Genomic DNA, 72,089 nt, shown 5'->3' with positions numbered 1-72,089 from the left:
TCTTACTTATGTGATGTTATGCAATGTTTCAAATCAAGGGAAAAGTAGCTAAAATTCCATGGTTCTAAAATTATGCAGATCCCAAATCATTTTTCAAAGAATTCTCGTGAACATAACACTATGTATTTCATAAGCAGCACACAGAAAATTGCCTCTGAACTGCTAGGAAAATTTAGAAAGTTCAGAGTTCAAAAAGCCAAGAATAACTAGAGATGGGATTAAAATGGCAGAATAGAAGGACTGAAGCTCAGATTCTCTCATAAAAACAACAAAATTACAACCACATGCTGAACAATGTTCAACCAACTGGACTGGAAACTTTCAAAAAGATATCCTACTATAGAAGACAAAGAGGAGGCTACATCAAGAGGTAGCAGGGGCAATTATGTGATATAAGCAACCCCATACCTGCTGGGTGGGAAGCTTACAGACTAGAAAGTAACTATCACAGAGACTCATCTACAGGAGTGAAAGTTCTGAGCCCCATGTCAAGTCCCCATGCCTTGGGATCTGGCATTGGGAGAAAGAGCCCCCGGAGCATCTGGCATTGAAGGCCAGTGGGGCTTGTGTGCACACAGGAGCTCAAAGGGACTGGGGGGAATGGAGACCCCATTCTTGAAAGTCACACACAGGATTTCATGTGCCCTGTGTCCCAGGGCAAAGGGGAGGCTCCATAGGAATCTGGGCCTGCCTGCAGTTTTTGGAGGATCTCCTGGGAAAACAGGGGGTGACTATGGCTCATTGTGGGGGAAAGACATTGGAGGTAAAGCTCTCAGGAATAATCATTAGCATGTGTTTCTCTGGAGGTGGCCATTTTGGGAAAATCTGGCCCCACCCATCAGTGCTGAGAAGCCCCAGGCCAAACAATATTTCGGGTGAGATCTCAGACCCACCCGTCAGTAAACAGGCTGCCTAAAGACCACCCTAGACACACAGCCACCTCTAATCTCATCTAGAGACAAAGCAGCACTGCCAGAGGGATAGGAATCAGCCCCACCTACCAGTTGGCAGGCACCAGTCCCTCCCATCAGGAAGCCTACAGCAAGCCCCCATACCAAGTTCAGACACAAGGGGGGCAGACATCAGAAGGAAGAGAGGCTACAACTCTATTGTCTGCAAAAAAACAACACCACACCAAAAACCTATAAAAATGAAAAGGCAGAGAACTATAACTCAGATAAGGGAGCAAAAAAAAAACCCCAGGTTATCAGCCTCCAGGAAAAAGATTTTAGATTGATGATTCTGAAGATGATGCAAGACATTGGAAATAAAATGGAGGCAAAGATTGATGATATACAGTAAACACTGAGCAAAGATATTAAAGATTTAAAACTTAAGCAAGCAGAGATGCAAAACACAATAACTGAAATAAAAAATTCATTAGAAGCAACCAACAGCAGAATACAGGAGGCAGATGAACGAATAAGCAAGGTGGAGGATAGACTAGGGGAAATCACTGATGCAGAACAGAAAGGAGAGAAATTATTGAAAAGAAATGAAGAGAGTCTCAGCAATCTGAGACAATGTTAAATGCACCAACATCCATATTACAGGGGTACCAGAAGGAGAAGAGAAAACGGGACAGAAAAAATATTCGAAGAGATAATAGCTGAAAACTTCCATAACATGGGAAAGGAATGACTCACTCAAATCCAGGAACCACAATGAGTACCATATAAAATAAACCCAAGGAGGAACACCCTAAGACACATATTATTCAAACTCACCAAAATTAAAGACAAAGAGAAAATATTGAAAGCAGCTAGGGAAACTAAACAAATAACACACAAGGGAACCCTGATAAGGTTATCAGCAGATTGTTCAGCAGAACCTCTTCAGGACAGAAGGTAGTGGCACCATATATTTAGAGTGATGAAAGGGAAAAACCTCCAACCAAGATTACTTTACCTAGCAAGGCTCTCATTCAGATTTGAAGGAGAAATCAAGAGCTTTACAGATAAGCAAAAGCTAAGAGAATTCAGCAACAGTAAACCAGCTTTACAACAAATACTAAAGGAACGTCTCTAGGCAGAAAAGAAAAAGGCCACAACTAGAAACAAAAATACCACAAATGACAAGGCTCATCATAAAGGCATATATATATATATATATATATATATATATATATATATATATATATATACAGTAAAGATAGGAAATCATCCATGCACAAATATGCTACCAAAATCAGAAATCATGAGAAGAGGAGGGTACAAAGGCAGGACACTGGAGATGCAATTACATTTAAGAGACCAACAACTGAAAACAATCGCATATGTATAGAGACTCCTCTATCAAAACTTTAGGGTAACTATAAACCAAAAATCTACAATTGATAAACAAATAAGAAAAATCTACTCAAGTACAACATTAAAGATAGTAATAAAACCACAAGAGGAGAGAATAAGAGAAGGGAAGAAAAAAGAGCAGCAAAACAAATCCAAAACAGCTAATAAAATGGCAATAAGAAAATGCAGATCGATAATTATCTTAAATGTAAATGGACTAAATGTCCCAATCAAAATACATAGACTGGCTGAATGGATACCAAAATGAGATCCATATGTATGCTGTCATCAAGAGACCCACTTCATTTCTAGGGGCACATACATTTTGAAAGTGAGAGGATGGAAGAAAATATTCCATGAAAATGAGAAGCAAAAGAAAGCTGAAGTAGCAATATTTGTATGAGAAAAAATAGACCTTAAAATTAAGAACATTATAAGAGACAAGGAAGGACATTGCATAGTGGTCAAAGGATCAATCCAAGAAAAAGATATAAGAATTGTAAATATATGTGCACCCAACATAGGATCACCACAATCTGTAAGGCAACTACTAACAACCTTAAAAGGAGAAATTTACAATAACACAATAATAATGGGGGATTTTTATCACCCCACTTATAGCAGTGGACAGATCATCCAGAGAGAAAATCAGCAAGGAAAAATAGACCCTGAATAAAGCATTAGAATAGTTGGGCTTAAGAGATATTTATAGGACATTCCATCCAAAAGCAGCAGAATACACATTCTTCTCAAGTGCACATGGAAGAGTCTCAAGGATTGATCACATTCTGGGACACAAATCAAGGCTTGGTAACTTTAAGAAAATTGAAATCTGGAGAGGGAGGCCAAATGGTGGAAGAGTAAGAGGATGACCTCACCATCTCCCACAAACACATCAAAAAATCACATCTACATGTAAAATGACATGCACAGAACATAAACTGAATGCTGGCAGAAGAAGTTAAACCTACAAAAAGGACAATAAACTCTTGGCATAACAGGGTAGAACAAAAGAAAAAGAGAGAGAGAGAAAAGGAATCAGGACAGGATTAACATTCCTGAGAGGGAGCTGTGAAGGAGGAAGGGAACCCACACCCTGAGAAGCCACCTAAAGTGATGGAAAGGTCAGCCAAGTTGGAGGGACCTCCAATATGCCAAGAAAAGCACAGCAGCAGGTCTGAGAACTGAAAAGCAGAGTGAGAGCACAGATCCTCTGAACTACTGGCACAGACACCACAGCCTGAGACACTTGGGTGGGGGCTAGGCACTGAGATTTAGGCTCTGGAGGTCACTCCTCAGGAGCAGACTGGGGTTGGTGGTGTGGAGACAGCCTAGGGGGCTAGGGAGAGGTGCGCCCTGGCTTGGGGGAGTGGTACACTAAGGGCTGGGGAGTGGAAAGCCATGGCAGAGTGAATCTGGGAGAAGGTCCAGAACCTGCAGGAGAGGTAAGGTGCCATTGTTGCGTAGGGGAGTGGGGGAAGGGCAGGCTGCTATAGGAAACTCCTTACACTCCAGCATGCATGCATGCCTGCCAGCTTGCACAGGGTGGATCATGCTGGGGCAGCTGGCCTGTTGTGGACCATGCCTCCCCTCCCATGGGAAGCCACTCCCTGGCCCACCATGGACCAGGCCTCCCTTGGACTGAGCATCTCAGGAGAAGCCCCCCACAGCCAGAAGAGCTTGTTATCCCACCATGGACCTGGTGTCTACAGCAGTGGGAAGCCACTTGCTAGCCCGTGGCAGACCTGACCTACAGATGGCAGGACCAAACCACCTTAGTTATCCCTGAGTCCAGAGGTGGGTGTGGCCCACTGCTGCTGGGGATATCTGAACAAAAATCACTTTCAGCCCCAACCACATCAGAGGGCTTCACAGAGAAGTACTCTACGATGGACCATCACCTGATGTTGCTCTCACTTCCTTGAGACTACACCTGCCCTGCAGCTACCACTGCCAAATATTCTGGGCAGTGCCCAGATGCTTGATCATTGTCCCATCCCAAGAACCCACAACTAAGAGTGCCTTGTGCAGCACATCCTGTGGGGGCTAAGCAGGACCAGGTGCTTCTTGCATGATTTACAGGTGATGGGGACAAACCACTGCAGTTATCTCTGGCTCCAGAGGTGGCAGTGGCCTGACACCACTAGGGGTCAGTAAACAGGCACTACTTGCAGTCCCAAATCAGCTTATGGGCATCACAGAGGAAGGCATTGTGACCAAATCAACTGTTGGTGCTTGGAAACACACCATCCCTGCTGCTGCCACTGCTGAATGTTCAGGGCAGTACCTATAAGCCAGATCTCTGTCACTTCCCAGGACACTGCCACTAGGAACAGCCTGTGCAGCAACTCCTATGTGGGCTAAGTAAGACAGATGGCTTCATGCATGGTCTAGAGGGGGTGGAGGTAAACCACTGCAGTTATCACTGATGCTAGAGATGTTCATGGCCATTCCCACTAGGGGTCCCCGAACAGGCACCTCCTGCAGTTCCAGTCACCTCAGAGGAGAGCTGTGTTGCTCTCACCCCCATACGAAGTCACACACCCTGCTGCTGCTACGGCCAAATTCTCTGGCCACCTTGCATATCCTTCTAGAGCTCATTGCCACTTCCCAGGGCCCTGCAAATAGGAGTAACCTGTGCCATCTTCCTACAGGTCTTTGCTTCTGTTGAGAGGCCAATGACCAGGCACTGACTGCTGGCCCTACCATTGCCTCCTTCTCCCTGAAAACACACTGAGCATCCTGGGGATAACAGCCTGCTTGCATTGAAGAAAGAGACAGCAAAGATTCAAATTCCCACACCAAAAATAAATAGTAACCCCCCCCAAAAAAAACACAAAGGGGTATAATTGCATAGAAATAGACTTACAAGACTACAGTTGGTCTTCCCCATATTCACAGAAAAAAAAAAAACATGAGCAAGATGAAGCTCAGAAACCATTCCCAGTTAAAGCAACAGGAGAATTCACCTAAAGCAGTCAACAATGAAATAGACCTCTGCAGTCTGACAAAAAAATGGCAAAAGTTAAAGAGGATTCTAAGGGCATCAAGAGAAAAGCCAAGCTTTAATTCTAAGGGAATCCCAATAAGGCTATCAGCTGATTTCTCTACAGAAATACTACAGGACAGGAGGGAGTGGAAAGATATATTTAAACTGCTGAAAGGAAAAAAATTTGCAACCTAGAATACTCTATCCAGCAAGAATATCATTTAAAATAGAAGGGGAAATAAAGAATTTCTCCAACAAACAAAAGCTTAAAAGAGTACAGCAATATGAAGCCCATTCTAAAAGAAACACTGAAACAGCTTCTCTAAATTAAAAAAAAAAAAATAGGAAGAATTAGGATGGAGGAAACCACAATTGGAAAGCAGTCATTTAAATAAGCCAGCATACATATCTAAACACAAAGACATTAAAGAAAAAAATACATCAAAATCATACAACGTGGGCAAGAAAGAAAAAAGAGATTCTTTTTTTATTTTAATGATGTGTTTGAGCCTGTATGACTATCAGGCTAAAGCAAGCAGATATAGGAAGTGATTAACATACTTAAAAAAGAGGGCAACCACAAATCAAAACTGAACAACATACTCACAAAAACTGAAAAGAAAAGCACTCAAGCATAAAATAAATGGAAACCATCCAACCCAAAAAAAGAAAAGATAAAAGAGAAACAGAATCAATTGGAAAACAAGGTTTAAAATGGCAATAAAAGCACATCTATCAATAATCACCTTAAGTATCAAAGGACTGAATGCTCCAATCAAAAGACACAGAGTGGCAGATTGGATAAAAAAGCAAAAACATTCAATGTGCTGTCTATAAGAAACTCACCTTAGGGCACAGGACACCTATAGATTGAAAGTGAGGGGATGGGAAAAGATATTTCATGCCAATGGACAAGACAGGAAAGCAGGTGTTGCAATACTCATATCAGACAAAATAGACTTTAAAACAAAGGCCATAAAGACAAAGAAGGACACTATTTAATGGTGAAAGGATCCATTCAAGAAAAGGATATTACAATCATCAATATATATGTCTCTAATATAGGAGCACCCAGATACCTCCAACAAATACTAACAGACATAAAAGGAGAAATTGATGGGAATACAATCACAGTAGGAGACTTTAACACCCCACTCACATCAGTGAACAGAACCTCTAGACAGAAAATCAATAAAGCAACAGAGATCCTAAAGGCAACAATAGAGAATTTAGACTTAGTTGACATTTTCAGGACATTACATCCAAAAAAATCAGAATACACATTCTTCTCAAGTGCACATGGAACATTCTCAAGAATTGATAACATATTGGGGCACAAAGCTATATATAGAAAACCCTAAGGACCTAACCCCAAAACTACTTGAACTGATCAACAGATTCAACAAAGTAGCAGGATATAAGGTTAACATTCAGAAATCAGTAGCATTTCTGTATACTAACAATAAAATATTAGAAAAGGAATACAAAAATCCAAAATTGCACCCCCAAAAATCAAATACCTAGGTATATACCTGACCAAGGATATGAAAGAGTTACATAATGAGAACTATAAAACATTAATCAAAGTAAATTAAAGAAGATGGAAAGAAATGGAAAGATATTCCATGCTCCTGGGTTGGAAGAATTAACATTGTAACATGGTCATACTACCCAAAGGAATCTACAGATTCAATGCAATCCCTATCAAATTAACCATGATATTTTTCACTGAACTAGAACAAACAATCCAAAAATTTATAAGGAACCACAAAGATCCAGAATTGTCAAAGCAATACTGAGGAACAAGATCCAAGCAGGAGGGATAACTCTCCCAGACTTCAAGCTCTATTACAAAGCCATGATCATCAAGAAAGTGTGGTACTGGTATTAAAACAGACAGACAGACAAATGGAACAGAATAGAGAACCCAGAAATTGACACCTATGGTCAATTAATCTTTGACAAAGGAAGCAGGAATATAAAATGGGAAAAAGACAGCCTTTTCATCAAGTATTGCTGGGAAACCTGGAAGTGGCATGCAAATCAATGAAACTAGAACACATCCTCACACCACACACAAAAATAAACTCAAAATGGCTAAAAGACTTAAAAATAATACAAGACACCCTCAAACTCCTGGAAGAGAACATAGGCAAAACATTCTCTGACATCAACCTTATGAATGTTTTCTCATGCCAATCTCCCAGAACAACAGAAATAAAAGCAAAAATAAACCAATGGGACCTAGTCAAACTGAAAAGCTTTTGCACAGCAAAGGAAACCAAAAAGAAAACAAAAAGACAACTTAAAAAATGGGAGAAAATAGTTTCAAATGATGCAATGGACAAGGGCCTAATCTCTAAAATATGCAAACAACTTATTCAACTCAACAGCAAAAAAGCCAACAACCCAGTTGAAAAATGGACAAAAGACCTGAATAGACATTTTTCCAAGGAAGATATACAGATGGCCAACAAGCACATGAAAAAATGCTCAACATCGCTGATTATAAGAGAAATGCAAATCAAAACTACCATGAGATACCACCTCACAGCAGTCAGAATGGCCATCATTAATTAAGTCCACAAATAACAAATTCTGAAGGGGGTGTGGAGAAAAGGGAATGCTCCTGCACTGTTGGTGGGAATGTAAACTGATACAACCACTATGGAGAACAGTATGGCAGTACCTTAGAAAACTATGCATAGAACTACCATATGACCTAGAAATCCCACTCTTGGACATATAGCCAGATAAAACTTTCTTTAAAAAAGACACATGTACCTGCATGTTCATTGCAACATGATTCACAATAGCCAAGACATGGAAACAACCTAAATGTTCATCGACAGATGACTGTATTAGGAAGATGTGGTAAATATACACAATGGAATACTACTAAGCCACAAAAGTAACAAAATAATGCCATTTGAAGCAACATGGATGGAAGAAGAGACTCATATTGAGTGAAGTAAGTCAGAAAAAGAAAGACAAATACCATATAATATTACTTATAACTGGATTCTAATGTACAGCACAGATGAACCTTTCTATAGAAAAGCAAATCATGGACTTGGATAATAGACTTGTGGTTGCCAAGGGGAAAGGGGAGGGAGTGGGATGGACTGGGGGCTTGTGGTTAATAGATGCAGACTATTGCCTTTGGAATGGATTAGCAATGATATCCTGCTGTGTAGCCCTGGGAACTATGTCTAGTCACTTATGATGGAGCATGATGATGTGCCAAAATAGAAGTGTACATGTATGTGTAACTGGGTCACCATGCTGTACAGTAGAAAAAAATAAGTAAATAGAAGGTAAAGAAATTGAAATCCTGTCTAGTATGTTTTCTGACCCACAATGCTACACAACTGGAAATCAACAACAAGGAAAAACAAAAAACTGCAAGAAACTCAAACACATGGAGACTAATCAAAATGCTACTAAACAACCAATGGATCACTGAAGAAATCAAAGAGGAAATTAAATAATACCTAGAAGCATGTGACAACAAAGATACAACACTACAAAACCTATGGGATGCAGCTAAAGCAGTTCTAAGAGGGAAGTCTATAGCAATACAAGCCTACATCAGGAAACAAGAAAAAGCTCAAAAAAACAAAAACAAAAACAAAAACCACCTATCTTTACATCTAAAGCAGCTAGGACAGAAGAACGGATATGACCTAAAATTAGCAGTAGGAAAGACATCATAAAGTTCAGAGCAGAAATCAATGAGATAAAAATGAAGAAAACCATAGAAAGATGAGGGAAACTAAAAACTGGTTCTTTGAAAAGATCAAAAAAATTGATAAACCCATAGCCATACTTATCAAGAAAATGAGAGATGACTCAAATCAATAAAATTAGAAGTGAAAAAAGAACAATTACAATGGACATTATGGAAATACAATGGATCATATGGAACTCCTACAACTATATGCCAATAAAATGGAAAACCTAGAAAAAATGGACAAATAAGTACAGTCTTACAAGACTAAACCAAGACGGAATGGAAAAGATGAATGGACCCATCACAAGTAATGAAATTGAAACTCTGATTAAAAAACTTCCAACAACCAAAGTTCCAGGACCAGATGGCTTCACAGGAGAATTCTATCAAACATTTAGAGAAAAGCTAACAACTATCCTTCTGAAGGTATTCCAAAGAATTTCAGAGGAAGGAACAATCCCACTCATTCTATGAGGCCACCATTGCCCTGATACCAAAACCAGACAAAGATACCACAAATAAAGAAAATTAAAGATCAACTTCACTGATGAACATAGATGAAAAAATCCTCAACAAAATACTAGTAAACCCAATCTAACAGTACATTAAAAGGATTGTACATCATGATCAAGTGGGATTTATCCCAGAGATGCAAAGATTCTTCAATATCTGCAAATCAATCAGTGTGATACACTACATTAAGAAACTGAAGGATAAAGAACATATGATCCTCTCAATCCTCTCACTCCATGCAGAAAAAGCCTTTGACAAAATCCAACACCCATTTTTGATAAAAATGCTTCAGAAAGTGGGCATAGAGGGAACCTACCTCAACATAATAAAGGCCATATATGACAAACTCAGAGCTAACCTCATTCTCAGTGGTGAAAAGCTGAAAGAATTCCCACTGAGATCAGGAACAAGTCAAAGACGTCCACTCTTGCCACTAATTTCAACATAGTTTTGAAACACAGCAATCAGAAAAGTAAAAGAAATAAAAGGAATCCAAATTGAAAAGGAAGTAAAACTATTACTATTTTCAAATGACATATACTATACCTAAAGAATCCTAAAGACTCTACCAGAAAAATGTTAGAACTCATCAGTGAAGTTGGCAAAGTTGCAGGATACAAAATTAATACACAGAAATCAACCGCATTTCTATATACCAACAACAAAAGATAAGAAATAGAATTTAGGGAAACAATCCCATTTATCATCAAATTGAAAAGAATAAAATACTTAGGAATAAACTTACCTAAAGAGACAAAAGACCTGTGCTCTGAAAATTATAAGATGCTGATAAAAAAATTCAAAGATGACACAAACAGATGGAAAGACATACCATGATCTTGGATTGGAAGAGTCAATATCATTAAAAATGACTATCCTACCCAAGGCAATCTACAGATTCAATGTAATCCCTATCAAATTACCAAGGACACTTTTCACAGAACTCTAACAAAATATTTTGAAGTTTGTTTAGAAGCAGAAAAGATCCAGAATAGCCAAAGCCATCCTGAGAAAGAAAAATGGAGCTGGAGGAATCAGGCTCCCTGACTTCAGACTATACTACAAAGCTACAGTCATCAAAACCATATGGTACTGGCACAAAGACAGAAATATAGATCAGTGGAACAGGATAGAAAGCCCAGAATTAAACCCACACACCTGTAGTCAACTCATCTATGACAAAGGAGGCAAGAATATACAATGGAGAAAAGACAGCCCCTTCAACAAGTGGTGCTGAGAAAACTGGACAGCCACATGGAAAAGAATGAAATTAGAACAGTTCCTAACACTGTACACAAAAATAAACTCAAAGTGGATTGAAGACCTAGATATAAGACCAGACACTACAAAACCCTTAGTGGAAAACATAGGCCCAACACTCTCAGACATAAACCACAGCAATATCTTTTCAGATCCACCTCTTAGAGAAATGACAAATAAAACCAAAAATAAACAAATGGGACCTCATTAAACCGAAAAGTTTCTGCACAGCAAAGGAAATCCTAAACAAAATGAAAAGACAACCCACAGAATGGGGAGAAAAGATCTGCAAATGTATCAACTGTCAAGGGATGCATCTCCAAAATGTATAAACACCTCTTGCAGCTTGATACCAAAAAAACAAACAACTCTATCAAAAAAATGGTCAGAAGATCTCAATAGACAATTATCCAAAGAAGACATATAGATGGCCCCCAAACACATGAAAAGATGTTCAACATAACTAATTATTAGAGAAATGCAAATCAAAACCACTATGAGGTACCACTTTACACAAGGCAGAATGGCCGTCATCAAAAAGTCTACAAAAAATAAATGTTCGAGAGTCTGTGTAGAAAAGGGAACCCTATTACACTGTTGGTGGGAAATTAAATTGATGCAATCACTGTGGAAAACAGTATGGAGATTCCTCAGGAAATTAAAAGTAGAATTACCATTTGATCTAGCAGTCCCACTCCTGGGCATCTACAGAGAAAACCATGACTAGAAAATACACATGTACTCCAATGTTCATTGCAGCACTATATACAACAGCCAAAACATGGAAACAACCTAAATGTCCCTCGACAGAGGAGGAGATAAAGATGATGTGGTGCATATACACAATGGATTATCACTCAGCCATTAAAAGGAAAGAAAGAATGGCATTTGCAGCAACATGGATGCACCTAGAAACTATCATGATCAGTCAGATGGTTAGACACCAACATCAAATGCTATCAGTTACGTGTGGAATCTAAAAAAAGAATACAATGAACTTCTTTGCAGAATGGATACTGACTCACAGACTTTGAAAAACTTATGGTTTCCAAATGAGACAAGTTGGGGGATGGGGGGATGCGCTGACGGTTTGGGGTGAAAATGCTATAAAATTGAATGTGATGATCATTGTACAATGATAAATGTAATAAAACTCATTGAGTAATAAAAAAAGTCATAAATAACTTTTGTATTAGTATGAGTATGAGCTAAGATTTTCAATGTAGTTGTCCTAATTTGGTAGGAACACAAAAATTAGTTATTACCTGTACTTTAATTTTGTTTTTGTTTGAATAATCCTTTTTAGCCAGAAAACTGGACCACTGATCAGGAGCATTTTTAAATAAAAAACTGCAAGAACAACTTATGATCATAATTCATTAGAAGGCTATTATTTTAACAAATGTGCTTCTTTTCCCAGCTTGCACATTCAACCATTTTGAATGCTCAATAGATTAATTCATAGCCAAGGGAAAGATTTTCTAGAATTTAAGGGTATTTATTAAGCACTGTGGCAAACACAAAATGATATAAATAAGTTTATCCTATATTCAACTCAATGAGCATAACATACTAAATTTTTGTAATGGCAAAATATTACACAAACTACATAAGCTATGATATAGGTTACATTACAGGTACATTTGTCTTAACACTCTCCTGTAGAATTCTGCCAAACTTTCACTTTCTTTAGCCATAATTGTTATTATATAGAAAATAATGAACCTACATAAGCAAAATATAAAGGCATAAATTTATTTATTTTTTTCTTTCTACAGCTGCAGTGATCCTCAACCTACTGAATGAGGTCAGGGACTGAACCCACATCATCACTGACTGACATCCTCATGGAGACTACTTTGGGGGTTCTTAACCCACTGGGCCGCAATGGGAACTCCTTATTTTACGTTTTATAAGAATTTGTATTGTGGTGCAGTGGAAACAAATCGGACTAGTAACCATGAGGCTGTGGGTTTGATCCCTGTCCTTGCTCAGTGGGTTCAGGAATCTAGAGTTGTCATGAGCTGTGGTGTCTCTGGGCTGCAGGGTGGCAGACAAGGCTAGGATCCAGATCCCTGTTGTTGTGGCTGTGGTGTAGGTATGCACCTATAGCTCAGATTTGACCCCCTAGCCTGGGAACTTCCTTAGGCTGATGCACATAGACCATGAGTGTGGCCCTAAAAAGCAAAAAAAAAAAAAAAAAATTGTCTCCTGATTCTATTTGACTATCTGACTCTAATTTCTCTTAGTCTTGCGATCTTATAAATAGTCTTAGACGGTCAATTAGAATTGAGGTGTGAGTAAGTTAGGAAGTGTTCATTTTTCTCTACATAGCATCAACCATGGACATTCAGGAGGCAATGTATGTTCAAACAGATAGGATAATATCTTCTTCCATACAAATAATAAAAAAAAAAAAACAACAAAAACCTGTTGTTTCAAAATGTATTCTCTCTCTCCATTACACCTTGAAAGATTCTTGCCCTGGTCTCCTTCCCTTCTAGTTTCCCTCCCCTTTCCCCTCCCCTCCCCTCCCCCTCTTCCCCATATCCTATCTCCTCCCTTCCCCTCCTCTCATTCCCTCCTTCCATCTTTCCTTCCTTCCTCTCCTCCCCTCCTCTCTCCACTTTCTCCTCCCACTTCCATCAGCTTCCCTCTCCTCTCTTCCCATTCCCTCTTTTCCCCTCTCTTCTGGTCTGCTCTTATCCTTTATCACTCTATATAATTCACTAATTTGTTATGTTTACTGTTCATTTTCTACCTCTCCTGCTACACTGTAAAGCCTAAGAGGACAGGGATTTTGTTTGTTTTGTTCCTACTGCTTCTCATCTGCCTGGAACTAGCTTGGCATACATGAGAAATTCAGTACATATATATTGGAAGAAAGATAGGAAGGCCAGAAGGAGGGAATGAAAAAATGGATATTATTTGAAAGAATTATTATTATTATTGGTCTTTTTAGGGCTGCTCTCATGTCATATGAAAGTTCCCAGGCTAGGGGTCGAATCAGAGCTGTATCTGCCATCCTATGCCACAACTACAGCAACATCAGAGCCTCATCTGTGACCTATACCACAGCTTATGGCAGCACCCAATCCTTAACCCATTGAGTGAGGCCAGGGATCAAACCTGCATCCTCATGGATACTAGTCAGATTCATTTCTTCTGAGCCATGATGGAACCTTCAGAAAGAGTTATTAAGGTGAATCAGTAAGAAATATAAAATATAGCAATACACTGAAGCACAACAACAAAATTAGTAAAATCCTTGTATAACTTTTGCTTTCCTCTCTTTCACTAGGGTTATATTTTCCTTAAATAATGAGCCCTGACTGAGAGCAACTGGGAGCAGAAATCCAATCCATGCCCCACTTACCAAATCCTGAACACTGATGTGACTTGTCTTTACCCAGAGGGAGGGTGTTTTCCTAATTAACATAGGGGCCCAGCATGGGCCAGCTATAGCCTTTGCATCTACTCATAATTTTCTGTAACATTCATTCTTAGCCTGATGTTCAAACAATGCAACATAAGCTTTTCTTATTCATCCTGATGATTTACCCTCCATTTAGTGTATATATTTTTTTCTATTAAGACACTTATCTGATTCTTTTTTACTTAAAGCTTTATTTCTGCCTTCAGAAGAGACATTCCATGTTAACCCTCTATAGAATTCTGTCAAATTAAATACTTTATGTATAAGGATTCCCCTAATATACAAGGCCTTTTATTTTTTTCTTTTTGAAATAGAGATCAAACTTGGTGTAGAATTAAAGATTGGTCTCCAGTTTCCACCCTTCCTGGCACCCACATTTTCACCTGGGTCTTATCATGGGCGGAATATTTCCCTGACCTTTGACTTGGGGCTCAGTGTTATGATGTGTTTGGCCAACAGCACATTGATGGGAGTGAGTACTGTGTCCTCAGAGGCATCATATATTTCCACTGGCCCTTTTGTACCTCTGCCATTGTCACAAATAAAACAAGGCTCATAAAGCCTGCTGGTAAAGAGAGGATGAAAGCCATGTAGATGACAGCCACTTCGGCTGACCCAAAGAATGGCCCTCTGAAGCAGATGAGCTCCAGCAGCTACAGGGAGAAGATCCATCAGACAAACCTACCCTTAATTAACCAAAACATAGCCAACCTGCAGATTCATAAAGATCATCAATTTTGTCTCAAGCCCCTGAGTTTTGTGTTGATTTTTAGGCAGTGTTTTTGGATAATGGCTATCCAAAATAAAAGCCAACTCTATTTCTTTTGTGAACGGCCCAAAGCAACAGTTATACACAATTCATAAAACATATATTGAGTGTCATACCAATAGCAAGGCAAGACACTTTAATGTGACTTACACTATTTGCTTAATTTTACTAGGTGTGTCTGCACCTTTTTTCTTAATATGATTTTTTTTGTGTGTGTTTATGTTCTAATTCATGACATGTTAGCAAAATATTATAACTCCTTTAACATGACTACAAAGATGTACAAACTGGAGTAAGGGACACCCATCATATGTTTTTGTTCTGTTTTTCTTATTCTTTTTTTTTTTTTTGCCTTTTCTAGGGCCGCTCCTGCGGCATATGGAGGTTCCCAGGCTAGGGGTCGAATCAGAGCTATAGTCACTGGCCTACGCCAGAGCCACAGCAAAGCGGGATCCGAGCCGAGTCTGTGACCTACACCACAGCTCACAGCAACACCGGATCCTTAACCCACTGAGCAAGGGCAGGGATCAAACCTGCAACCTCATGGTTCCTAGTCAGATTCATTAACCACTGTGCCACGACGAGAACTCCTTGTTCTGTTTTTCTTGAAAATATTCCTCTTTTCCTTAGGCTTTTTTGCAACCACTGAAGCAATTTTATCTGTTTTGTGCTTCATTCCTTATGTGAATTAATTGCCATCTCGATGTATTGCCATAAAAATAGGGATTCCTAGGGAAAATGCTTTCATAGAATCAACTTAATTATTCAGAGACCAATTATCCTGTTCTAGACTATTCACATTGTTTTTATTTCTTCTCTTCTTCTCCCTACATTTAAATATTTCTCAGTCCATTAACGATTCATTTTTCTTCTCATTAACATCTCTGGTAAAAAGTATGGTGATAGAGATAATTGAGACTTCAGGAAATGATAAAACTTTTGAATTAACTAAGCTCTGGATACTCCATCTTTCTATCTTATTAAGACAAATAACTGAATTTATTGCATTGTGTAGGTAAACCTAGACTGAGAAAGTCTGATTATATGGTGTTCTTTCAGATGCATAAATATATAAGAAGAACATCAAAATGTTTTCTTTTCATTAGACTACAAACTGAAATTATATCACTGTTAGCCTCTTCTAATAAATATTTTTGATATACTCTGGCTCTCAGATTTAAGGTTATAAGTTTGTGGTGACAGTTATTAACTATTATATTTCAGTTTTGTGATGCTGGAGTCTCTGCAAACCATATTTCTTCTTTGCCAGCTCTTTTCCTGTGAGCTCTGCCAATGGAAGACATGTTTGGCTGAAAAGCAGTGAAGAGAGAAGGCACTTGCTTCTCTCAGGGGTTTGCTTCTCCTGTCAGCCTCACTTTAATATAGCTTCTAAACCCTGAAGTAGCTGTTGGTTCCAGTTTGTTGCTTTCTTCCTTATTTTTAGAACCAACCTCATGGCATTTCTTTGGAGAAACTAGCAACACTCTGGTTTCTCTGGCAACACCCTCTGTCCAGGTTAGGAGGGCATCTTATTTGAGCTCTTAAGATACCAGTTGTAGTCAGAGGTTCTCCCTTCTGAAGGATCTAAATCAGCTTCTCAAAGCCTCTTCTCAGTGTCCTGAGAATCTCAACCTCTTCCTTTGTTCCTCATATTCTAAGGGTAATAGATTCTTCTTTCCTTTACTTACTATCGCTGTATTAGTCCAGTGTTCCATTTTTGATTGTTCATCATTCCAATAACTCTTAATAATTCCTATATTAGATTCTTTCTGTTGAACTAACTAGTGTGTTTTTTCATTTCCTGGCTAGTATGTTTTCCACACTCTGATAACATGGTGCTAAATTTAAATGTCAAGCACAGTAAAGTCTAAGCCTTTTAGCTTGCTTTTTGCCCCCTTGTTCTGTTCATAGCTTGCTATAGAAATGCCTGAAAGTCACAGTGGATTTCCCTGACCCCATATTCTGATCACTAGGCATCTATTTTATGTCATTTGTACCAAATACACTTTGGTGTCTATTGGTTTAGCCGTGTTAACTGGTTCATTTGCACTGTTCCCCTCATCAGACACTGAGATCTAATTGCCATGCTCTCTGCATCCTTTCAGTCATCTCTCTCCCACATGTTGTCATTATTTGGCTCATTTCTATCCTCAGGGAACAATGTAGAGTCCTCATCCTCATCAGTCACTTATTGAGACTGAACAGTGTCAATGTCAGACTGACTCTCACTTGAGTTTTCATTATCTGCCTCCATGTTGGCAAAATTTCCTTTCACGAGTGTTGATGTGGGGCTTTCACATTATGCCTATTAGTTTTAAGTAAGGGGTGGCCATGGAACTAGTCTAGTTCCCTTGTGTCTCCTTTCCTCAGCATTCCACTGGTTATTATTAACTTATAACACAATGCTGTGTAATTTAATCTGTACTTAGTGCTAAAAAACAGCTAAGAAGCAATCTGAGCCTTCTTTCAGCATTCATGCACTGTTATACAAAATCTCAGATTTCTTTCCCTGGATCAAGCTAGCCCCAAGGTTATTTTGCTCTTCTGTCCCAACATTTCTTAACATTTTTATTGTTGGTTCTTCATGTTGTCACCGAGGTGGAGTCCTTCATGTGCCATACTAGAATTTGGTGTTGACCATGATGTCCACAGATGAAAAATTTTCACTTTTTATTTCCCCCCCCCCCAATTAACTAGATGAATGGTGATTTGTGTCTCTCAAGAGAATTCCTTCCAAAGTCAGCTTGAAGTGTTATTTATGTCAATTGTCTATGTACTTTTGCCATTTATTTTCCAAGTAAAAAACACTTGGTAGCAGCCTCTTAAGAGAAATATTTTGTTGCATACTGTTATCTAAAGTGTATTCACGAGCTTTTTGGAAGAACCAGGGAAGCAAACAACAAAAGTGAATTGGAATTGAAACGAGTGAAACACTCAGGAAATTATCTTTCTTTCTTTCTTTCTTTCTTTCTTTCTTTCTTTCTTTCTTTCTTTCTTTCTTTCTTTCTTTCTTTCTTTCAGAGGCACCCATGGAATATGGAAGTTGCCAGGAGAGGGCTCAAACTTGCACTTCCACAGCAACCAAAGCTATTGCAGTCAGATCCTTAACTCATTGTGCCACAACATGAACTCCCAGGACAGTTTCAAAGTGAATTTCTAAATATATATCATACTAACCACTTCCTCCCTTCCTTCCTTTCCTTTTTTTCTTTCATTAGCTACATTATGAAATCTGACTTTTACACCAGCTGTCATGTATGATTGAATGGTAACCAAATGGAGGACAGCATTGAAAGGGAGGACAGAAGTCTTATTTTAGTGACAGAAAATATAAATACAGAATTTTGATGTAATTTATTTTAGATCCCCTCCCTCTACTTTCTCCAAGGAAATTTAATGGCTAATGGCTGGTAATCAGACACATGTATAAAATGCCAGATATTATTTTAGGGAAAAGTTTAGAAGGGTAGTGAGTTATGGGAAAAAAAACAAACAAACAGAAGGTGAAATTCTGAAGACCAGATGTTTCACTGAGTAAAATGTGTAACGAAGAAAACTGGTTGAACAGAAGAAATTATTTTCCAGGCTTTTTTCATTCTACTGAGAAAGTATGCTATCACTGTTTTCCCTGCCATGTCTTTCTTATTTCCTACTTAGAGGGAAAATCTTAAAATGTGCAGCATCAATATTATAATGATGTAAATGATGTATAGTATTTTCTGCTGGCTCAAAGAGTGGTGGCATTTCTGGAAGGATGAAAACTGGGTCACACAGCCAGCGCATGAATTGGAGGTGACCCACAAAAGACAGTGCTGCAGTTTTCCATATCTAGAGGCTTTTTCTGGGTCAAAAGAATGCACTTTGCCTTTGCCTCAGACAACTTGAGCCAGCTGGACTCTATCCAAGAAGATAATGCTGACAAATCCCAGGGAAGCAAGAAGCAGCAGCCTCTTTCTCACTGTATACCATGTGATATTAACATTGCTCTGAAAAGTCTTTGTCCATTTGACACATAATAAAAACTAAACCTTGCATTTCTGCGTTTGTTAGATGCCAAATAGTGGCCTTGAGTATTGAGTCAGAAGTTTCTGCACCTACAGATCACTTAGTGTACACTATAAAGTACTTCTGTCTATAAAGATTAAAACACCCTCTTAATCCTTAAGGGAGACTGAAGAAAGATTTATTGTACACCTTATGCATATGCTCACTTAATGCTAAGAACAGCAATTACTTATTTTGTAGATTAGGAACTGAATATTGGAATCATTAAGAACCCTGGAATGATGCTATTTTTACCCTTAGTTGTGAGAAGAATAAAGTGAAATTTACTTGTGTCCTAGGAGATAAGAGCATGAATATAGATAGTAGCATTATTTTTAATAGAGAAAAACAAACCCGGAGAATACTCGAGTGTGAGAAGTATAAGTAAATTAATTATGGTATACATATATCCAATGGGATACTATAGAGCAGAGGATATAAATAAAATACATCTATATATGTTAACATGGATAACCCTCAAAAACATGATGTTGAAAGAAAATTTCTAAAAACAGAAAAATGTTATTCTATTATGGAATTCAAAATATGAAATAATTTGAATTGAATCTCACAAAATTAAATAATATATTATTTAGGAACATAAAGATATATTATATTGTAAAACTGCAAAGGAAAATTAAAAAAATGATACATCAAAAAATTTATCTGGAGTAAGGAGAATATACCCATGAGGTTTGATAAAGTTGTTTCTTAAAATGTATGGTGCATACCTAGGAGTTAAATTTTATTATTGTTTTAAACTGTATAGACTCATTATGTACACCCTTCTTATACATGATGCAAAGAAGAACAAGAAAATAGATAAAAAATCAATTTATAATGTAAATTCAGTGCCCTGTCCACCATATTACAGCAACTATGAATGATATCCAAAATTCTGTTTACCTCCACGTATAAGCAGAAATATTTGTTCAGACACAAAGAAGCGATATGGAGGACTAAATATAAGAAACAATATATATATAAATGCATATAAGAAAGTTCATCCAAGCTATAACCAGAAATCATACAACCCAGTAAAATAAGAGCTGAAAGATGTGATTAAAAAATGAGCAGGAGTTCCCATTTTAGTGAAGTGGATATGAATCCGTCTAGTAACTGTGAGGATGCAGGTTTGATCCCTGGCCTTGCTCAGTGGGTTAAGGATCTGGCATTGCTGTGAGCTGTGGTGAAGGTTGCTGATGGCTTGGATCCTGTGTTGCTGTGGCTGTGGTGTAGCCTGGCAACTACATCTCCAATTCGACCCCTAGCCTGGGAGCTTCCGCATGTCAATGTGTAGCCCTAAAAAGCAAAAAAAAAAAAAAAAAAAAAAAAAAAAAAAGGAAAAGAAAAGAAAAGGCAGAGGACAGAGGAACTGAGAGAAATGAGTAGATGTTTTTCCAGAGAATACATACAGATGAACAACAGGTACATAACAATATGCTTAATATCACTAATCATCAGGGAAAGGCAAATCAAACCACAATGAGATATCACTTCTCATCTGTTAGAATGGCCATTATCAAAAAGATAAGAGGTAATTATTGGTGAGGATGCAGAGAAAAGGTAACATTGGTACACTGTGAGTAGGAATGTAAATTGGTGAAGCTACAATTGAAAGAAATATGTAGATTTCTCAAAAAATTAAAAAGTAGATCTACCATATGACCCAGCAACTCCAACTCTGGATAGTTACTCAAAGAAATTAAAAAACTAACTTGAAAAGATATCTGTACCTCCGTCTTCAATGCAGCATTATTTGCAATAGCTAAGATATGGAAAAACAACCCAACTGATCACTGATGGATAAATGAATAAATGGAATATTATTCATCCATAAAAAGACATGGCAAAAATTTTGTCATTTGTAAAAACATGGATGGACCTTGAGGACATTATGCTAAGTTAGATAAGTGAGTGAGAGAAAGACAAATTTCCTATGATCTCACTTATATATTGAATCTAAAAACAAAAAACAAAAATTGAACTTACATGTAAAGAGAACAGATTGATGATTGTCAGAGGTGGGGGTAGGTAGGTGAAACAGGTGTAAAAAGTTACAAACTTCCAGTTATAAAATAAACAAGTTGTGGAGATTTAATGTACAGCATGGTGGTATAGTTAATAATATTATATTGTATATTTGAAAAAATTGTTGCTGAGAATGGATCTTAAAAGTTCTCATCACAATAAAAAATTATAACTGTGTGGTGATGAATGTTAAATAGACTTATTCATTGAATTATTGTATTGTACAGCCAAAACTAAATGATAAGTCAACGATATCTCAATAAAAATGAGAAAGTTTAGATTTTATTTTTAACCCTTGTTTTGGCTTGTTGATTCACTTGACTTCTCATTTAGCCCATATGATAGTGCACTTTCTATAGAAGCTGTGTATTAAATAGTGTCTTTCAAATACAGTCTAAATGAGAATTTAAACCATTTACCAACACTAACCCTTATTGACTAACACTTGCCCCAAATCCTTAAATGAAGGTAAATAAAATATTATAATAAGGGTTTAAAGACTGCAAATAAATTGGTGGCAAATGAAATTACAGGGTTAAATTCTGGAGCACATTGTAGTATTGTAACCAAAATTGCAATCTCTTGTTTTAGAAAATAATCCAGAAGGCAGAGACAAAGTCTGTTAACAATTCCTTTTGAATTGTGTCTGGTACACAGTTATAACACTTTGAATGCTAAAATGGAAAGATTGTCTTTATGGCAATTTCTATTTTTCCATGTTTATTTATGAAAAGTACTTGTCACTATTTTAATGGGAGAGAAAACTAAAGATTATTTGGACAGTTTTGATACACTTGCAAACAAGGTTTACATGTCACTATTGAGCAAAGCAAAGGTGATAAAATGGGAATAATTTATCTTGAGCCAGAGGTTGTAGAAGAGCTTTGGGCTAAGACTCCACAGAGCTATTATTTAATCCTGGTTTTGTCATAAATTCACTTGTAAAATTGCCTCCAAAGTCCTGTTCATTCTCATTGATCTTTTCTTCAAACTGTGCCACACTTACCAGATGATTTCCCCTTTCTAACCTGGGGAACTTCTTGACACCCCAGTATGTGATCTTTTCTGTTTGGTGCTCTGTACTAGAGACGAGCTCTGCTCTTCCCATTGTAGGCACAGGCAGGTGTCCTTGGCCCTGTCCTAACATGATTGGCTGGGAGCCTAGAACCATAAAATGGCCTGTACCTCTGTTTCTACAAAGCTGCTGAGCCATTTCCGCTTTGCAGCTGCTTGTCTTGAATGCCAAATTCTACTAGCGAGTCCTGGCTGACCACCTGCCCAGGGACATGCAGCCAGCTTCCACTTACAGCTTGAGGCTAACATATAAGCATATACTCTGATGTCTAACTTCAGCCTTGTGTGAACTCACTTCTGCTCCCAGTTCTTTTTCTCAGTGAGAATTAATTCATGGTTGATTCTTTCTTCTTCCCTTATATGCTTCCTTCTTTCCTTTCTGTATAAAACTAATATTTGTAAATTGTCTATTAAGAGCTCTGCATTGTGTGAGGATAGAGTCATTTTTTTTAGGGCACACCCACGGCATATGGAGGTTCCCAGACTAGGGGTCTAATCAGAGCTGCAGCTGCTGGACTACACCACAGCCACAGCAACAACAGATTCAAGCTGTGTCTGTGACCTACACCATAGCTCACGGCAACGCCAGATCCTTAACCCACTGAGGAAGGCAAGGGATTCAACCCGCAACCTCATGGTTCCTAGTTGGGTTCGTTTCTACTGTATCACGATGGGAACTCTGAAGATAGGGTCTTTATTATAGCTCTGCCAATATGTGAGAACTGAGGTTTAACATGAAGGGAAAAGTGAAATAAAGTCTCCCAAACATTAAAAAAAAAAAAGTTACCAAATTCCATTCCCATAGCTAACAAAATTCATTTCCCATCTTTCTTGGAAGTCACCAGCTCCCAAATGATTCTTGGTGCATTTAAATGCTATTCAACAATCCCAGCTCACAGTTGTTAGCTGACTCTGTTTCTGACATAACTCCTATCTCTGCCAGGATGTTTTTGTTTTGGTATACAGACAGCACCGTGTATCCAACAGTTAACCTAATATATTTCTCATATTCTCTTGGGTGCCTTTTTGCAGCTAAAAATGATTCCATGTTGTTTCCTAATGAGAATTTTGGTCAAACACCAAGTGGTAGTAGCAGGTCAATCCTTAGGTTTAACCCCCAGCATTTCCTCTTTGCTTTTAAAAGCTCATTGGACAAAAGCCAAGGTAGCAGTCAGAATCCAGGGGAACCCAGGGAGAGAGGTTTATGAATGCATGGTGAGCACATATTATCAGTTCCTACTTTGGTGTTTCAAGTTCTCCCCTGGTGTTTGTAAGTATCTTGATAATTACAAGAAAATATTACCTCCTAAAAATTGAATCTTCATTTCAAACTAAAGAAATAAAAAAAATACTCAATTTTATGGAAGTTGGATGAACTTTCTTTTTTTTTTTCTCTCTCTCTCCATTTCTTTGTTTCTTTCTTTCTTTCTCCCTTTCTTTCTTTTTTTCTTCTTTTCCTCTCCCCCCTTTCTTTTTTTCTTCATGTAATAAAGCTTATTGGTAGACATAAATAATTAGTTCTGGAAAATCATGTCATCTGACCTATTTTCTTCATAATTTGACAACATACCTTTCCTATTACTGTCAAAGGCTCTGCCCTGGGCAGATCTTGGCTTTGAGATCTTAAATCATAAACTCATTTAAGCCTCTACAGTGTACATTGGGACTGAAGCCAATATCTTCATAAAATGTGGAATAAATACAATATTTTATAGGTAAAAGTACACTTTCAAATGCTTATCACTACATATCTCTGATAAGAATAACCAAATTTACAAATACGCATATATGTTGCAAAACTCATATAACAAGACATTCATGTCCTTTAATGCGGTCATACTTTTGGATGATTTTTTTCACACTTTTAAATCCTCACAATGATATTGACCTGGATGTGTGCACCCAATGGAAAAGAACAAAGGGCTTATACAGTCGATGCCAACATTGTTCCTTTCTAAAGTGATGCTGGAGAAAGACGCAAACAGACATATTTAGACCCTGTAGTCTCATTTCTCTTAATAAAAGAGCATTACCAAAGCCAACCATGCTGCTTTGTGACATAATGGGTAGGGCTGACATGCCCACACAAACAGGGGCCTCAAGAGGCTGCTTCAGGGTTTTGATTTCTTGCCAAATAGTGAATAATCTTATAATCAAATGTGCAGCAATAACAGACACAGCCAGGAGGATTAAGAACTAAGTATCTATTGGACTGCCTGATCTCTTTGTTCTTTAGGTTTAGAGGAAGATAAATGAAAAGGGGGAGGCCAAGAGGGAGTGGTTTAATATAGAATAAATTGTCTAAAAGGGATCAGTGAAAGCAGGATTATCGATGAGTTGAAGAGTGAGCTAGCTGACTTTTTATTTTAAAACTAAGACAGGATAGAGGTATGGGGATAAAGTAGGAAATCAGATAAGAAAAACAAAGGATGCAGGCATATTGGCCTTAAGTAGTCTTTTTCTGTTTCTGAGATTTCTTATGTTCTTGTGCTCTGAGCCAAGATCAATTGAGATTAATCAGTTGTATAGAAAGCATTGTGATCGCATTGCAGGCTTTTAAAGTTTAAATTTGTTTATTGAGCACAATTTGGTTAGCATCAGGTGCTGAAGTTATAGACACCAACACTAGCATAGAAATTACTTTATTTAGCTCCCAGTTGTAAGTTTCTATAGCAACTGGGTCCTATACCAGAAAGCTGAGATTCTAGAGCTCAAGTGATTCAGTCAGAGATGGCAGTATCATATTTGGGGGGGAGGGTGGGTTTGCTTCCTTTTCTCCATTTTCCCCCTCTGTTTTGTGAGAAGTCTCTTCAATGTGACTCTGTCTGCTTAGTCATACTTTTAATTACACCTTTTGCTTTGAACTTTCTCCTTTTGGCAGCAGTATAAAGTACCTATTTCGGTTGTGTTTCGATTTCCATTCAATAGTTAGTATGTTGATGCAGAGTAGGTGGATGTGATCTGCTTTCAATACAGTTGAAAATTCTGAATAGTGAGGAAAGTGTCCATAGTGCCAAATGTAGTTAGCCACTCCAGGCAGAAATTAGGATGTTAATTCAAAAAGGAAACCTAATCTAATTTCTTCATTACATTTTCATTCTGTTCATAAATGCAATGTCATGATCCTTTTAAATACACAGTATATCCCTTATGAAGTTTTAAAAATAAAATTTAAGTAAACATATACTTGGAAGAAAATTGATTTTATTTTTATGTTTTATAAATGAACATGTTTATTGTTACAAATAGGCATTTTTCTGGAGATGCTTGTTATGGTTGAAGTAATATTTTATGACAGTGGTTTAGCCAATACTGCAGAAAGGCTTTCAGAAGAATAATTATATTTGGGTTCCAATTGTGAGAATAATCACTGCATTAAAGAAAGAAATAAACATAGCAGGATTCTCTCCATGTTATTGAATGGTTCTGATTCAAACACATACATGTACGCGCGCGCACACACACACACACACACACACACACACACTCTTAGATAAAATAAACCCTTACAGGAAATACATATTTTAAATAATAGCATTTTTGGGGATGAAACTTTGTTTTAAAAGAACTGGCTTTTTATATTTGAAATGATCACTAACTGACTGGTTTAGAGACTAGTTAGCAGAAGAATTCTTACCATGTAACATATGGCACAGAATGAGTTTGGAGAATGACAGGAATATACTGTAAAAGCAAGAATTCTACTTGTACCCCGATAAAACAAAACAAAGCAAAAATTTCCACTAAATGTTCACATTTATTGCTAACTTGGGGCCTATTAACATTTAGATAATACAGTTTCTAAGAGGCAGCAGCTAGAGATTGGCCAATTATAATTTCACGATTCGAAGAGAAAATCTTATTTGACTCAAAAATTCTGTACTCATTTTCTCCTTTCATGAATTATCACACAGCCAAAGCATAGTGTGTGAGAGAGAAAGGATAAAACAGACTTGTTTCCCGAGTGTCTGCAAAAATGCATCACCTCAGATGAACTTGATTCTTTTTTTTTTGCACTAAACGAATTTTCTTTTCTTCTAATTTTATAACTGATTTAACTATAATAAAATCAATTGTGTGAATAAAATAGATTGTGATTATCTATCTCTATTTTCAGTTTCTATGAGCAGTCTTGAAATGTCACCATTTTGCAGGAGAGTTTCTGTCATTTATTTATTACAGTGTGCCTACTATATCAAGATATATCCAAAAGTCACATGAGTTTGACTTTAGTCTCCCAGACAAATTGTTTCCAGAGCTCTGTTAAAATTCTGAGTAGATAATTGTTCTTTTAACAAACTATGCATGGGGAAAACATTTGACAAATAAAGAGCTGTTATTAGTCTATTGTCACATTTGAGAAGGTTTTAGAACTTTTGCAAAACAGATTCTGTCATAAATCATTGAATTTATTTTTCTTTTTCAAATTCGTCTGTAATACAATTTTTCTTCAAGTAATAATACAATAATTAAATAACACATATTGGATCACCTAATACAGTAATTTGATTAAAGAGTTAAATGATTATTCAGAATAATATTATCTAGAATATAGAACTTGCAAATAGCAGGATGGATTTCTCAGCATTTTACTGAAGAAATGAAAATAGCAATAAGTTGAATAGATAAATGATTCATACAATTTGGTTTTATTTGCTAAATCAAAAAAGGTTTATTTTAAAATACATTTTAGTCATAATCAGTTTTTATAATCACTAACCAATCATAATTGATTCTCATTAATTCTTTTTTTGGTAGAATGAACAAAAATGAATCAAAATCAAAAGATTAGCAAGTCAAAAGTTTGTTGTGTTATTATGTGCAAAAAAGGACAGATCTGAGAGTACTCTCTTTACTAGGCTTATTTGCAAGTTTGGCCATTGGCTAGTACCTGAGAACTTGGCTTCTGAAACATTGCCTAACTGATATGGTAATTTTGCTGGGGCTAGACTCTTTGTGCAAACAATGTAATTTATAGTGCCATCTGCTTTCCTTCTGTGAGTCAGTCTTTTGATGGTTGTTAGGCAGATAATGCCTATGTGATCGGTCCCCAATAAAACTCCTAAACTCTGAGTTTAAATTGAGACTTCTTTTGTGGAAACATTACTTGTACACATGTTGCTGCCCTTTTTTTTGTTTGTATTTTGGTTAAAGGGAGAATGTGCTGTGTGTGATGTCTCCCATGAGGAGAAGATAGAGGGATTCCCACAGATTCATCCTATCCTTACCTAATGTCATTTCTCTTTCTGATCTGTGATACTTACTGTCTTCATAATAAATATTAGCCACTAGTACCATATGCCTGAGTCCTGTGAGTCATTCTAGCAAATCACCAAATATGTGGGTATTGGAGGATCCCTGAAACTGATAACTACTTGGAATTATTTTATCATTGTGGGAGTTTAAAAGAAAACCCAAACTGAGCCATAACATGGATTAAATGTATGGGAGTAAATATCTGCAGAGTAAATCAACATTTCAATATATGTGCCATGACATATGCCATGTATCATCTTCTCATTAAAATACTCATAAAGACTGACAGTAATACAGAAGCTGATGTCAACTTTGTGAACAAAATGGAAAAAAATAGATGCTATGCCATGGTTTGGCATAATATACATCAACTCCACTATTGCTAATTTTTGCTGTAACTGTATCTATAAACTCCTGGTGGAATTTGAGCTTCTGTTTTGGCAGCTTCCTAGCCAAAGCAAGAAATCATAGAGGAGACCCTAAAATAAAAATGAGTTAGTGAAAAGATGCTCAATATCACCAATTATTAGAGAAATGCAAATCTAAAGTACAATGAAATATCACCTGCCAGTAGTCAGAATGGCCATCATCAAAAAGTATACAAACGATAAATGCTGGAGAGGGTGTAGAGAAAAGTGAGCCCTCCTACACTGTTGGCGGGAATGTAAATTGGTACTACCATTATGAAGAACAATATGGATATTCCTTAAAAAACTGAAACTAGAACTCCAACAATCCCACTCCTGGGCATATACCCACACAAAACAACGACTCAAAGGGATACATTCACTCCAATGTTCATTGCATCACTGTTTACAATAGCCAAGACATGGAAACAACATAAATGTCCATCAACAGAGGATTGGATAAAGAAGAAGTGATACATGTATATAATGGAATATTACTAAGCAATAAAAAAGAATGAAATAATGTCATTTGCAGTAATGTGGATGGACCTAGAGTTTATCATTTAAGTGAAGTAAGCCAGAGAAAGACCAATATCATATGCTATCACTCTAATAAAAATGATGCAAAAGAACTTATTTATAAAATAGAAACTAACCAAAAGATTTTGAAATTAAATTTAGGATTACCAAAGGAGAAATTGTGGTGGGTGGGACGGATAAACTGAGAGGATGGAATTAACATACACACACTACTGTATATAAAAGAGATAACTAACAAGGACCTACCGTATAGTGCATGGAGGTTTACTTAATGTTCTGTAATAACCTATGGGGGAGGGGAGGTATAGATATAGGTATACATAACTGATCCACTTTGCTGTAAACATGACACTAATACTACATTTTAAATCAAAGCAGCTCAATAAAATTAAAAAAGAAAATATACAGATGACAAAAAAGCATAGAAAAAGATGTTTCATATCATATATCATCAGGAAATAAAAATTAAAACAATAATGGGATATTAATATATACCTATTAGAAGGGCCAAAATCTAGAACACTGACAACATCAAATGCCCTTTAGAATATAGATCAACAGCAACACTCATTCATTGCTGCTGGGAATACAAAATGGTACAGCAAATTTGGAGGACATTTTGGCCACCTCTTAAAAACTAAACATCAATACAATCCAGTACAATGCAGCAATCATTTTCCTTGGTATTTACCCAAAGGAATTGGAAACTTCAAGCAAAAACCTGCACATGGATGTTATAACAGCTTTATTCTTCATTGTCAAAACTAAAAAGCAATCGCTATATCCATCAGAAAGTGGGTGAATAAACTGTGGTACATCCAGATAATGGAATATTACTCAATGTTAAAAAGAAATGAGATACCAAGGCATGAAAATTCATGGAGGAATCTTAAATGCATATTACTAAGTGAAAAAAAAATCAATATGAATGGCCACCTATTATATGATTCCAACTATATGGCATTGTAGGAAAGGTAAAACTATGGAGATAGTAAAATTACAAGCGATTTTTTTTTGTCTTTTCTAGGGCTGCACCCATGGGATATGGAGGTTCTCAGGCTAGGGGTCTAATAGGAGCTGTAGCTGCTGGCCTAAGCCAGAGCCACAGCAATGTGGGATCTGAGCCGGGTCTGTGACCTACACCACAGCTTACAGCAATGCCAGAATCTTAACCCACTGAACAAAGCCAGGGATCGAAGCTGCAAACTCATGGTTCCTGCGCCGTGACAGGAACTCCAAAATATAAGTGATTATCAGGGGCTTTGGAAGGTAGATGGAAAAGATTTTATGTCTTGTAGAAGTTGTCTTCTGCTCACTTAAGTTTTCTCAGTAGGTAATTTTGAAAATAAAGATGAAAAAAATAGATTCTTAGAAGAATCAAGAGTATTTAGCAGAATAAAAATGAATGAACTGCAGATATGTATTATAATTGTCAATACATAACAGAGGACATCAATATTTGTAGGCATGAATTTAAAGTGAGACCAACTGGTATAGCTGTACATTTTTCTTTTATTTCTTTGTTTTTTTTTTTTTTTGCTTTTTAGGGCTGCACCACAGCATATGGAAGTTCCCAGGCTAGGGTTAAATTGGAGCCTACAGCTGCCAGCCAGTGCTACAGCCCCAGCAATGTGGGATCTGAGGCAAATCTATGACCAACTCCATAGCTCATGGCAATGCTGGATCCCTGACCCACTGAGCAAAGCATGGGATCTAACCTGCATCCTCATGGGTACTAGTCAGATTCGTTTCTGCTGCATCACAATGGGATCTCCCCATTTTTCTTGAACCACACAGTCAGTTTCAAAATATGATGCAAGGTGTTGGAGCTTTACCACATAAATATCACACATTAAGAAAGAGCCAATAAATCTGATGGTGTAAGAAAATAATTGTTTATAGTCTCCACAGTTTATTAGGCTTGGCAGTGGAATTATTCAGGTAAAGTGGGAATAAAGAGTGTGGGGTGAATGAAAGACAGTGAAAATGAGGTAGGATTAATAGATTGTAGGTCTTTACAGGATTGAAGTATTGTAGGTATTGAAATACTGGAGATAATGAGTTGGAAATGTATCAGGTAATATTCAAAGAACGGAATTCTCAAAACTGAGATTATAGGTTTGCAGTTATTGGTAATGACAAAAGCAAAGGTATGACCAGGGGAATTAATGGTTAGTTTGGATGGAGAAGATAATTCAAAAGAAATCAGAAGGCTAGGGTATTGGAGGCATTACCTACATGGATATTAAAATCATCAAAAATGAAGACACTAATCAGTTAGGGAAAGTTTTTAAATTGTCCATAAATACGAAGAGTCAGCTGGTAACTGAAACAAAGAGGTAAAGATTATTATAGCCTAATGACACAATATTCAAAGCTGGGAATATTTAAGGCAAGAGGGGAAAAAAAAAAGAGTCTGAAATTGACAGTGAGAGTAAAAATAAACCTTCCCATCTTCAACCCAGTATTAGGAAGGCTGTGGGCAATAAAATGACTACCACTAGGGGGGCTGTCTTGGGAAGAAGGAATTAGAGAAAAAAACTGAGATTATAGACGTTTTTGCTGCTGATGGATGGTGTGATCCAGAAGGTACAGTGGGGAAGTTTTATAAGTGGGGTACTGGTAGGAACTGGGAAGAGAATAGAGGATGTACAGAGCTGGATGGAAAACAAGAGGAGGAGATGGAGAGGCTTTTCTTGGTAGCAAATAGAGAAAGGGAAAAGGGATGTAGGGGGTCTTGTGCTGGTGCTCTCAAGGCAAACGATGATAAGGCCTTGAGGGAGGAAGGGGAATTAGAGGAGGTTGATCAAGAACATTTTTTTTTAAACTACTGGTAGAAGGTAGAATAGAAGTCTAGAGATACTCTTATTCAGAAAGCCTAGAACCTTTAAAAAACAAAAAAACAAGCAACAACGACAAAAAAACAACTACTGGTAGAAGGTAGAATAGAAACCAGGCTAGAGATACTCTTATTCAGAAAGCCTAGAATTCTCTGTGGAACTGGCAGATGAAGGCTTGGAGGTCTGAGGAGGGTGGTAGGTCTTTGAGTGTCCAAAGGTTAAGGGCTAACTCTTGACATCTGCTAGAGTTTGGGCAGGATCTCACTTCAAGCATAAGAGAGTTTTTTTATTCCTGTATAGGTGTAGGATATGATAGTAAGTGACAAAAAAAGCAGAATGTGAAACATTTTAAAATTGACTCCAGTTTTCTTTCTAAGGTTGAATACATATCCATATAAATGCACAGGTATATAAACATGGAATGGAGACATGGACATCAAAATATTAAAAAATATATTGCTAGCTAGTGTGAGCTTATAGGTGATTTTTATAGTCTTATTAGCTCAAATATTGAAATATTAATATATTCTATATTATCAAATAGCATAATCAGAAGAAAGTCTTTTATATCAGAAAAAAGTTATTTAAAAATAATATGTTTCTGGTTATGGGGTCCTGTATATTTAATAAATATCTGATGAAGTGATGACATATTTGAGTATTTGTTATGGATGTTGCTTAATTCTGAGAAGTCAGTCTCTATACTTCACACTAGCAACAATAACTTTTAAGCAATTAAAAAAAATAAAGTGTTATTGGTAACAGCATGGGTGTTCTCATAGGTGGTTTTCAGTTAAAATGTTAGAATATGAGCTTTAACCAGAAGAGAGTAATTTTTTTCTTTTTGCATTTATGTTTTTTTAAGTTTTATTGAAGTATATTTGATTTACAATGTTGTGATAATTTCTGCTATACAACAAAATGATTCAAAAGAGTAATTTTAAATTTACTTGAGTGATTTAAATAATTACACGGAGACTAGGCAGGTCTCTATCAGATAAACACATACTCTTAGAAAACAGTGAGGATGATTTAAAGAAAATCTACAAGTCTGTGTTAGAGAATTTAAATCAGCATTTCAATAATTGAGGAGGATTTAATGTAAATCAGGGAGACTTTTTGAAAAATCAATCAAAATAATTCATTAAAGCAGTAATCACTAGTAAGCTTGGCTGTTGCTCTACTTTATATGTAAATGAAATTGGTAAATATTGTTGAAATGACACCTAACCTCAGGTAGTTTAACTTTATTGCTAAGAGAAAAAAAAAAGCAATTTATTATCACCTGAATTTTCTTTATTTTCCTCCTGCTGCAATGCAGAAGGGAAGATTCAACCAAATAGTCAATAGGATCATAAATGTGGACAAAGTTATGCTTCATTCTTTGAAAGGTGATCCTAGATATGTAGGTATACAATTTAAAACTACTGGGAAGCCATTGAGCTAAAAAATAGATCTTAGAGCGGGCTTGCCTCCTGGCTTAATTTAAGGGAGGGACTGGACCTGAAGGTCGGGGATGAGTAGAGTATAGGAATGATGTCCAGAAGGGTTGGGAAGTGTGGTATTAACTACTAGAAATGAAAGAAATAAGAATCATAATTTTGGACAAAGATCTGAGTCAACATAAGAATCACAGTATAACAGTTTAATTCCAGCTTTTTGGTCAAATGATGCCTGGTCAAATGATGCCTGGGGCATTTCTCCCCCTAGTTCTGACTTACATTGAAGCCCTGTCAATATCCTCATCATCCTTTCAATCACTGGAGTAAGACTAAGATATCTAAATAAGCAGACACCTTCAGATACCTGGATTGGTGCTTCAGGATCTCTTCTGCTCTCTAAGATGCTAATAGAGAAAAATTCATAAACAATTCAGTTACCTTCCTTTAAACCCATCCTTCAGGACTTTTGTAAGCATATTGATTAGGAGTAACGTAAAAAACTATCACTTTGCCTCAGATAAAAACTGTGAGATCTGTAGTTAACACTCTTCCTTCAATCCTGTTAAAACTTTTGTTTTTGGATAATTACTCCCCTATCCCTGTTGGGAATGATAAGCAGTTACTTTATTTGCACTGATAATGACATCATTCTTTCATTCATTTAACAATGACTGAGTTGCCTCCTTTTGAAGGCATCGAACCAGGTTCTCCAACACAGGCATTGATAAGATATGACCCTTTCCTTAGGTTGCTTATGGATTAATAAGACAAACATGAGAAATGAAATAATTATGATCCACAGGGATGGGGAGGGGGGAGGGGTGCATGCAGATAGAAAAAGTTATGCAAATTTTATTGCAGCCCATACAAAGGGAACAAATCCATCCTGACTGGAACTGGTAGGGTGGGGACGAGGTGAGCTTTTGAGATGAATGTTAAATAATGAGGGGCTGATAATTACATGGAAGGAGAGAAGGACAACATCATAGCCAGACAGTGAGGTGTGTAGAAAGCCTGTGAAAAATGAAGCTGGGAGACTCACCTGAACTAGGGAGCCAGATCATGCAGATTCCTTTATCCCTTGGAAAGGATTTAGGCTTTATCCTGAAGTGAATAAAAATGAAAAAAAAATGTTTAAAAAATACGGAGCATTTTGAGAGCAAGCTACGGATGATGGCTTTTTCATTTGACAGGAAGAGTTCTGGAGGAGGAGCCATCAATTAGGATCATGATAAAGTTATCCAGTTCTCAAGATCATTGGGGACTAAATCAGTGTTTGTAACCCCGGCTAAACATTACAGTCACCTGGAAGCTTTAACAGCTATTGTTGCCTGGGTCCCCCCAGCATTTCTGCTATAATTGAACTGGGGTGATATCTAGGTGTTAGGAGATTTAAAAGTTTCTGCAGATGATTCTAGTATGTATCCAAGGCCACCATTTTTGGAGATGAGTGAAAAGAGAAGATGAACTTAAGCCAAATTTAAAAGAAAAAATGCAGCAAATATTTAGATAAGGGGGACAAAATTATATCAGCACTAAACATAGTTCTCTACTTTCTTTCTTGGTTTTTGAGTTGATGGTAGCACTGTAAACTCTGCTAAATAAAGCAAGGAAAGAAAGTTTGAAGGTAATATGAGTAGGTTGGTTTTGATTATGTTTAGTCTGGAGTTTCTAGGAAATCCAGGACAAAAAATTTAAACTTGGAGAAGACTAAAACAGTAGAGGTTTTTTTTTTTATTTGCAGTATTTTCAAATTCATCAGACCCTTTGGTTCACGCAATGGACCTGTGAAGTATATAAAACAAGTAAATTTACATAATAATACTTTGTAAATTAATAAACTTTGTTTTAGAACAGTTTTAGGTTCTCAGCAAAACTGAGCAAAATGTCCAAAGTGTTCTCATATACCTCTGTCACCACACACAAACTTCCTTCTCCACTATGGACATCCCCGCCAGAGTGATACTTTTGTTACAGTCAGAGGACCTATGTTGATACATCATTATTATTCCAGGTCCATAATTTACATTGGGGTTCACTCTTGGTGTGATACATTCTATGGGTTTGTAAGACTTTATAATGACATATATCCACCATTGTAAAAGTTGTACATAATAGTTTCATTGTCTTAAAAATACATGCACTTTGCTTATTTTTCCCTTCCTCCCACCAACCTCTGACAACAGTTTCTTTTTGCTGTACCCATAGTTTTGCCATTCCAGAATGTTGTAGTTGGAGTCACATAGTATGTAGCCTTTACAAATTGGCTTCTTTCACTTAATGATGTGTTTAAAATTCTACCATCTTTATTCATGGCTTGATAGCTTGTTTCTTTTTAGTGATGAATAATATTCCTTTGGATGTATAGAAGTATATTTTTTCATTTATCTATTGAAGGATATATTGGTTGCTTCAAAGTTTTGGCAATTATGAATAGAACCTCTACAAATGTCCACATGCAGGTTTTTGTATGAACATCTGTTTCAACTCATTTGGGTAAATACAGAGTAGAGTTGATTCTTGAACAATAAAGGGGTTAGGGGCACTGACCCACAGATAGTTGAAAATTCATGACTCCCCCCAAAATTTAATAGCCTCCTGTTAGTCTGAGCCTTACCAATAACAAAAATAATCAATTGGCACATACTTTGTATGTCATATTATTATATACCACATTCTTATAATAAAGTAAGCTAGAGGAGAGAAAATGTTATAAAAATCACAAGAAAGAGAAAATACATTTATAGTATTGCACTGTATCTATTGATACCATAAGTTTACATTGTCTTCTTATAAGATGAATCTTCTGTCAGTACCTACATCAATATTATATTATATGGTACAAAACATTGTAGATGTTATACATATTACCAACACTAGACATAAAAATGAAATGATAATGTAAGCAAGAAATTCATATTCATTTATAGGTATAATGATTCATGCATTGATAATGAAGAAGCCACAGTACAATTGCTTTATGGTAGCCTAGTGTAATCGATATGATTGCTTCATGATAGCTTAGCCTATATGCTAATGAATAAATCATTATAAAAATTTTATGGCATACAGTATTACAGTCATATTCATAACTCAGTATTGGAAATGTTGTTATGTTATAAAAACACTTATCTGTGATGGTAGGATGATAAGTATTTTCTCCAATTACCAGACAGAGAGAGATATCCTGTAAAGTAATGTGATTCTATGCAAGCAAAATTATAAAACCATAAGAAAATTACACATTATTAATTTTATATTAAATATCCTATGTAAGGATAGACTAGTATCTACATATATTTTATGCATTCAACATATGTTTTTCTTAATTTTTTCAATATTTCTAGCTACACAGTTTACCTGCAAATTTTTTGATTGTCACAAATTTCCAAAATTTTTTTCAATATATTTATGGAAAATAAAAAATCTGTATATAAGTGGACCTCCACAATTCAAGCCCATATTGTTCAAGGATCAATTGTAGTATGATTGCTGGATTATAATAAAAGTATGTTTAATTTTGTAAGAAAATGCCAACTGCTTTTCAAAAAAAAAAGTCTTTACCATTTTGCATTCCTACTAGTAATGAATATTACTAGCCAGCATTTGATGTTATCAGTGTTGTTGATTTTGGTCATTGTAATAGGTGTGGAGTGGTTGCTCACTGTTGTAATTTGCATTTCTCTGATGACATATGATGTTGAGCATCTTTTCATATGTTTATTTGCCATCTTTATATCTTCTTTGGTGAGATGCCTGCTGAAGTCTTTGTCCCATTTTAAAATCAGGTTGTTTCTTATCTGAATGCCAAGTTTTAAGCATATTTGCACATTTTTGATGACAATTCTTTATCAGATGTGTCTTTTGCAAATATTTCCTCTCTGTGGCTTGTCTCATTCTGTAATAATATATATATTTTTTTAAGAAATAAAATTTGCTGTAAACAACACCTTTAGATTCTGCTCCTCTTTTTCTTCTTTTTTACTCTTCTAGCATATCTACCTTTTTCCTGCATAGTTCTGGAGAATTTGCAGTTAAATTTCATATACTATCAATGATAATAAGTAAATAAGCAAGACAATTATAACTAGATGTTGGGGGAATATTGATGAGTGTTGTTAATAGGAATTTAGCTAAGTCAGTAACTGTAATAAATGTTACTATCTTGTTTGTTAACATTATTTTTCAAATAATGTGAAAGGTAGAGCACAATATTGCTATGATGCTGAAGAGATTCATAATATTGTGACCCCAAATCCTGTAACATTTGGATGTAGTAAACTGAAGTAATCAACAGTCACAGTTTGTGGGACTTCTGGAAAAGACGAAAAAGTGTTCCAGGGGAATTCCCATCATGGCTCAGTGGAAAAGAATCTGACTAGCGTCCATGAGGACTGGAGTTAGATTCATGGCCTTTCTCAGTGGGTTAAGGATCCAGCATTGCCATGAGCCATGGAGTAGTTCGCAGACATGGCTTGGATCCCGTGTTGCTGCGGCTGTGGTGTAGGCCAGCAGCTACATCTCTGAATTGATCCCTAGCCTGGGAACCCTCATATGCCAAGGGTGTGGCCCTAGAAAGACAAGAAAAAAAAGTATTTCAGGAAAAAAGAGACAATTAACAGGCACGTTGATAAGTTACTATTATCTTCCACACCTATGTTAATACTCTTCTTTCTCAGTTACAAGTGAAGAAAAAGAAGTTCTAGCATGGATTTAGTTGTTCATTATGATGGGAGGTATATGAAAAGATGGCACATAGCAGATCCATTAGAGGAAACTAAATTATCACAAATCCAGGAGCAGTTTAGAAGCAGTATACTCCAGAAAATAGAATGCAACTCCTGTAAATATTATAAATGCTATAAATGTTAGTATTGATATGTTTGGAATTTGTTGGGAAAACTCATGGACGCCATAAGAACTATTAATTTAAACTATGATCCACGAGCTTTAGAGTTTTAAGGAGGTAACTGAAAGTCAGCTTGCATGGAAAGTGAAGGATTCAATTGGGTAGGCCTATGCTTCTCATCCTTCCTATTAGCCAGACCCTGTTTATATTAGTTTTACATATCATGTTTGACATATACTTAAACAAAAATGATTCTGCAACCAAAGGACAGTTGGAAACCAATAATTTAAAGCATTCTGAAGTTCTCCAATTGGACATTTTTACCTGACGATCTTGTTTATAATCATCATTAATCATTCTAAAGACAAATATCAACACTAGTTGAGCAAATAAACGGAACCATCATTTTAATCACAACTTATGTCTTTATGCTTCAGCTGCCCCAAAGTAGATTCCATATAATGCACATGCATTTGTATACTTGCAAAGTAATTGTTTTTCTCAAAAGCAATTTATTAAAATTTCAAGTAGGTGTGGTACAATTTTGAGTTAGTCAGTTTTAATCCCATAGAGCTTTCATTTTAACATGTATTTGGTACCTTACTTGTATGAGATTCCTTGCCACAAGAATTTTCACTTAGATATCAATAAATATTACACTCAGTCACTTGTTGAAATATAATATCATAAATGGGCTATTAAAATCTTTTTTTTGGGGGGGGGACGTTGTTATTATAAGAGAGTAATTTTCCAACTTCAGTAAATGTTAAATCATTATGGTCTCTTGGGATTAGCTGGATAAGACATTTCTTGAGAATGTGTATTTTTCTTTTTTGGTGGTTGAACATTTTCTTTTACTTGAAAAAAGCAGTGGTTTAGGAATTGGTGTCCTCAAGGATGATAATTTTTTAAAGCAGTGTGTCATGATAAATCAAATATTACTCATTTGCAAATTAGATGGAGATTTATTTACAATGGGGATAATTTTTGCCAGTAATGAGAAACCTTGTGTCTATGATCCAGGTCAATATTTTCCTTACATAGAGCTACCTGGAAAATTGAACTTTATGTGACTGTGGGTTGTTCATGAAAGTAAAGACAGCTTGGTGGTCTTAAGAAATATTTCATCCAGGGTGGGGTAAATTCACATTATCCACATTATACTACAGAAGATATCTGTTTAGTTATTTGCATATTTGTGATGGCCATTCTCTCTTAGACAAAGCTGCTAAGCATGGACTCACTTTTTAATGTAGAAACTATTCTTTTTTTTAAGCTCCACGTGGGCCACAGCATTTTTTTGTTGTTGTTTGTCTTGAAACAGGGAGACCGTCTTGGATATACTGTAGAAGAATTGAGTGGTTTATAATTATCCAGGAAACTTAGATGTGTTTGATCTCCTTGAGTGGATTTGGTAGACTGCTTTGTATCTATGAATATGTTATTACTTAGATGGTTACAAGCATTAATATTGTTTGGGTTATCTTTCAAACTCATAATAGTATTGCCCCTACTGACCACAGATAATTCATGGAAACCATGTAATATTGCCTCCGAGACATTGATGATTAGATTGGATTGGACACATGACACAATTGAAGCCAACTAGAATCTTCTCTCTTTTTCTGAATGGGAATGAGATAGCAAATCACTCTTGCTTATAGACAACATTTGATATGCAAAATTAGGAGCTGAGATGTGGCCATAATATCCTATATGGATGAAGAATTGGAGAGAAGAATAGTGAAGCACCATTGATAAAAAAAATACTTAATAGTTTACATTTCCCAGTTTTAGTCATTATCTGAGAGATTCAGCAGCAATCCTGTTAGACTTCCATAAGACTGTTTGCTTCTTTCATTTTTTCATAATATTTTGCTTTGTTTTTTACTTAAGTAATTTTGAGTTGTTTATTTTACTTGCAAGGGAGATATCTCACTAAATAATAATGGAATCCATTAATGAGGACAAGCATTATGAGAGCACATGTAAGTCATATGATATGTGCTTAATATATTTAATAATTATGATTTTAAAATGTTATGATCTTTACAACTTTCAGTTTAGAAGATAACCTTTATCTGACTTTGTCTTCAAACTCTGGGAATCCTCTTCTTTAGCCACTAAAGCACTTTCTACAATGATATTTAAGAGGCACTTCAAATCTAAGATTATATGAAATCGTTGGCTTTATTTCATAGGGCAAAATATTGAGGCATTATCTTTGAATAAATAAAGTAATAAGTCATAGTTACATCTAATGAGTTGTTATTGAATTTTTCAGGCAAATCAAAGGCCCCCTCTTATGCACCTAGTAAATGCTGATCTTAATTGTTAACTTGCCATTGATGTCTTAATCTTATTGACAAAAGTGTAAAGCATTATGTAAGTTCCATGTTGAACTACTAAATTTGTAAAATATGAAAGAAGAAGACTCTGCTGACTAAGAATAATGTTTAATTTTTTTTATTCTTGAAAATGGCTATTTAAACATTTGCATTTTGCATATAACCTAATTTTTGGATTTGTATCTTTGTGAACTCTTCCTGTTAGGAATTCTCTGTTTTTGTGAGTCTGCAATGCATTTACTTTAGGATTTTATTGTTTTGAATTTATATAAAGTAGAGAAAATAGATTTGGACTCTCTGATCAATTCCTTCAGGTGCTAGTCCCCTTTAATTGCAGTATTGATTGCAGCAGGTATAATAGCACCTGTGATTTTATACAACATACCATGTCAGCCTTAGAGGAAACAAAAGCTTTGGAAGAAAGTGGTTCAGGTTACTATTTATCTCATGACCCTATGAAAGTTGACATGTGTCATCAATAGTGACATGCTCAAGATTCAGATTCCTTTGCCATAGCTTCTGAAAGTTAAGGCAGTTCTCTGAATCTTTATAGTCTTGAAATTTCTCCATGCACATCTCCCCTGAGAGTGTTAATATTTCTTGAGTTCAGCAAGGTCAGATGAAAAGCAGTTTTTTTCCCTATCTCTGGTTCCTGATCAGCCTTATTATTTTAGGTAACAACAGCAGAAGAATTTTGAATTCTAGGAGCTCATAATTTAGTAAGCAAAATAAGCCACAAATATTAACATTGGCAATCCAAGATGGTCTGTTGGTGGTATATCTGTGAATGAAGCGTTAGGGGAGAGTGATTGTGGAAAATATATTTGGTAAGAGGTTGGACCTGTCCCAGCCACTTTTACCAAAGTTATTGGTAATTTTAGGCAATAAATATAATCTATATAATCTAAATTTCTTCATCTGAAAAATGGGAATAATAATATTCACTTCATTAAGCTCTTTGTTAGAAGAAATGAGACAGTGTGTACTTCTAGATAATTGTAAGCACTCACAAAATATAAGTGAAACATCATGCCTGAAGTAGAGTAAGAAGTTACTTTTACCTCATATAATTAGGAAAGAAGTCTGGAAAGAAAGAGAAACTAACTATAAAACATGTAGGGTTTCAAAGACTGAGATGGTGGGAACTGCCTCTTAAGTGATGGGTATCAGTGGTGTGAAAATGTAACATGTGACTATAGGAAAGTCAATAAACTATATTGAGAGATATCTAATGCTTATTTGGATCGACACTTATACTTTTCACCAAAAGACCCCTAAGGACACAGGGAAATCTCTGACTAGGGAAGGAAACACCACCACAACCATAGCTACATTGCTACAATAGTAATAAACATTTATCAAGGGCTTAGAGTTGGCTGGGTTTGGTGCTGAACATTCACTGTCTCAGCTGATTGCCAACATTTCCCTAAGTTATTTCAGCTTACGGAGAGTGAGGCTCCTAATTAATGAGTGAGTTGGTGGTGGAACTGAGACTCTTGGGAGTGTGACTGCAGGGCCCTCCCTCTAAAATTACTTTATATCTAGGGACATAGTCCTGGGTGTCCAATTTTTGGGAAGTCTCTTGTTTTATTATATATTTTTTTAAATCAAGAAAATGTTGAATTGCATTTCATAATTTATACATTTGTTTTTGTATAACGTGTTTTAAAGTACTTTCTGTGCAAATGTTCTCAGCTGTCTATTTAGCAGGTTAATAGTAACACAGACTGCCAATTTTAGAAGATCTTATATTTTTCAAGCTTCTCCTTTCAAGGATATTAGAATTTAACCCTGAGAGAGCTTCAAGCAATTTTTTATTTGCTTGTTTGATGGTGTTTTTCACTATGCAATTCCTAGCCTAGACTCTTGATGCTTTGTTTGCAAAAAGAAAGTCTGATGCTCTTCCTTCAAAGTTTGCATAATTAATGCTACATTCACAGTTTCATGCAGTTATTAATTAAGGTTTTGTGATAAAAGAGTACCTTCATATAAGATTTTCTTGAAATTTTAACAGTTTTTCAGCTTATGATTGATAGTTAAGTATTTGTTATGAGGAATCATGAATCTGCTCTAAATAAAACTTATAAATGGATTCTTAAACTACAAGCTTTGAGTCACTTGAAATATGTCTTCTATGGAATTAATAATAGGTAATTTTAAAGAAGTAGCTGTAAACATCTGTATGGCACAGGACTACATTCTAATTAATGTTATTTACCACCTCAGAGAACAGTGTTGTATTTTAGTTGTAAATAATTATATGAATCTGTGTAATATGTGCCTACTGCTCACAAATTGTCTTCTGTTTGTACTTTAACTGCAAAGACAAATGCAAGCTTGAATCAATTATGTTTAATATCTTGATTAGCAGCATATCTCAGGAAAGAATTAACGAAGTTTACAAGGTTTATGAGATTCAGGAATACTTTAAAATTGCAAAAACTTTCATTTATTGATAGTTGATAATGGATGAAAGTTAGGCTTAATCTAGTAACTAAAAAGTAGACAAACAAAATGTCTAAATTTTAATAATTCTGGTTCTACTTTAATAAGAACTTGAATATATACAAATTTAACCCTAAATTTTATGAGATTGGATGTCCCTGGGCAAGTGAATTATGATTACATTTACATGTAACATTTTACAGAACAGTTGTAGCCAGAATAGAGAGACAAACATATTTAAGAAACATCATGCCTCTGATACTGATTTTTTTCTCTGGCATATAGCCAAAAATTTCCCTTTAAGAGGAAAATAAGATTGCCATTTTTATTCTGATTACTTGGTCTGGAAAGTTGCTTAAAGACACCCCCAACTATGATTTATTTTAAAATTAAATGTAGAGTTTTTCTTTTCTTTTTTTTTTAATATATTCTCTAGGAGTTCCCACTGTGGCTCAGTGGTTAACAAATCTGACTAGGAACCATGAGGTTGCAGGTTTGATCCATGGCCTTGCTCAGTGGGTTAAGGATCCGACGTTGCCTTGAGCTGTGGTGTAGGTTGCAGATGCGGCTTGGATTCCGTGTTGCTGTGGCCCTGGCATAGGTCAGTGGCTACAGCTCCGATTAGACCCCTAGCCTGGGAACCTCCATATGCCTCGGATGTGGCCCTAGAAAAGACAAATATATATATATATATATATACTCTCTATGTGAAAAGAGTAAACAATGTAATGGATCAATAATTTATGATGAGGTAGTGCAATTCCAATAAATCTGAAGTGATATTTTTCTTTTTATATTTAAAAAATATAGTTGATATACAGTATATACAGTATTATGCCAATTTATGCTGTACAGCATTGCTACATTCTTTTTCTCATACTATATTCCATCACGTTCTATCCCAAGAGATTGGATAGAGTTCCCTGTGATGCACAGTAGGACCTCACTTCTTATCCATTCTAAATGTAATAGTTTGCACCTACCAACCCCAAACTCCACATCCATCCTTCTCCCTCCCCCATCTCTTGGCAACCACAAGTCTTTTATCTATGTCTGTGAGTCTGTTTCTGATACCCCTATGTTCATTGCAGCACTGTTCACAACAGCCAAGACATGGAAACAACCTAAATGTCCATCAACAGATGAATGGATTAAGAAAAGGTGGTATATATACACAATGGTATACTACTCAGCCATAAAAAAGAACAAAATAATGCCATTTGCAGCAACATGGATGCAACTAGAGATCCTCATACTAAATGAAGTAAGTAAGAAAGAGGAAGACAATACCAAATGAACCTGAAGTGATATCTTTAAATGGTCTCAACTTTTGAAGAGTTTAAGTTTAGCAACATATGCAAAATAATGTAAGTAATTCAACTATATTACCTTGTTTATTACATTCTACATATACAGTACAAGGGAATAAGTACAATATACAAAAACTACATGTGCAAAAGCATGGAGAAATAAAATAATATGACTTGTTCAAAGGAATGTGAATTTGGCATTTTTAGAAATTAGGAAGGGAAGACTTGGTGGGTGGATATGAGACTACAGGGCAACCATATCAAGAGATTAGAAGTAAGATAATTGGACTTAGAGTTAAGTAAGATACTTGTTAAATGGAATTTCATTATTTTAATGAGAGAGTACCCTAGAAAAGTTTTGAGTCAGCTCTGCAAGATAGGATAGTGGGTAGAGATACTGAGTTCCTCATGAAGTATGGGGATTGCAGAATTAGAAGAAACCTGGGTCCTTTTTGACAACTGAGTTTGAGAATGGCAATCCATAAAGATGTCCAGGAGTTCCCGTCGTGGTGCAGTGGTTAACGAATCCGACTAGGAACCATGAGGTTGCGGGTTTGGTCCCTGCCCTTGCTCAGTGGGTTAACGATCCGGCGTTGCCGTGAGTTGTGGTGTAGGTCGCAGACGCGGCTCGGATCCTGTGTTGCTGTGGCTGTGGTGTAGGCTGGCGGCTACAGCTCCGATTTGACCCCTAGGTTGGGAACCTCCATATGCCACGGGAGTGGCCCAAGAAATGGCAAAAAGACAAAAAAAAAAAAAAGATGTCCTACCACAATGAAACATGGATGAGGGAGCAAGAAATATGGCAGTATGGTCATGGGGTCTGAACATAAGAGGTGTTCCAGATCACCCCCCTGATTTTTGAGAAATTTGTGTAAACCTAGAAAGGCTGAGAGTAAGAACCATGTTCTTTCTAGTAACTACAGGCAACATATTCAGAGAATCTCATTGAAGTCTTAGTAGGTAAGTGGTACAAAGCCACCAGCTATGTATGTAGGAAGCCGAGGGGCCTGTGCTCTCAGAGGGAGTGGTGAACCCAGGGGTTCTCCTCTGCCATAAATTATCATCCCAGATTTATAGCTGCCCACCACCAAAGATTCTTCTGCCAGGAATAGCTCAGGGCAGAGAGCTAGAGTCATGATCAGTTGTAGCTGTAGTTCCCAAGTGAGCCTAGGAAACTGCAGTCAGGGCCCACATGAGCAATTGAAAGGGCCTTGCAAATGCCTTCAGATAGACTTTAAACAGATGGTCACTGCTTTAAATAAACTAGAGCCAGAGAGTGAAAAACCTCAAGTGGATTCACTTAAAGTATCTTCAAGAAGTAGGGTGGTCAGGAGCTGGGATGAAGTTGAAAGAAGTTCAGTTTCAGAACATCTGAAATTTACTGACTTATGTTGTTGCTATTTAAACTCCACTACACATTTAAAAATTGATATTGGATATTCAATTGTTATATTCCCCTGACTGAAGGATTGACTCTCCCCTTTTTACTAGGAATTAAATTTACATAAGAAAGCATTTCATGCCAGTTGTAGAGATGCTTTTTCTTGTACATATTATAATTTTCTATCAAAATAAATTTAGTGATTATACTATTCTGGGGTTATTTCTTGACAATTGGCTACAATAGAATTTGTTCATGAGTTTTTTTTTTTTTTTGTAGTACTATACTATAAAAAAATGAGTAATCTGTAAAAGACAGTGTCCTAATGTGCACTTAATGCTTAGAAGAACATCGTTAATGGGACAGTTTTATTAAAGAACAAAATACAGCTTGATTTTATGGAGAATTAGTAAATAAATGAAAATATTAATTTCTGAAATCTCCATAAATAACCTTTTTGTCTACAGTAACCATTTTAAAAACCTTATAAGAAGCTTTTAAGAATACTATGATGTATTTAGATAAATTCAAGGAGAAAAACCTAATGATGAGACAAGATTTATCCTCTCCTCCAATTTCTTCTCTTATTCCTTTTAGGGAATTCCTTACTCATATATAACCATTTCATGAATGCATATGACCCTCTTTGCACAGTTGTCTCAACATTCTTGGCAATAGAAATTTCTAACTTTCTTTTTCATCTTGCCCTGATAAGTGCCACATTCACCTCAGCTTCCTGAGGTATATTTCCCACCCTGGATGTAAAGCCCTTTCCCTTTACTCTTTCTCAGTGATAAACCATATTATCAGATTTCTACAGAAGAGAGAGAAAGGGCTGAGGAGAAGGAAGGCAAATAGTTTAGGAAATGTGGGGTGGGTACTAAGGAAGTGATGATTTCGAAAGGACATATTAGCTGTAATCCCAAGTGTGCATTTCCCTCCATAGTTCAGTTCTGCCATTACAAAAGATTAAAAAAAATGCTTTGGCTTAATTGTGGAAATTTCCTGAGTTTCAGTCTATTACTTGAGCCAAGAATTTGGGAATTTGGACTGCTGCTCATTGTTTTTCTTTAAATATCCAGTGCCATTAGAAGCATCTGCTCACCCTGCAGTCCTTGAATGCCTCCTTTCTGGCAGACTTCTGTGGCAGTAGCTCAGTTTCTCAATGCTTTCAATGAGCATTTTGTTCCAGATTACTATAGGTGAAATATGAATTGTAGATGTGCTACATCTTGCCGGGTGTTGAGATTCTCCTCTTAGAATATTAGATGATCCTGTGGTGTGCTTGTTTTCAGCCCCAATTAAGCGAGATGATTAACTTCAGATTTCTTCTTATTTACCAAGATTGCTAAAGGTTAGACCAATGGGGACACAACCCTGGATGCCCTGTGTAGCATGGTAGCCACTCCAATGTTGCCTTCACAACCTCATTATAGTATCACTTTTCCTCCCACTAATAAGCAAGCCTTCTTTACTTCAGAAACCACAAATGGTCTCTGGTGAATTTAATCTGCCAAGCAATTTATTTGGGAAAAAATAAACAGATATAATAGGACATCTAGAGAATGAGGCTCAGAAAAACTCAAAAGCCTAACTGGCTATAAGCACAGGCAGTGTCATCTAAGGAAAAGTTTGTGGACGAAGGGCCGGGGCTTCCATCATTAGACCCTGGATCCTGTCACTGGCTCTGCTGCCCTTGGACTGTGAAGGCTGCTCCTGGCACCACCTGACTCCTTCCCCTGGACAGCCAGAATCAGTTCTAAAATTGTTTTGCTTCCCTGCCATGAGCACCTGATTGAAAAAGCATAGCTTCCAAGAATCTGGGAGAAAAAAAAAGTCTGATTTTTTAGCTTCTTTATTGCAAGGTGGTCCCTACATGTTCTCAAATGAATACCTTGGTGGATTTCCTCACATGTAAATAAGAGCAGTGGGCTGGAAATATTCCAGTACTTTTTCAGATCCACTTACCATATTTTTCCATCCTGCTTGATGCTCTGAGATGTATAAACTCCATCGACCCACCCTTCTAGCTGGCTTCAGCTGAGGTCAGTCAATAGAAAGCCCAGACTGGAGACCATAGGGGAGGAGAGAGCAAGAGCAGGGTTTTTATTACCTCACCTTTCTCCTAGCATGCTCTCAATATACTGGCTGCCTTCAAGAATGAAGTGTTTGCTTCTGCAGGAGGTCCTCTCCAGGTTTCTCCAGCTTTCTGAGTCCTTGGGGTCCTATAATGCCTTCTTCCCTTCACTCCTTCAAATCTAGGGATGGTGATGACATGAGGTCCTGCACTGTCCCTAGTGGGTTCTGGATACACTCCTTTCATTTTTGTAAATTGCTCCTTAATGAAATCCTCCTCAAATTATCCTAATTTGAAACCACCATCTGTTCTGGCCGAGACCCTGAATGATACAGGCACCCTTAAAATTGGCAAATGTCCTCTCTAAAGGGTACTTTCTCCCTATGGTCTGGAGCAGAGCTGTTCTGTGAGGAACACCACATGCCTCCTCTTTTTTTCCTCACAGCGGTCCTTTTCTGCATCCTGGAAATGGACAGCCTTCGAAAAAAAGAGGTAATAATTCTGGGGACTTTTCACTATAGCAGATGCATGAAAGGACTTAGAGAAGAGACATCCCAAAGTAAAATGATGTGAAATAGAGAAAAGTGGTGGAAATTTTTTATGGACGAGAAGAGAGTTTTCACTCCAGAACCTCTCAAAAAAGAAACACACTGGCCATACCAAAATATTATATTATGGTAGGCCAAAGGAATCTAAAAAAAGGGGAAATTTTAGATATTGGAACAAGGGGACAGTTAATACAATATGTTGCATTAACAATACAGGGAAAGCAGTTTTAGGATCCTTATCATCACACTGTATGTATATAATTCACTATTTTGCCTAGGCATGTGGCCAGAGGTAGATTTCTCTACCTGGCATAATCATACTCTTGCCAGCCTTATGAGAAAGAAAAAATGTTCCTTGTTGGAGCAGGTCTAGCCAACACCCCTCCCATGTCCCCTCTTTGCACACATCTACACCCTAGAGTCTGCTTCATGTGAAGGCCTGTGAACTCTGCTTGAGGGCCTCAGTGTAGATGTGGGGGCAGACTTGATCTGTATACAATGCAAGCTTAAAGGGCCAGAGAATTAATGCACCAACCCATGACAGAGGGAGAGTTAATGGGTAATTACCTCAGGTTTTTCATCCCTTGATTGGGAATATTATCTCCTCTGAGTGCCCTAATAGGATAGAGCCACTTCTCCAAATTGTTAACTAGACTGATAATCTACCTTTTGTTGGTTTCCTGTCCCTTCCCATCATACTGTTCACTCCCCTAGGGGTGCTGCCTAGGATCACCTCTTAACTTACCTATACTTGAATCTTTGTCTTAGTGGTTGCTTCTGGGGGAATCCAAATAGACATTTGGTGCCAAAAATGGTCATAGGAACAGCCCCTCAAGACAAAATTTTGGAACTGGATTAGTCACCAGCCAGATGGCAATGAGGTTCCTATTACTAGTGGTAAGCAGTAAAGTTATAACATCTCCTATGCTAACTTTCTGACCTGAGGTGAACTGGGTTGTGGTTACAGAGGAAGGAGACACCTTAGTTCAGGCAATACCTTTATCTCTTGGTAAATATGGATAATGGTAATTATAAGGACATGGCACTGATTGGTATATAATAAGTGCAATAAAAGCCTTATAGGATAAAATTGACAGACCTAAGGCAGTGAATTATCAATTCTAGGCTTGGTGTGACACAGACCGTATCCTCCAAGAGTGGGAGAGCAGATTGCTGACAGAAGTACAAAGTGAGCTGGATTCACAGTGCTGGCAATGTTCATACACTGGTGTCAAGGTCCCACTGGGGAAAGAATGGACATGGAGACATGAGATGAAGATTTCCTGGGTGGATGCTTTAAGAAGAAAGTATTTGCCAAGTGAGTTATGGAGTCTATGGAATACGTACAGTAGGAGCTGGGAGAACATGCTTGAAAATGAACGTTAAAATATTAGACTGTGATAAAGGATGGGGAATGGGATATAAGGCAAGAAAAGGCAGAGTATATTGATATGAGTAACTCTCCTAAGATTCAATATTAAGTTCCCAGAAGAAACTCTGACTGCCCATGGTGAATGAAATGCATTTGCTAGAACGTCCTTGGAAAATATTAAAGAAGGGATTAATAGTTTAAGTTATGTTGGTATGTTAGAATAGCTTTACTTTGTAATACTAGATAATTAATTAGCTATGTTCTCTAGTGTGGTTCAGAGGGTATGCCCTTCTCTAAAGTAATAGAGAATGGGATAGTAAAGGGCACATCAATATTGTTAAGTAGGTGCTATATCCTGCAGACTAGTTTATGGTGGGGAATGAGAATTATGGTAATTTGTAATTGTGGATGTCATGTAACAATGCTTCACTAGCAGATATATGGATATAATTCTTGTAGTAGGCGGTAAGGTGAGAGTAACAACCAGGAGGCCTTGATCTTTTTTTTTTTTTTCAGTGAAAAATCAAGAATAAATAAGTTTTTATTTAAAAAATCAGATAGAGTTATTGCAGGTAAATAATAAGGGGGACTCAAGCAACCTTTCAAAAGGGGCCACACCATTTGTCACCTGAAGATTGAAAGTCTTGTGGGTTGTTAATAAAGTAACTCCATTTTATATTGACAAAGATCAGGAAAAATGGCAACTTGGACTATCCCAGAATTTAAGTCCATAAAGGGTGAGTGTGTCATATTGTGTTGTTTATTCTGTTTAGATATCAGATAAAGCAGTCATTAGTCCAATCAAATTACTTAATATTATTACTTCATATAAAAGATCAAGGAGGCCTTGATCTTTAGGAAATACAGTATGTATATAATTTACTGGAGCCTAAAGTAACTTGGAGGGGGAAGCACAAATCCCTGAGTATATAGTGGAGATAATGGAGAATCTTCAACACCATACCGTCCATTAGAAACCAATCACTTTATGGCAAGTTGATTGCATTGGACCCCTTATATACTAGGGTAAGGGATAATTCATCCTTCCTGGCATTGAAAAGTATATCCAATATAGTTTTACTTTTCTGCCTGCAATGCCTCAACCAGTACCAATGTCCAAGGATTCAAAATTATACATAATATTGCCTTCACTTTATGAAAATGTGCAGTTGACCATAAGAATTATTGATCTCATCATAAACTGTACTTTTCAGAAACTACCAGCCAGGAAGAACTTTAACTGTACCCCTAAGAAGCTATTCCAAAGTTCTATCCATATCTCTTATAATGAGTAATGTCCCTTTACTGATTTTTTCCCTTCCTTTGTCTTCTTCCCCATTGATAGTTCCTGAGATCACATCAGAAATACAATTCTTGCATTTGAATCTGTGTCCCAGAGTCTTTCTCTGCGGAATTCCAAACTAAGAAATACAGTTGATTAACAGATATATAACTAAATGATGTGCGACCTCTATCTGGTAGGTATGGATTCACCTGCAAATAATAGAAAAAACATACAATTAAAAGCTTAAATACACAAAGAATTGTCTAGTATAATTACAAATTTGAAGATATTCAATCCAAGACTGGCACAGTCTCTTAATTATGCCAAAAGAGGATCAGGATCTTTCTCAGCCTCCACACATGTGTATGTCCTATTGCCTCATGTCACAAGAAATCTGCTCTACTTCTAGGCCTTGCATCATTTTCTAGTCAAAATAAAATGAAGAACATTGAGAGGAAAAGACAAAATTAGCAGGCATTTACCTACCTTTGTCAGTGGGAAGACAACTAGCAGCAAGGAAGTTTGGATGGTTGGAGCTTGAGTAGTTGTGTTTTTAACTTTTACAGACTTTATAATAAAGGCGTAGGAGAAAGAAGATGACAAGGGAGGTTCAGTCAGCCAACCTACAGTGTTATCATATAAATAGGAAAAACTTAGAATTTGTTTTTTAAAAATTTGACCTAAGATCTAATCTAAGCTTTTTAAAAATAAGTAAATAAATAAAATTGAAATGTTAAACTGAAACTCTCTAGAATTTTTAAAGGAAATCTCTTAAAATAATTTACTGTATTCAGCTGTAAAGTTTTCATATGCCCTATTTATTAATTTGAGAAGTGTACCTCAAGTACTTATGAACTGCCTTCCATGAACACAGCTGACAAAATTTATACTCTTCTTGAACTTCTTTTCTATGTTATGAACTATTAAAAATGCCTGGTTGAAACAGCAACTGATATAAACTTTTTATTCTTTTGGGCCATAAAAATATGTCATATAACTTACAATACATTTTATCCTAACTGTAAGAATATTTTCCCTCTTAACTGAAAACAACCAAAATTTATTTTTCTGATTCTTAACGCTTTGTGAAAAAATTCCAAATAACTTCTGACACTTACATCTTTTCAAGTACAAAGATATCCAGAACATTTAACTTCAAATACTGTACATTGTTAAAATTTTCAAAAGCACAAAATATAAAGAAAGTGAAACAGGATATACCTGGTTCTGCCCATGGCCTTGAGCTATCGGCTATGGTTCCCACAGGCGACTGTTTGCTACAGCTTGCATCTCTGCTGTAGACTCATGCTTTCTATTAAATAGCTTCAGTTGAGAGCTGACACTAAAATCTAGAACATTCAATTATTTTTATTTTTTTGTGGCAGCAAGTGATTTTTTTCTGTGCCAATTTTGTCTGTTTGGCTAATGGTCTTACATATTTTTAAACGCTATTTTTATTTGCACTCATTATTTTCACACCTTCTAGAAGTAATGTAACAGCAAGATTTTTATCACCACAACTGGTGGACACCTGGGTCATTCCATTGACCATTTAAAGAAATATTCCCAAGCTGTAACACTGCTATTTCTATGCATTCACACACTTCATTCTGCCAGTTGATCTGAGAACTCTGTTTGTGCAGTTTAAAACCTCTTTGGAAACTTTTCATTTTTAAATGCATAATATTTTAAAACCAAAATAGTATAAAATTATGAATAATGTATAAATTTTATAGCAACCTTTGATTTAGCATGAACAGTCTTTAATTATATCAATAGAATATTTTCTTTAAAATTGTTTTATAATCATACATAAATATATTTCTGAAAGTTTTAACTTATTTTTAATTAAAATAAAATTCATGCAGTTTGATAAACTAAATCACATTAATATGTAAATAGAACACTGTTCACCTTAGGATCTTCTATTCTCAAATAGCTGCAGTGAGATACATCCTTTAAGGAGCAATGCCCTTTTTTCACAGTGTAGTTGGCCCTTTCATGTTGGATTGGCCCCTTTAACAGGTCTAAACCTTACTATATGAATTATGACCTATTTTTCACTTAACACAGGACAGATCATGTCTCTAATTTTATCACCTTGATGCATATTCATATTCTGAACTTTATTATTTTTTACTTATCCTGGTTTAGAGTATCATTCATTTGAATCTCTAACACTGGGTTATACATTAGAATTTTCATAGTGAATAGCATGATAATTTCTAGGTCCATCCATGTTGCTACAAATTCCATTATTTCTTTTCTTTTAATGGCTGAATAATATTCCATTGTATATAGGTACCACAGCTTCTTTATCCACACCTATGTCGCTGGGCATTTAGGTTGTTTCCATATCTTGGCTATTGGGTATAGTGCTGCAACGAACATTGGGGTACATGCGTCTTTTTGAGTCATGGTTTTCTCTGGATAGATGCCCAGGACTGGGATTGCTGGATGAAATGGTAATTCTATTTTTAGTTTTCTGAGGAATTTCCATACTGTTTTCCACAGTGTCTGTACCATTTTACATTCCCACCAATAGCATAATAGGGTTCCCTTTTCTCCACGCCTTCTCAAGCACCCATTGTTCATAGGCTGTTTGGCGATAGCTGTTAAGCTGGTGAAGGTGGTACCTCATAGTGGTTTTGATTTGCATTTCTCTAATAATTAATCATGTCAAACATCTTTTAATCTGTTTTTTTTTTTTGGCCATCTATATGTCCTCTTTGGAGAATTGTCTGTTTAGGTCTTCTGCCCATTTTTTTTTTTTGCTTCTTTGACTGTAACTTTTGTTTTCTATTACTATTTTTTTATATAATGATTTTTATTTTTTTCCATTATAGCTGGTTTACAGTGTTCTGTCAATTTTCTACTGTACAGCATGGCAACCCAGTTATACATACATGTATACATTCTTTTTTCTCACATTATCATGCTCCATCATAAGTAACCAGACATAGTTCCCAGTGCCACACAGCAGGATCTCATTGCTAATCCATTCCAAGGCAATAGTCTGCATCTATTAACCCCAAGCACCCTATCCATCCCCTCCTCCCACCTTACGGCAACCACAACTCTATTCTCCAAGTCCATGATTTTCTTTTCTGTGGAAAGTTTCATTTATGCCATATATTAGATTCCAGATATAAGTGATATCATATGGTATTTGTCTTTCTCTTTCTGACTTCACTCAGTATGAGTCTCTAGTTCCATCTGTATTGCTGTAAATGGCATTATTTTGTTCTTTTTATGGCTGAGCAGTATTCCACCATATATATACACACACACACACACACACACGTACGTATATATGTATATATATGTATATATATATGTATATACACACACACACCACATCTTCCTAATGTGTATATATATATATACACACACACACCACATCTTCCTAATGTGTGTGTGTGTGTATATATATATATATACACCACATCTTCCTAATCTAATCACCTCTTGCCTGCCCATTTTTTGATAGGGTTTTTTTTTTTTTTTTTTGGTATTGAGCTGCAGAAGGTGTTTATAAATTTTGGAGATTAATCCCTTGTCAGTCACTTCATTTGCAAATATTTCCTCCATTCTATGCGTTGTCTTTTCATTTTGTTTAGGTTTCCTTTGCTGTGCAGAAACTTTGAAGTTTAATTAAATCCCATTTGTTTATATTTGTTTTTATTATCATTACTCTAGGAGGTATATCTGTGAAAATATTGCTGTGGTATATGTCGGAGAATGTTTGGTCTTTTGTTTGTTGGAAGTTTTTTAATCACAGTTTCAATTTTATTACTTGTGATGGGTACATTCATATTTTCTACTTCATCTTGGTTTGTTCTTGGAAGATAGTACTTTTCTAAGAATTTGTCCATTTCTTCTAGGTTTTCCATTTTATTGGCATATAGTTGCATGCAGTGGTCTCTTATGACCATTTGTATTTCTGTGATGTCCATTGTAACTTCTCCTTTTTCATTTCTACTTTTATTGATTTGAGTTCTCTCTCTTTTTATCTTAAGTCTGGCTAAGGGTTTATCAATTTTGTTGATCATGTCAGAGAACCAGCTTTTAGTTTCCTTGATCTTTTCTATGGTTTTCTTCATTTCTATTTCATTGATTTCTGCTCTGATCTTTATGATTTCTTTCCTTCACCTATCTTCATGTCTTGTCTGTTCTCTCTCGAGTTGCTTCAGATGTAAAGATAGGTTGTTTATTCCAGTTTTTTCTTGTTTCCTAAGGTAGGCTTGTATTTCTATAAACTTCCCTCTTAGAACTGCTTTTGCTGCATCTCATAGGTTTTGGAGTGTTGTATCTTTTTTGTCATTTGCTTCTAGGTATTTTTTAATTTCCTCTTTGATTTCTTCAATGATCCATTGGTTGTTTAGTAGCATGTTGTTTAGTCTCTACATGTTTGTGTTCTTTGCAGTTTGTTTTGTTGTTGATTTATTACAATTTTTTTGAAGGAACCAAGGTTTGATTTGTGGCCTAGAATGTGATCAAGCCTTGAGAATATTCCATGTGCACTTGAGAAGAATGTGTGAATACTTTTGGATTGCTACTTTCGGATGGAATGTCCTATAAATGTCTATTAATTCCATCTGATCTAATGCTTCATTCAGGGCCTGTGTTTCCTTGTTGATTTTCTGTCTGGATGATCTGCCCATTGCTGTAAGTGGGGTGTTAAAGTCCCCCACTATTATCATGTTATTGTATATATGCCTTTTAAGGTTGTTAGCAGTTGCCTTGTATATTGAGGAGATCCTATGTTGGGTTCATATATATTTACAATTCTTATATCTTCTTCTTGGGTTGAACCATTGACCATTAGGTAGCATCCTTCCTTGTCTCTTGTAATATTCTTAATTTTAAGGTCTATTTTGTCTCATATAAATATTGCTACTCCAGCTTTCTTTTGCTTCTCATTTTCATGGAATATTTTCTTCCATCCTCTCACTTTCATTTGGTATGTGTCCTAGAAATGAAGTGGGTCTCTTGATGACAGCATATATATGGATCTCATTTTTTATCCATTCAGCCAGTCTATATACTTTGGTTGGGACATTTAGTCCATTTACATTTAAGGTAATTATTGATCTCCATTTTCTTATTGCTATTTTATTAACTGTTTTGGATTTGTTTTTGTTGCTCTTTTTTCTTCCCTTCTTCTCTTTTTTTCTTCCCTTCTTCTCTTGCTCTCCTCTTGTGGTTTTATTTCTATCTTTAGTGTTGTATTTGAGTAGATTTTTCTTATTTGTTTGTGGTATCAACTGTAGATTTTTGGTTTACAGTTACCCTGAAGTTTTGATAGAGGAGTCTCTATATATGCGAGATTGTTTTCAGTTGTTGGTCTCTTAAATGTAATTGCATCTCCAGTGTCCTGCCTTTGTACCCTCCTCATCTCATGATTTCTGATTTTGGTAGCATATTTGTGCATGGATGATTTCCTATCTTTACTATATATATATGCCTTTATGATGAGCCTTGTCATTTGTGGTATTTTTGTTTCTAGTTGTGGCCTTTTTCTTTTCTGCCTAGATAAGTTCTTTTAGTATTTGTTGTAAAGCTGGTTTACTGTTGCTGAATTCTCTTAGCTTTTGCTTATCTGTAAAGCTCTTGATTTCTCCTTCAAATCTGAATGAGAGCCTTGCTAGGTAAAGTAATCTTGGTTGGAGGTTTTTCCCTTTCATCACTCTAAATATATGGTGCCACTACCTTCTGTCCTGAAGAGGTTCTGCTGAACAATCTGCTGATAACCTTATCAGGGTTCCCTTGTGTGTTATTTGTTTAGTTTCCCTAGCTGCTTTCAATATTTTCTCTTTGTCTTTAATTTTGGTGAGTTTGAATAATATGTGTCTTGGGGTGTTCCTCCTTGGGTTTACTTTATATGGTACTCATTGTGGTTCCTGGATTTGAGTGAGTCATTCCTTTCCCATGTTAGGGAAGTTTTCAGCTATTATCTCTTCGAATATTTTTTCTGTCCTGTTCTCTCTTCTCCTTCTGACACCCCTGTAATATGGATGTTGGTGCATTTATCATTTTCCCATAGTTCTCTGAGACTCTCTTCATTTTTTTTCAATCTTTTTTCTCTCTTCTGCTCCACATCAGTGATTTCCCCTAGTCTGTCCTCCACCTCACTTATTTGTTCATCTGCCTCCTGTATTCTGCTGTTGGTTGCTTCTAATGAATGTTTTATTTCAGTTATTGTGTTTTGCATCTCTGCTTAAGTTTTAAACCTTTAATATCTTTGCTCAGTGTTTACTGTATATTATCAATCTTTGCCTCCAATTTATTTCCAATGTCTTGTATCATCTTTGGCCTCATCAGTGTACAGTCTTTTTCCTGGAGGCTGATAATCTCCAGATCACTTTGTTGTTTTTCTGTTTTTTTTTTTTCTTGCTCCCTTATCTGAGTTATAGTTCTCTCCCTTTCCATTTTTATAGGTTTTTGGTGTGGTGTTGTTTTTGCAGACAATAGAGTTGTAGCCTCTCTTCCTTCTGATGTCTGCCCCCCTTGTGTCTGAACTTGGTATAGGGGCTTGCTGTCCTTTTTGTAGGCAATCGAGTTGCCTCTCTTCCTTCTGATGTCTGCCCCCCTTGTGTCTGAACTTGATATGGGGGTTTGCTTCCCCTCTGATGGAAGGGATGATGCCTGCCCACTGGTAGGTGGGGCTAATTCATATCCCCCTGTGGGTACAGCTTTGTCTCTGCATGAGATTACAGGGGCTGTGTGTCTGAGGGTCTTTAGGCAGGCTGTTTACTGGTGGGTCTGGCCTGTGATTCCACCTGGATTACTGTTTGGCCTGGGGCTTCTCAGCACTGATGGGTGGGGCCAGATTTTCCCAAAATGGCCACCTCCAGATAAACACATGCTGATGATTATTCCAAAGAGCTTTGCTTCCAATGTCCTACTCCTTCAACAAGCCATAGTCACCCCTTGTTTTCCCAGGAGGTCCTCCAAGAACTGAAGTCAGGTCCAACCCAGATTTCTATGGAGCTACTGTTTTGCTCTGGGACCCAGTGCACATGAAAGCCTGTGTGTGCCTTTCAAGAATGGGGTTTCTGTTTCTCCCATGCCCATGGAGCTCAAGATAACAAGTCCCATTGGCCTTCAATGCAATATGCTCTGGGGGCTCATTCTCCCAGTGCCAGATCCCCATGCTTGGAGACCTGACCTGGGGCTCAGAACCCTCACTCGTATAGGTGAGTCTCTGTGATGAAGTTACTTTCCAGTCTATGGGCTGCCCACCTGGTGGGTATGGGGTTGCTGATATTGAATAATCACCCCTCCTACCATCTTGATCTGGCCTCCTCTTTTTCTTCTGTAGTAGGATATCTTTTTGAAAGTTTCTGGTCTGTTTGGTTGAAGGTTGTTCCTACATTATTATATGATTACCACAATCCATTTAACATATCCATTACCTCTCATAATTACCATTTGTGTGTGTGTTTGTGGTAAGAATGCTTAATATCTCCTTTCTTAGGAAGGCTTAAGTATCCAGTACAGTAGTGTTTAACTATAGTCACTATTCCGTACATTATAGCCCCAGAACTTATTAATTCACTTGTTAAGTATTGACCTAGCACATTAGATATAAAGATCAACTTATTAAGGAATTTTTTTCTCAGGAACATGATAAATGATAAATGATAAATGTACATGATAAATAGTACACTCATAATATTTCTTTTAAATTTTTTTTTCTTTTTTGGTCTGTGGAAACCAATCAAAAGAAAGAAAAAGTGAATAAATTATTATTTAGATATTAAGGAAGTACCTATCAGATTATAATTATGCCTAGGAACTCTTTATCTTTCATCAATTTCTCATTTATTTTGCTTGAAATTTGTTCTAGAAAACTAAAGATGAGGGGGAGTAGGCCACAAAGGGGTGGTGATATAAGTGGAACTAATTATATACTGGAAATATATTATTACTTTTGCATTAAAGGTCAATTGTACTTTATGTATTTCATATTATCATATAGATCTCTAACTTCTTCAGTTTGATATGTTTGAATCTCCTTGTTCCACAATTTTTATTGAGCATGTATTTTATTTTTTCAAATGATCCTTAGGATCTCATTGAGGTATAAACTTACATAATGCCATGGTACATATGAACTTCCTACATTATTTAGCATATAAGTTGACTTCTGGTAGGCTATAAAATTTTTTACACAAATTATCCAAAGTCCAGCTACTTAACATATCTTAATTGAATCATAAGAATTCTTCCTTTTAATGATCTAAATATGTGTGTGTATGTATAAATAATAGTGCAAGTAAATTGGCAATTGCGCAGTAAAAAATACACAAAATGTATATACATAAAAGATAATTATAAAAATGTAATGATCTAACCTATATATGAGTGAAATGGTACATCCACTATGAATTAAATGATTCTTGAAATCTTAATAGTTTATTTTTAGGAGAAAAACAATACTTTTTCAATTTTTTAAAATGGGTTTTGAGGATATAGTATTCTTTCAAATGTGAGGAACACACAAAACACAAAAATCCATCAATTTTATTAGCTAAGGAATTTTCTAATGCCTGAACTGCCCTAGAAATTAACCTCTTGTCAATGTTTACACATCAGTGCAATCTAACTGAAATTTCCACCTGAGTTAGTTGATTGGAACTTGTTAAATTAGTCCAACTATTTTATTTGTGTTGGCAGGCACATTTTCCTATGTGTCATGTGACTGACAGATTTGGTTGATGGAACAATGAACAATCATTCTTCCTCTTACCATCTCTTTAGCCTGAGGCAGCCTCATTTTCCATCTTCGTGCTTTTTTTTTTTTTTTGCCACCTCTCCTGGCTTCCTTAAATGCTCATAACATTTTATAATAATGCTAGGAGAAGCTTGGAATGCTCTGGGCACATTCCCTTCTCTAGTGAAGGCATTGATAAATTACACATCTTGTTCCTGAAAAGATTGAATGAAAGAATGGAATGCTGTGAATTTCAAATCACTACTGATAGGGTAATTCCAGTATTGTAGTCTCTGCCACAGAGAGAGTTTGGGAAGGAGAATGCTTGATTGTAGTACAGTGCCTGACAAATAAGCACGCAACAAATTACATTGATAAATCACCAATACATTAGGTCAATTTAAAAAATGTTGATGTTCTCTTTAGAAATACCTCTTCGATACTAACAGTGCTTAACTACACAGCACTGGATAACTCCCAACAAAAAGTCCAAGCTCCACGGTAAATATTCCTTCTGTATTAGTAAGGAGGGTGCTGCAACAAGCAGCAACCATCCAAATCTCAATTAGGCTTCTGTGCTTCATTGAGAGCTTGGAAATCCTAGTAGAGAAAGAAAAAAATAGTTTATATAATTTCCATTGGCCTTCACTACAGTCATATAGGTTGTCATCTAAATCAGCTTATGGTTGGCAGCAACTGAGACCAGAAGTGGATTACCTGTAATCAGAACCATGTGCTTTATTATAACAATGAAATTAAGGAATGATATATACCAGTAATCATAATAATCTTTTGTCTTAAAGCTAAAAACACACAACCCTCTATTATGTTCCCTGGAAGTATTTACAAATGACTTGAATTGGAACTGATTATTCTTTTCACAAAATGCAATGAATGCCATTTCCTCATGTCTTGTAAGGTTTTACAACCTTCAAAATAGTTAATGTCCATTGGTTGATTGGTTTTATGCTTTCCCTAACCAGCTCATATTTTTTAAGGCTAATAATTTTTAGGAGCAGTGGCTGAAATTTCAGAGCATAAAGTGTTTTAGTGTAGGAATAGAAAGATAAAGACCAAAAAAAAAACTTTGCCAAGGAACATATATTGTCTTTTTGACTAGAGACATCTAGCCAGTGTGACACAAAAGAAAAATGACCCATATTAGTGTTTTGTTTCAAGACATATATAATCATAATGTCACATCTAACTCCCTTTTCCTTGATCTTGACATGTTAGCAATGTTCTGGTCAATAAGTTATTGAAAGGCTATTTCATTACTAGGCATTAGCCTCTTAGATACAGACCATCATTCTATATTTTGAGAGGAACATGAGATAATCAGAGGACATTAATTTGATGGAGAAACAGTCACCCAAGTTCTTCCAACAAAATGGGCAAAGCACAATGTTATTACCTGTTGCCTGAAAAAGAGATAAAAAATATCCAAAATGACGCTTCTTCCACTTCAACACTCCAACTCCCAACAAATTATGCTGCTATAAAAAGAATGACTAATTATGTTTCCACTAGGTACTATAAAGTGTCCAATTACGGGTCTAATTAGAAGGGAAGGATGTAAAGTAATGGGCCTTTATTTAGAAATGTTGATATTCTCAGGACACCTTCTAAAGTGGTTTCTGTGTTTTGTTTTATGTATTACATTTATTCTACCTTTCTGCAACTTGCTCAGATTTATCTCAATAGGACAAACATCTGTCACATCTTGCATATTGCTTTAATTTGATTGTCCCTGACCCCTTAGGCAAATACAGACAGGTGGAAAACATACTGGCTATTTCACACAACATCTGTAGTCACTTTAGCCAGTCTTTTTTTATGGCTTATCACAGCATGAGAGGGTTGCAGAAACCAAACTGCTTCTCTCTCATTGTAGCAATGAAAGAGAACCAGGTGGAATTCCATCCTCTGTTTGCTTGAGCAACTCTGCACACTTAGCATTTACAAATGCTGGCCAAGGAAAGACCTGCCTGGTGGCAGGACTGGTCCTTAAGAGTTAGGGGAAAAGAGAGAAAAAGCTTAAAAAATGGACAGGGTATGCCTTTCAATTAACTCATTATCTTTATTCTGTAATACCAAAGGAATTTAATAAATGACCATACACACAAACACACACACTCATGCACTCACACATTCATATACAAAATGTCTTTAGCAGCAATTTGACATAATTAATGAGGTTGCTCTGGCACATCTTGAGGACAGCATATTAGTCACAGTTAATGACTCTTGCATAGCCTCCTCAAAGAGCAATATATCCTTATTAAATGTTTCTAGCATAGAACCAGGGAAGACCTTAAAATATCCTATGGTAAACAACCCTATATCCAATATCAGTAAAGGGATACACCCTTAAAATAGCCAGAACTGATAAGATGATGATGAAGATGATGCTGATGATGCTGCTGATGATTTTTAAGTAGGTCAAAACAAAACAGGAATATATATTCTCCAAAATATACTGCATGACAGTCCTAGCCTATAATCACTATTTAAGTCAAGAAATCTTTTCTTGTAAATGAGTTTTTACCCTAATTCAAGTCGATTTTCTCTTGTGTAGACAACAATGGAAATGGAGAAAAATTGCTAAGCTAGTACTTAATCAACTTGGAGATAGTTATTAACTCATCCTCCTGCCTTCTGTGCTATAAAGTTAACTTCTTTAGTCTTTCTCACTAGAATTAATTTTCATCTTTTAAAATGTTATTATTTAAATTTTTTTGACCCGCTAATGTTTTCAAAGCATAGGAAGGAGACTACCTCTGTCACCCGGGAGGTAATTAGCAATGTTGTCTCTAAGAATGAAGATTCTTGGATACCTCCATATACATGGGAGCATGGAAGAGCTGTGCTTGGGACCTAGAATCTTCACTTTTAATGTGAATCTTGGGAGGTCCTTCTGCATATTGAGGTGTGACTGCCAGTACTCTAACATCTCTTAATTATCCAGATACCTTTTTCAGCAAGGCACAGAAGATATATGATCTCTAGTAAACTTTTCTGTTTCATTATTTCACCATTTCTGTGTTTCAGTTTAGCCAAAGGATAAATATGGGCCCCTCCGGTCTATTTTTTAACCCTTCCATATTTTCATCAATTGTCTCTGATCATTCTTTCTGAAAGTATGTCATCTCTTTCTAGCATGTCCTCCCAATATGATTGCAAAGTGATTCCTATTACTCTTTCCTTTCTAGTCTAACATATATAACTTTCCCTCCAGCTCCCAGAGACCTGCACTTCTCATTTCCTTGTCTCTACTCAATTTCATGTAACTTTTTTAAAAAGTTCTTACTCAGAGGGTTAAGGATCTGGCATTGCTGTGAGCTGTAGTGTAGGTGGCAGACTCGGCTCAGATCCTTCATTGCCTTGGCTGTTGTGTAGGCCGGCAGCTACAGCTCTGATTCAACTCTTAGTCTGGAAACCTCTATATGCCACAGATGCAGCCCTAAAAAGACAAAGGACAAAAAAAATCTTGCATTTCATGTGTATTTATTTTAATTTATTCTTGAATTTATGTCTCAACATCATTATGTTTTAATATCCCACTTATTTTCCTAGCATTTGGTACCAGTATCCTATAAAATTTTATTTCACAATCCTGGCATAATTAGTTGCATATACTTCTCTTGTATATGTATTACGGTCATCTGTGAGAGCTTTTAGAAGATACACAAGAACACTCTTTGAGGAAATAGCAAACAAATCAGCTCTGCTTATTTATAAGGTTGAGATAAAGTTTTTATGTAGACATTTCAGATCAGCTCTTCCTTTTATACTACAGCCATTCCTTCTTGTTTCTCCCTAGTTATTTTCTGCTTAATTCACTGTTTTCTTACATGAGATTTACATGCCCAAAGAACACCAACATTTTGCTAAACCCAATTCTTGATCTTCCTTGTTCTTGACCACTTTTTAGTGTTTGCTGTTGGCGACCATCTCCTATTTCAAATTCTTCTTACCTTGCTTAGGGACTATTCTTTTCTCTCCATACTCCTAAACTTGCTTTTCTTCCCTTTTCTATTATTACACACAATCTATGGGTTTACCTAGAGTAAGGTCCTCCATTGTGTTTGCTTTTTCTCCATTTCTTTGGAGAGCAGGACACATTTCTATAATTCCTGTGGACATTTCTTAACCAAAACACCCCAGGTGTTTTTCTTTGGCTTAAAGACTTTCTCCAGCATTTCATTACTCCATCTCTGCTATGATAGCCATATCTATAATCCTATTATTTCTTCATTTTTTTGTTGCACATTTATTCCTGAAATATTTAGAACCTAAATGGATAGAGCAGAGTTCATCATACTTTTCTGTTGTCATTTATTTCTCTCATTTTCCTTTTATTTATTTATTTTAATAGAGAATAAGTTCTAAATCATCATGTAGCAGGTTCAGATTTGAAGTCACTGTTACTTTATTTCCTTACCTCAAGTATTATCAGAAGCTATTGCTTTCTTGCACCAAAGTTTGACTAGGTCATGTGCACTCTTGGAGTTGGATGAGAATTTGGCAATTATTCCAACAAATATTCTTTAAATACACTATCAACATTTATATCAGGATGAAACTCATTTTCTGTTATTTAAAAAGGGTATGCAGAGAGAGATTCATCTACTAATTATCTTTCATTGTCCATAGTAGCATCAATATTTTGTAAAAAGTTGTCTCAACATGTTATTACTTCAGTTTTCTGGTGTGATTTTTAAACTCCACATTTTCTTGAAAATCTTATTTTAGGATTTAAATCTAGATAATAAATTCTTCATTCTTAGTATATCCCACATTACTTATTTTCAGAAGTTTAGACAGTGGTGATCACCAAATTTAAGCAGCTAAATAACAAAAGTTTAAAACATACATATCATAAAACTCCACCCCATCCTTGTGGTTTCCTCCCAAATTTGGGACTATTTTTTTAAATTTGCATATTAAAAGAGTGCTGTATATTTGATGAGGCTGAATCAATTTACATTTTAAATCCAATGGTATTTTTATGGTTTTGCATCTTTGGAGAGATAGTGTCATAACTGACTTACAAATTAATACAACTTTGTTTCTTCCTTACACTATCTTCCTAAAAACTATTTTACACCTAATCATAGGGTCTCAATTGTCTTCTTCAAATTTGCCTCTTCATCCGGCATTTATGTTCAACCAACCTCCTTTTTCATTTTTTACTAGAAGTTAAATCTCTCTCATTTTCTCTCAAACACAGTTGTGTTAATTTTAACACCTGGTCTTTATTTATGTTACTCTCTCTGCTGGAATGTCAACAAATATTTATTGAGCAAAATCATTTAGAATATGGCCTTTTGAAATCAGAAAGAACAGAGAAGAACTCTCATTCTATCACTTCAGAGCAGTATGACCTTGCATTGGTAATTCAACCACTCTAAAATTTACTTTTCCCAACCATACCTTATAAATAATGATGCTTATTAGGTAATCACTATTGGATGAGAATATTCAATCATATGATACATTTTTTCATTGTTTGCAAAATTCCTTGTACAAATAACTGCTCAATCATTGTTAGCTCTTTATTATTACCAGTAGTAATAGTTGTGGTAATTGTGATCTGTTAGCAATAGTAAGGTAATCCTAGTAATGCATAAAACATTACATTAGATACAGGGGATACAACAGCAAAGATGTTACTCTTCCCTTTAGTGAATCTACAGTTTACAGAGCAGAAAAGAAAATTAATCAAATACTTGGAGTAAAGTCTATCTGCTACACAGCAGGTGAGCCTGAATTAGTTTCAACATCTTGAGAGTTCTCCCTAATGGAATGAGGCTTTGAGATAAGAAAATATCAGAGTTAATCATGTTAATTCGAGGAGGGAAGTGGGGAGAAAGGGCATGCTCAGGCAGAAGGAGCAGCACTCATGAGGGCCTGGAAGTTGAGGCATATTGGAGGAAAGTAAACAAGTGCTGTGTTGCTGAAGAGTGGTCTACCTGGAAAGTAAAACTGTCAAGAGATTAATCCAGGGAGTTAGGAAGTATTCAGATCATGGTCTTCTTTAAGATTGAGAAAAGACTTTGTATTCCCTTGGAAGAAAATAGTTTAAAAAGGATGTTGAGCAACAGAGTGATTTAATTGAAATTTATTTATATTGGGCTACAGTAACAGATAACTGTAAACTGGGCGACTCAAGACAAGTAAATGTATTCTTACAGTTCTGGAGGCTGAAAGACTGAAATAAGGGTATCAGCAGGCAGGGCTGTGCTCTTTCTGAAGGCTCTGTGATTGGGGGGAATCCTTTCTGGCCTCTTGCTACCTCCTCATGGCTCCTGACAATCCTGATGTCCCTTGGCTTGTAGATGCAGCCTATCTCTGCTTCTGTCATCTCTCCATTATCTTTTACTATTCTCTCTGTTCTTTTTTTCCCCTGTGTCTAAATTTAGACTTATAAGGACACCAGTCATTGAATTGGGGCACACTAATATAATATAGCCTCATATTAACCTGTTTCCAAATTCACAGGTATTGAGGGTTAGCATTTAAAAATATCTTTTGGGGAAAACATAATTCAACCCACAACTCTGATTAGCATGGTGGTAATTAGGAGAGTCGATTTTAGCAGAACAATTAGAAACAGAAGGATGGTGAGAAGGACTTAGCAGGAGAGCAAAAGAATAAGAATGGTGGCCTGAACAGGCATTAGAAAAAAATGCATCAGATTTCACAGATTCATTAAGTTGAATTTTCCAAGTATAATCAACACGAGTTGCATATTGATAATTATTTTGGGAGAGTGGGTAAGATAGAGAAAGTCTAGGATGATTAATTGTTTCTTGCTTGGCCAAGTGGATGAATAGCAACACTGAGAGGGAAAGAGTGAAGAGAAGTTGGTATGTCATGAGAATGAAAGACCCATCATTTTATTATTCAAATACCTGTTCTGTTTCTACAAAGTACTAGGCTATAGATACAGCAGTGAGTCACACAGTTATAGGCCTGCCCTCATGGAGCTTGTGGTCTTGATTTGGTCATGTAGGAGTTGATTTTTGCTTAGTAGAAATTCCATAAAATTTTAGAGTCTAAATCATATACATCTACTGTAGTCATCAATGTTTTATAAAATTGCAGCTGCATCTGCTTTTTATCTGTTGAATCGCTGGCTCTTCATTCTCTGGCCTGGATACTTTCCTGAGAAAAGACTGTATAATCTTTGGATGTGGCAATTTTCTATTTATAATTCATCTGCCTATGAAATTGCCTTCTGCATCACCTGGCCTTTATTGCCAGCATTTTTCTTTTTTTTCATGCTGCACACGTAGATTCTGACCTTACTATGGTCAGTTCTTCTCAACTAACTTTCTCATCTTTCTTCCTAGCTAATCAGTTTGGATAAAAACCTGCTTTGCCCTATGCAGTGTATTCAATCCTTTACCCCAAACCACATGATTTTGTCCCCTATCTTTGGGTACTTGGTTGGAGGGTTCATCTCAGTTTGTACAATTATTCATTGATTCCAGAGCTTCAGAAGCACATGCAGCTATGGCTTTAGGATCTTTTCATAGGCTTGGCATGATTTTCTGCTTGTCTTCATCATACACTTCCAGGTTTTTCTAAGTTTCAGATTTCATTCATTCACTCATTCATTCATCAAACACACATTGAATGCTATATCATTTCAGTCATTGTGTGTGCTCTGGGCAGTGCAAAGACTAATGTTAAGTCCCTATTTTCAAGGGGTTAAGAATGGAGATATAGATAAGTCATCTGAAAATTATAAAAGTTTGCAATGTATGCTAAATATTAAGGAGAGTACACAGGTGGAGCACATATTCTGGACTGGCTAGATAATGGAAGAGAAATCAGAGAAGACTTATCAGGACAAGAGATAAAGAAGCCAAATCATATAGTTTAGGTAAAAACTGTTCATGGAAGTGGTGTCACGGGAGAATAGAGGTGAGGAAGTGAGGATGAAGTTAGGGAGGAAAAGGGCACAGGAAAGGTAAACAGCAAATGTAAATATCAAGATGTGTGAGAGAACATGATCATTCTAAAATCACAAAAGTGTGTGTGTGCTGTGAAAAAAGAAATGGAAGGAAGAGATAAGACTAGACAGGTAAGTAGGGCCAAAGTCAAACTTTATGTGCTTGTGTTCTTCTCCCGATCTGATGTCTTATATGAAGGACTCATTCATCTTCAGCTGTGTCTGGAGTCCTGACATTTCTGCATTCCCTCATAGTTCTCTAATATCACTTATGCAATTTCCTTTCTTTCAATGTCTGTATGTGCATGTGAGTAGAAATGTGTTCTGAAATGTGGGTTTATGCTAGGTTATGGGGCCTTATGAATGCCACGTGCCATGCTGAAGAGTCTGGCAGCCTTCATATATTCATCACATAGAAAACAGTGTAGTGGTACCTGTTCATTCATATCCACATTTTTCACATTAAAGCTCCCTTGATGAAAACTGGAGGAGGAAAACAGTAACCAGAAATTGGAAAAATAAATTTATAATGATATTTAATACCTATGTGCTTAACAATAGATTAGAAAAAAGTCTCACTTTTGAATTTGGAAGGTTTATAGAACAAAGAGGGAAGTAATTATGTTTTAGATATTTATTAGGACATGAAAGTAATGCATAGAAGAATCATTGAAAAATAGTTTCAGAAATGGGAGTAGTAAGTGCAAAGAGATTAAAGAATCTAAATGAACAGAATTTTCTTCTTCTTGTACTACATTATACTCACACTATATATATATATTTTTTACTTAAGAAAGAAGGATAAAGAAATTGAAAATGAAAATATTAATGATGGTTTTTATCACATAAGATCCCAATATTACTTTATGTGAAATAAACAACCCCAGAGATGGTCAATAGATAATAAGCAGGGCAAAATTTTTTAAGTTATTAAACTTACATAAGGATTATCTTAAGAATGATGATGGTGAAAAATTTTTAAATATTTCATGAAAGGGATTAGACATAAGACAGATGAGGAAATACTTGTGGCTTTGCTTTTCAAATATAAAGCAAGGTTGTGAGTAAAATATTCAATCCTCAGGAAGTAAACTTTAAGAAAAGCTTTCACTGAAGGATTAATATTGGCTGCCAGGAAATTGATTTGATATTATCAGAAAATATTCATAATGAGAACAAATAAAAAGCAAAAGAGAGAAGGGAACAAACATTTAATAGGCATCTACTATATGAGGCGCTTTATATGTGTTGTCATACTGAATCTTTATAAGAATTCTGTGAGGTAGGTATTATTCCCATTTTATGTGTGAGGCAAAGAAAGCATAAGTGGCTAGACCATGGTTTTATAACCAGTGAGTAGGGAGATATTCAACTACTTTCTCAAAGTCTGAGCCTTTTCTACTATAACATAAAGAATCCCCAAGAACAAAACTTGTTTTTCTAAAACTTATAGTAAATGACGTTAAATTTTTCCTCCAATTAAATTTCTGAAGGCCTAGTGGATTTTGACAACTATTCCCCAAGTCAACACTTATTTCTTTTATGGTGGTCCATGTCATTAGCATAAAGTACAACACATTCTATGTCATAGTAAATGACATGCAATAATACGCTTTACTGGATGATATTTTTTTTGCTACACCCATGGCATATGGAAGTTTCCAGGCCAGAGAATGAACCCACACTATAGCAGTGTCCCAAACTGCTGCAGTGACAATGCTGGATCCATAACATACTGGCCACAAGAGAACTCCTTTATTTAATGATGTTGAGGAGAATGTACAACTAGGTCATAGAAGCAATTTTATTTCAACGTATTATTGAAATGGAAAGTCCATAAATATGACCATTACTTTCAGAGACCGGACTCAAAACATCCGCATTTGGGCCTGCTCAGGCCTAATGAAGATCAGTCAGAAGCCTTTTGGAGAGAGTTCTCCCACATCAAAGTGCTAAAACCACATTGGTCCCTCCCATAAATCCCAGATGCCTTATGCTTTTCATTAACCTCACATTCCCATAATTTGTAATTTTCCTTAGAGTCCCATTTTCACACTCCTTCCTCTCTTCTATGTTGAATTTGACTTTTATTTCTATGAAATTAGTCTATGAGCTTAGTCTGCCCCTGCTCCATTCAAAAGGTTAAGTGGAAACAATTTGGGTAATGTACTTTAAAGAGAAATAACCCTATTCATACTCAAATGGTTTCAATGTAAAATTCTATGATTTTATTATTTTGTGTATATCAAATGTAAATTTATTGGAATTAAATCAATGAGAGAAGAAATGAAAATGAAGAAATTGCAAATAATGCATTAGCTATGATTAAATTGTTATTCCAATACTATGAAAATAAAAGTTTATGCTGAACCTTTTAAGACTATTTTAACATAAAGCCAAAAGTGTTGGGGCATGTGGGAATGTAGATGGAAAAGCTTTCACTAGAGTTAATGGTGAATGCCTTTTGGTCATAGGTCAACCAATATAAACTCCTATCTGGTTTTATATTTTTACATATATAATTGGTATGGCAGCCAGTCTCCAAGATGTCTCCTGAATAAACCTGTCTCTGCATATTCATGCCTATCTATTCTTACCAATTGAATCAGTGCTGATTGATTGGCCAATGGAATACTGAGTAAGTGACAGCAGAAGCCTTTCAAGGCTAGGTTATAAAAGTCATTGTAGTTTCCTCCTTGGTCCCATTCACTGCTTACTCTGAGGCAAGCCATCTGCCATGCCATGAAGATACCAGAGTAGCCCACGTGGAGAGGAAATAGCTTGGCATTCCAGAGAGTAGAAACTGGCTCTGCCAGCCCCAGACAAGCCTTTGGATGATTGCAGCCCCACTAAAATGAGACGGCAACCATAGAGACTCTGTTACCTTCTGAATTCCAAACCTTCATAAACTGAGACAATAATTATTATAAATTTAAATCACAAAGTTTGGGATGATTTGTTATACAACAATAAATAATTCAATTGGATAACGTGCTACATCAACTAGACCAAAAGAATAAAATATCTCAGTTTTCTGCTTTTCCTCAAAGCCATGTTTCAAGAAATCTGTAATGATTTCCTCTAAGAATAATTATTGGGAATGATTATTTTATATTATAGCTAACAATTATCAGTGATAAATTAGGAATGGGATAGAGATACCATGGCATTTTGAAAAACCCTCAGAATATGATAGCTGGAATAGTATTTTAGACTATTTAAAAAAACTGTAAAACAATAAAATAAAAATCTTTTTTTCTGTACTCAGCAAATGTTAATTGAGCAAATGTATGTGTTGGCCACTATGTTAGGTACTAGGGATGGAGTTAACCAATGGTACACTTTTCTCCATGAAGTTCAGATATGTACATCAGTGAATTTTAATGTTAAATTAAAATTAAATAGAATCTGGAGTTCCTGTTGTCGCTCAATGGTTAGTGAATCCAACTAGGAACCATGAGGTTGTGTGTTTCATCCCTGGCCTTGCTCAGTGGGTTAAGGATCTGGTGTTGCTGTGAGCTGTGGTGTAGGTTGAAGATGTGGTTCGGATCCCACGTTGCTGTGGCTGTGGTGTAGGCTGGCGGCTACAGCTCCGATTGGACCCCTAGCCTGGGAACCTCCATAAGCTGAGAGTAAGGCTCTAAAAAGCCCCAACCCCCCCAAAATTAAATGGAGTCACGTATTTATATTTTTATCTTCACTGTAGTTTTCTATCAGTCAGTATAACAGTTTCCTCTTAATTTCACTGCTTCTGATGAGGAGCCAGCTGCTTTCTCAATACTGAGAGAAGAAAATGAGTAAAAATTTCAAAATTCTTTTGTTTTTCAGAGAAATTATGGAGTTATAATCAAACCTCAGTTCATTCATTCCTTCATGTCAGAAGCATTTATCAAATATCACCTACATATTATTTCCACATCCTTAACCATATTATCATATGGTTTTGCATCTTCTAAGATGCAAAAGTGGCTTAACTCTGATAGTTCCTTTTCCTTAAAAAAGTTTAAAAGATGCTTATTATCCTTTATTTTATAATCTGTGATAAAAATAATTAAATGTTTTTATTGAAATATACAAAATAATTTTTAAAGTTTTAGCATTTAATAACATAACAGGATGAAACTACATCAGAGAAATGAGATGCTACTATGTCCTTTTATTTTATTTGTTTGTTTATTTATTTGTCTTTTTAGGGCTGCACCTTCAGCATATGGAGGCTAGGGATCCAATCGAACTGTAGCTACTGGCCTATGCCACAGCCATAGGAATATGGGATTGAAGCCGTGTCTGCAAACTATACCACAGCTCACATTAACACCAGATGCTTAACCCACTGAACAAGGCCAGGGATCAAACTCACGTCCTCATGGATACTAGGTGGATTAGAAGTATTTTTTTGGGGGGGTCAGTATTTTACTTTGTAAAAAAATAATTGAATAAGTGACATGGAGGAGACTGGAATACAGTGGTCAAAATGTGTTTTATTAATTAATTTCTGCTTTATAAATAGGGAGCCAGAATTTTTCTCTTAATGAAAATTATTATATAAATTACTATTACAGATTTCTGGGTTTTTTTACAAAAATGTATATACATTTGCCTTGTGGATTGTGTTGTGTATTTGAATACAGACACATTTCAAGCATGAATTATATTATCTGAAGCGTCTTTGTTAGAAGCGAAATTTTTTTTCTCAACACTCATTCAACTTAATTTGAAAGAATTCAAACTCAAACAAAAGAATAATTTAGAGTTCACTTTCAGGCTAATAGTTAATTAGCAATTTTAATAAAGAAAGTGGTTTATCGGGTGTCTCACTCAAGTGCTTTAGGTTAATACTTGAAACAGAAAAGTTGAATTATAGCCAAATTGGAACAAAATTTTAAGAAATCATATTTAAGGTATCTCTTTGCTTTCCCAGGAGCCCTTAAATTTTTACTTTTCAGAAAAATGAGCCTAACGATGTGCCTTTTCTTTCCCTGGTGACTTTCTATAGCTTAATTAACTGATTCAGGTCAACTACCTGGTTCATCAGTTTTTGAACATCTGAGACTTGGTCTTAAATTCCCTTTTGAGAAATGAATTCCCATTACAAGGACCTCATGGGTGCATATGCGTGGGAAAATGATTTTGAGTAATTAGGAATTAATGATGACCTTGCAGGGGATAG

The sequence above is a fragment of the Phacochoerus africanus genome, chromosome 1, assembly GCF_016906955.1.
Source record: "Phacochoerus africanus isolate WHEZ1 chromosome 1, ROS_Pafr_v1, whole genome shotgun sequence".
NCBI classification, from domain to species: domain Eukaryota; kingdom Metazoa; phylum Chordata; class Mammalia; order Artiodactyla; family Suidae; genus Phacochoerus; species Phacochoerus africanus.
The sequence above is the reverse complement of the archived record's forward strand: the minus strand, read 5'-3'. Positions refer to the sequence as shown.